General features: G+C 39.9%; 1 long non-coding RNA gene across 1 annotated transcript; it reads right to left on the bottom strand.

Moving 5' to 3' along the window:
* Window positions 1-22577: 22577 nt before the first annotated feature.
* LOC135324666 (uncharacterized) lies at window positions 22578-36276 on the bottom strand. Its single transcript, XR_010385958.1, has 3 exons — window positions 36176-36276; window positions 24040-24079; window positions 22578-22815 (listed from the first exon to the last, which is right to left on the bottom strand). It is a non-coding gene; the product is annotated as an uncharacterized LOC135324666 (long non-coding RNA).
* Window positions 36277-61056: the final 24780 nt, after the last annotated feature.

Raw genomic sequence — 61056 nt, forward strand, 5'->3', positions numbered from 1 at the left:
ATATTTAAGTGGCTAAAAGATCAGGTGCTAGTAACTCCCATTAAGAATATTGAAGATGGCTCCTGGAAGGAGGACTTGTAACATTTCATTTAATTTCATATAAAGTGGTTTCCCCCATAAATGACAACGGGAAAGTCTACCCTGGGCTGTTGTCTATCCCTGCACCATACATGCAGAAACCCCACAAACTCGCAGCTGGAGGCTTGTTAGCATAAGCTACCCTATACAGGCTGACGTACAGGTTAGAGTCCAGGCTTCTCTTTGCTAGGAAGAAGTCCTTCAAGTGGTGATGGTCATCTAGTCCACCTTCTGCAATTCCTCTGGACGGAACTGTCACAATTACGAGGGAGAAATCCTGGACTCTCTCAGGATAAGTGCCTTATCCCCAGGCAGGAATGGAGCAAGAGAAAAACAAAGGTTGTTGTATCAGAGGTAGTGCTTTGCTGCGAGAATGTTTGCAATCATGTTATGTTAATTCAGGTTAGGTCTGCACTCTAATTCAGGCCAATTGGGCAGTGCATGCTTACTCTCACTCTTGATTCCTAAGCTATTTGTTCTTGTTTTTCTTTCCTTACTAACTCACTAAAGTCACTTTATTTACGACACATTCATGCCATAAATGAATTAATTGGATACTATTAAGAACTAGCTGAAAGGCACTACAGCAAAGTGTTTGAACTTATTAGACATGTTACTGTTCCACCAAAGACTTAGCCTGTCACAGCAGTCTCACATCTTGAGAAACAGAGGACAGTTGAGCCAGTCTGGAAAAGGACATTTGGCTACTAGGAATCGAAGTCATTTGAGAGCGTTAGAATATTGCAACACAAGTCTGCAGACCTCCATCATGAAACTTCATAAAATCTTTTGTCATTTCCATCTATTTAAGCCTGCAGCATATTACATCAGCAGCAGCAACACAAAAACATGCATTGCTATCCACTTTCCAAAAACAAGTATAAGTCAACAGACACACCTGGCTTACTCTAGTTCAATATCCCAAAGGCATTTCAACAAATTGTGAGGGGGAAGGCATGATGGGGAGAATACTACAGCTGTGAGACCCCATGATGAGGCAGAGCTTGAATCCAGTCTGACTGATCCAAGTCCTTTCTATCAAAAGTAGATCGCCCAAACCTTCCAAGAGACATGCTAACACTTTTCAAGGTGAGAGTATGCCAGCTGGCCGGGCTCAGGATTTGCATTATTTGGGGAAATAACAAAAGTGGTTTCCATTCCACTCAGAGTTCCAGCATCTCAACATCTGTTTGCATTCCAAATCAGAACAAAATAAAATGATAGTCTTAAATGTAATGAAAAGTGAAAAATCTCAGTTCAGAAACATCAAAACATTTGTTTTCCATTATAGCAAGTCCTGGTATGATCAGGATGTAGTATTGTTTAAAAGCTAAAACTGAAGGAGAGTCTAAACAAGAGATTTCAAAAATTTCCATCACATGGAGAAGTTCTGATTGTAATGAAATAGGGTTTTTTCAGTTTTAAGTGTACAAAAAATTTCTAACCAACTGACCTTAGTAGGATTGAAGTCCAGTAAGCACACACAGAGTGCAGAGTTTTGTCTGCTTCAGGTTTTCATGAATCTCTTTGGAAATAGATTAAACTGGACTTCACCCATTGGAATGTTTATTGATTTAGCCAACCGAATTAAGTGCAATGAGCACTAATACTATTCTGTCTACAAATTGAGCCTTAGCTACATATTTTACTAACATCCTCCTGTAAAAAAACACACACACACATTTTAAAAGGAAATTGTTCAGAATACAATAAGAATGTTTGTAAGCAAAATAATTTATTCATAACACTCAACTAAGTGTAGCATTGTAACATAGAAAAATTAAAGTGAAATCTCAGTTTCATACATTACTTGGACTTAAGAGTTGGATCCTAAATAAAATCATTTCTCTTCTTCTTTCAGGTTTTCAAATTTTAAGGTAATCCTGTTACCTATTCAATATATATATGGTCATATATGTCCCTCTTCATATTTAGGTGGAATGAAGCAACCATATAAGCTATGTTATCATCTCTCTTTGCAACAACTTGCTGGCAAATAGAATATGTTGCTGTGTTCATAAGGCTACCCAGAAACTCTGTTGATTTCCTTGCTCACCAGCATTGTGACTAAATAAGTGTGAAGGAATAGCCTTCAAGACAGCGGTAAACAGACAAGCACAGCAGGAAGCTCAGTTAGCTTCAGCCTTCCCATTTTTACTCCTGAAAAAAAGAGAAAAATAAAACAGGTTTGGGGTTTCTCTTAGAGACTGTTTTTAAACACAAACTGATGACACCTTCCAGAAAAGAACATGGCATGACAACATGAACAACAAAAGAAGATTTAAAGCTAATTATTTGCTGTTATCTAGAGAGATGTCAAAAAGCCTGTTTTTGCATTTGGAAACTTCTACATAATGGTACTCAAAAAAAAAAAAAAAAAAAAGGAAAGCATTATATGCAGTGTGCAGTCCTCCTACAGATCAACAACAGCAACATGCTTTCAGCAATAAAAGAAGTATAGAAAAAATAAATCGGAATTTATATGTGAAAAGGGATCTCACAAATTTATGTATCTGAATCTGCATGAAAGGAGTTCTTTCTGAAACAAAATCTATATAATTGCAACCTATTTTTAAGTGTAAAGGATACATATGTGCACAAATCATGTACTATTGATCTTGCTTCACACCTGAAAAGAGAAAATTACTTAATACTGAAGTTGCACAAAAATAATGTTAGTATATAAAGTAACCAGCAGTGAAATCATTTCCCTAGAATGATATTCACAATGAACTAAAAAGCTTATGACATCTACACAGTAGGTATAAACTGGGTGATGATATTCAAACAGCAGGTGTAATACTTTTGTAAACATGTCTTTTCAGTAGGTATTTGGATATAGTATTTCAAACGTGGGTTAGAAAAATCTCAGAGTTTGCTTTTGTATCTGGGGGACTTTTATCGATTTTTTTTAATGTTCAGGACAGGAAGTTATCTGAGGTGGTCAGGAGGGACTGTGAGCTACCTAAAATAAACACTTACATCACTGTCAGTTGTTACTTTCACCTTTGGTTTGGAGCATGGAAAAGAGATTTGTATCCCTAGAAACATTCATAACAACAGGGTAGTTTGACTCTAAGGCAGAACCGTAAGAGACAGCATCGTTGTGGTCATGTCAGGCTTTCATACATCAAGAGGGGCTGAAGGCCTGCAGCAAATGCCAACATGCCAAATTTTGTTTCCTGCATGACTTTCTTACCATATGAAATCCTGCCATTAAAAACATCCCTGTACAGATCCTCCACATTAAACTAGCCAGGCAGGAAAGAGACCCAGAAAGGGGACTGTGTGCACCTCAACTGTCTAACTGTCTATCAGAGGCAGTGCTGCTTTGAGGCACTGTTAGCAGACATGCCACCACAAAGGCTATTCCCAGATTAGTGCTTTTGGCCTCTTTGACCAATCAGATTTCCCTGCAAACCCATCTACTAATTTTCTTCATGTCAGCAACATACATATTTCATATGCAGTAAGAGTGATCTGTTCATGTTAAAACAAACAGCCCCAAAATAAATGTTTTAAAGAGATATTCCATTCCCTTGACCTTTCTCATCACCTGATTGTGGAGAATTCCTCAGGTGCCTTGAACACAGTGAAAGGACCCAGAAAATGAATACTATTTTTGTCATTTTTCTTGTTAATATCTGTTAGAGTACCAATTTGCAGGTAGAAAAGAGTGGATATAAAAGCTACTTGTCAGATCTTAGCCCTAAGATACTCTTTTCCTACAGTAAAAAGCAAGCTGTCTGAGGAAAAAATAATCACTTTCTGCCCAGTCACCTTATATCTTTATATTCAGGTGCATAAGTCAAATATTATTGAAGTTACTTCACAAACTTAGGTTTTCTTTCAAATTATTTCTAGATAAATGAGCACAAAGTATTTGAAAGAGTGGCATGTCCCGAGAGTGTCTAGCCTGAGATAGCTTAAGGAAGCTTTTCACACACACTTAATGTCTGCAAGACCAAACAAAGGAGCCAGAAAAGCAGGCATTCAGCACTAAAAGAATCAGTCCAGCAATGTCTCAGGTCGATCTCACAGTAAAAATCACCTTTATTATCCATCTCTAAGACGTAAAAACAAAAAGCTTTGATGTTTTAAGTTAGGCGAAGTACCCAAATCTATCAGTAAGAGGCAGCTGTCCTCACCCTCATGGGTTCCAAGGTGGAAACACGGCACAACAGTTATCTCTCTATCCCGGGGTTTTGTTGTACCTGAATATTAGAATGATGAGGCATATCTTCCCTGTGATTTATGTCTGCATTTATGCAAATTTTCATTCTGCTATTTCTTGTAAAAGTATGTTGATAGATACGCAGTATTCATATTCACAAAAATCAGAAGTCTTTTACCTTATCCCTCAGCAGGATGTGGAACAGACTGGCATACATCCTGTTCCTGTAAAGCAACCAGTGCACATAAAAGTTTAATTGGAAGACCAAACATTTAGCAGCTCCATTCCTGTGTAAACATTTTTTATTCTTAAGTTCTTCTATCAATGCACTTTTTCTCCTCTCCCCACTGTCACAGAGATGTTATGAACTATAGGAATGAACTAGAGCAAAAAATATGCCTGCCGCTTATTTGTATACTTACAGGTGTCACTAAACTTGTCTGCTCACAGAAGCAAAGTTCCTGACTTTTCCAGCAAATCAGCATGTTTGACATGACAAAAATCCAAACCTGGAATGAGTCCAAACCCCAAAGTCAGATCCAAACCTACATCAAACACCTCTAAAATGTGGAGTTATTTATAGCCAGAGGGATGGTTTGGGTGCATCTCTAACCCAAACCTTAAATTGATCTCTGGTTTTGATTCAAAGTGGAGTTAAAACTACAGGTTGCTTCTGACTGTATCTAAATCATTTCTTTCATCATAGGAATTGTCCAGCAGTTTATGCACTGCATAGTGTTCTAATCCTTTCTGCAAAAAAATAACATTAGAGCTGAAACTATGAAGTTTGCATTCACAGATAAAGTATTTGCAGTTGGGGGTGGCCCACACTGGGAGTTCCTTAGGAGGCCCTAAAACCCACAAAAAGTACAAACTACTTTCTTCCCTCGCAGAGCCCTTTTTTTTTCCTCCTCTTCTCTCGTATTTCATCTCAGAGTGCAGTTTGAAACTTTGAAACTTGATCGGGTTTCAGGAGGTGGGGCCTGGAGTGGAGCTGGAGGCAGAGGAAAAGGGGAAATTTTAATGCCAACAAGAGAAACACACCAGAAACACTCCAGAAGTATGCTCCCTTGTAATTAATGGCACGAATTTACAACTTGCAGCTGACAACAGTTACAGTAAAAGGTCAGCCTCCTGCTGCACTCTGCATTTACTGATTTGGAAGATTATTTCAGAGTGTCTTTCCCCACTCCCATGTGCTCACACTCCCCTGGGTTTCCCTGTCTAGCTGATCCCTGCAGCGTTCCTCCCTTTAACTGCCTTACCACTTTCATAAACAGTGGGCAAAGCTCCCGAAGGCAAATTAATACAATGCACTTCTCCTCCCTGCCTGTTTCCTGCCCTTCTCCCTTCTCACCCACATATGTCCTTTCCATCTGTATCCTTGCTCTGGGATTGATGCGGATGGGACACCTGACTCACCCCGGCTCTGGGCATGCACCCCAGCCAGATTCCAACCTTGTGAGCTAGAAACCAAGACAGCCAAATTAGAAGGCGGCGGTAGCCAGGTTTCTCATGTGGACCATGGAGGCACCAGATCCCTGGGGAGCACCTTGGAGCTTGCCAGCTGCACAGTTTCAGCACAGCCACGGCCACGGCTGCACTGCTTGAAGAGGCAGTGCCTAGCACCACGGGGCTGGTCCCCACCAGACCCTCTGTAAGTTATCCTCATACTGGCAAATCACACCCAGCTGCTCTGAGAGCTAGGGGGAAACAAAAGCAAAACCTTTAGAGGGGTTTCTTTCTCCCGTCTGTAATTGCCTGGACATTTGTTGTTAGCAGGAATTTCACTGTTAGCAATTCTTACATGAAGAATGAAGAAACACTTTTGAAACCCATTTCTCCTAGTGAAAAATCTGGATAGGAAGATAAAGACCATTGGCAACAATCCTCAGCGTTGTATGTCTTTTTGCACAACACAGCCACCAACTATACCTGGAAGGCCCAAGGAAAAGCATGCATCCTGGGCTGTTGACACTGAACAAACACTGAAATAGTTTAATGGAGATATGAAAATAGAGAAGTAGAGAAAATAAGTATTTTGAGCCCTACAGTAACAAAGAGGATGTTAAGAGTTTAGAAGACTCATCCAAAGTAACATATAGGCTTGTCTCAGAGCTGAGAATGAAACTTGAGTAACTTTTGTCTGTACTGGCTTCAGGATAAACCCTGGTGGAAGAGATAAGAAGCTGTTTCCATTATGGTTCCTCAGTACTTTTCTTCTACTGCTTTCATGCACAGTGATGAGTCATTTAGAAGGACACAGCGCTTGTATGCTAGGAGTAAGAAGTATCACCATCTGTTCAAAATTCAGGACAAAGCCATGGTAATGGAAGCTTTTTATCGAGTTCAGTGCTAGCAATTTCTAGTAGCAGATATCAAAGCTGTATGATGGCCATGCAGGAACACAGGTAGTTGTGAGCATCATGAACCAAAGCAGTATCTGGCTGATGGATGGTGTGCCGTCCTGTGAAAGGTGGCTGCACACATTGTTGTGCTGTGCAACATCGCTCATAAAACTTATGAGCAGTGTTGTACAGTGTGACCTGACTGTGGTTCGTTCAGCTTCACTAGCAAGGTAATTAAAAGCTATTGTGTACTTGGAAAGACGATACTTTTAATCCAGCATGCAGCCTGGAGGCCACATCCAGTTTACATTGAATACTGCACATTTCAGGAGTCTTCTACTCAAGAAGAAAGAGCAGGCTGGGGAGAATACAGATCCCAGAGTGCAAAGTTAATGGATGCCCATTCCATAATGAAACACTGTTTGCTAGAATTTATTGTGTCTGTGGATTTTACCCCTTTCTTCTCTCAGTTACAGGCATAATCCTTTCGTGGATGGCAGGTTGGATTTGTTTAGCTCTCAGTTTGTGCTGTGCTCCTTTCTGGAGGGGAGACTGCACAGGGCTGCAGGGGAACGGATCGTGCCCTGGGAAAGGCTGAGTGGGCAGCCACATAAGTCAAATGCGACAGGAAAAATGTCTCAGGGACAAGAGGAGGCTGTATTGCCACCAAAACTGAATATTATGGAAACCGGCTGAAAATAATCATGGAAGCAAGGACCTACCTGCTAGGCCACAGTCGTAACTGGGAAAGATGTGTATAAACATTATTAAAAACAAGCAAACAAAATCTATTCTGCCTCCTTTGGATATTTTTTCTCTTTCAAAAGTTAAATACCCTACTGTTTATTTTTATAGAATTTGATCTTTTTTTTTTGAAATTTTGAAAGTCTTTCATTGCCACATCAGAAGACGATCTAAGCATATTCATCCCAAGCATCTGGTGACTTGGTTCCTATCATAGCTGAAGGATTATGATCTTACTGATTAATCCTTCTTGTCAGGAGTTTTTATTGACTGAAGCCTGGCATTTTCTCTTTCACAGATTGTACCCCTAGCAGTTAGGTTTCTCCGCAGAAGCATGGCAAGACACTACAAAGGGCCTTTTGTTATTTACAGCCCGTTGAAGCCCACCACAGAATAAAGCAAATCTCCTGAAAATATCTTAAACAATGAATGACCACTTAACACCGCATGGGACCAGATGTAAAAAGAAACCAAGAAAATATCTTCTAGAATGTTTAGGTGTCTTTCAATAGTACTCCAGACTGTATCTGCAAGCAGGAGAATCCCAGAAAAAGAGAGGTCAATTGAACTCTGACAGTATCTATTCAGAATTGGCTTGGACTGAAGCTTAATGTTTTTAACTTGATGCCTTGCTTCCGTTTTCATTCAAATCAGCCAGGGAGGGCTACTCATAAATCTGTAATAACAGGTTTATCAGATGTGTTATATGAAGCTTATGAGTGAAATGCTGTCAAACAGAGGGTAAAAAGGCAAGAAGAAACTATCTGGCACTAATAGTGGAAGTTGAAAAGGTAAATATTGCAGTTTGGAGGGAGCAGGTCTGAAATAATTACTGGAATACCTGGACTTAACACATCTAGAAGCTGCCAATGCTCACAGTCACTTGTCTGAGGCCAGAGCTTATGGAAGGTAAACACTGTTCTTGTTCTGTATACATTTTAGCAAATATTACAAGAAGGAAAGCCTCCAGGAGCTGCACATCTTAGGGCAAAAATATTAAGCAGGTAGAGCTTCATATATTGTTGCAAACACCAAAAGTCAAAACCATAAACACCCTATGGGAAGCAGTGCAAAACATCACATCATTTTGTAAGTACTAGCAAAGTGAACAAGGAGAATAAAAGCATCACTAGCTCAGATAAATTTTTCAAAGCAGTGAGGAATACTGTAGAAACAGTAGTTGTTTGGAATATCATTCCAAACACAAATGTTGTGTGTTAATTTTAAGCTGGATGTTGGTACACAACCAATAATACTGTACAAAGCAGTGGCACTAGTAACAGAAGAAAATTACAGGTGTTAGAATTTGAAGACAAGAAGTTCTGTATTATTAGAAACTGATGTCAGAGTTGTCAAACTTGCAGTAACATACAGGGTACAGAATATACAGAGTATACACAGAGAATGCAGTAGCAGTTGAAAGAAAAAAGGCAAAGTGAAAAATACGATTTTGAATCTGTCACTCCATCAGGTAAAGGATCTTCACATCTCTTACATGATGAGAATAATTGCAAACTTTAATAATCTCACTGTTAGTCAAAGGAGACTAAAACTGAGACATGTAGACACATAGTGCCATCTCTTCCACTTTACTATAGCTGAAGGCCCAGTGGAAAGAATTAAGGAACTTTCACGACTGTGCCTTTGTCCAAATAGGTCACAATTAAAAAATGCAAAAAGTTGAATTGAGAGGGCTTCAGAACGTGAAACAACCAGAACAAGTGAAATTTATTCTGAACAGCTGCAGGTTTTGTTTTAGAAGGAAACCCTCACAGGTCCAGGCAACTGGGAAGGGTACCGCAGGGGCTAATTTAGTGTTCTTATGGAAGTTAGTTATGAGGTTCATTATAAATATTTGCAATTGTTATGTAAGGGTTATGTCATTGTTTTAAGAGTTGGAGAGTTAATCTTTGGCTGGAGGAGGAAGATGGGATAACAGAGACCACGTCTTAAGGGTCTGGGCATAAGGCTCGTGTGTTACACGGAGCCAGTCCACACGATCCAGGGTAAAGCAGATGTCCCACAAGCACCACAGAGGGAACCCTGCGCAGCCAAGGAGAGGTGGGGCACTCTCCCGTTCAGTTTACGGCTGCGTCAGGGATGAGCAAACCTCATGCCTTAGGAAAAAAGCTGATCATCAGCTGGGAGTGGGAAAAGATTTCTCCCACGGTTAAACTATTGCATGATTTTGCACCTTGCAAGTGATTTGTGCTGTCCACTGGGGTATTTGGAAGTTGTTGAGGACAGAAGATTGGTATGTCATTGGTTTGTTTCACTGCATAACTCTTTCCATTAAGTTATAAATGTATTGTAAAGATTTGTGAAAGAACTGTACCGAGCCAGTGGGTCAAACAGACTGTTTTGGGACCAACATTAGAGCAGCAACTATATGAGGTATTTTGCATTCTTTTTTCCAGGTCAGCAACTGCTCTGTCCTGTAGTCTCCCAGATAGGTACTTATGTATCAATCCTTAAAGGCATGTAAATGCCAAAAAGAACTTAGGACAATCAGAGATATTTCAAAAAAAATCCCATTACTTGCTTAAATATGTACATAAGTGTTTTAACACGTCAACATTTAGAAAAACATAGTCTTTAACCTTTCTATGTCTCAGTTATCCCACTACTAAAATATTTTCATATTTCACAGTTGTGTCCAAACTAGCATTTGACCAGCCAAAACACCAACTCAGGTTGCTACAATAAATCTACATGGAAATTCAAAAAAAGTGATCAGCAATGCACAATTACTCTCCCATTTGCAGAAACACATCTCAGTTCTAGCACAACTACTATATACCAAGGAATAAAACCCTACTGCCAGTGACCAGTGCAATGTTAGAAGTGTCCAATCTGTATTACCTCTTCCCTATCAGCTACTATAAATCAGTTACGATAAAGATTGTCTGGTCTGTTTCATTTCTTGTAATAATCAGCTTGGTGTGGGTTACTTAATTCGAATATGTGCAAACTTTTAATTTTCAACATTTTGTAACTTTTGCTTTCAGTGGACCCCCGAAAGCAGATTCATCTGAATGCATGTTTGTTGAGAAGAAGATTTTTAATGGATTAGACTTCAAAAATAAGAATAATATATATTCTTGAATTACTTCAGAGAATTTTTAGAGATTAGAGACTTAGAGATTATTGGGGAAGAAATTCTCTTATAAAAGAAAGCAGTTGAACTATCACTTCAGGTAAAAACAAGATCAGCTATGGCACAGCAGAAATATTTTTCATATTAATATGTAATAATAATTATGCATGAATGTAAAAATTAACATTACTGATTCTAATAATTTTCTTTTCCTAGGGTATACATTGGCTAAAATATAAGCTGGAGCTGAAAAGGCTGTGCAAAAAGGTTGGATCTGGAGGCAGCTGAAAGGAACAGAAATACTTTATACAAGCTTTTGGGGTAGTCTTAAGCTCCTAGAGGGAAACTCCACCCATTCTGCATGACAACACCCCCAAAAGTCAATTACACAAGCAGCATCTAAATTTGCATTCATTTTTTTCTGCAGCTAGGAGGACAGTGGTTGCTGTTTGTGGTACTATAAACAGTAATAAGAAGAGAGATGAGGTAAAAAGTAGATCCACAAGGATTACAGATCAAAGTGTTGGCTTAAAATGGGAGAAATGAAATACGGCCCAACCAATTTTTGGAAAAGTACTCCACAGGTATCCAAAATGCTGAATAAACACAGTAATGAATAGGCAGGGAAAGAAAGCAGGACATCAGGTGTCTCAGCTTCTTCTCTCCATCAGGGCTCCGTACAGGAGGGTTGATTAGCTGGACAGTACAATAGGATTCATTAAGTACACATACAACAACTGAGCCTTTCAAAACCATACCTCGCCTGCAACTTTCCACCTCCTACCGTCTCTATATTCTGAGTTCAGGGATGTCATATTTAAAAAAGGAGTGGAAGCAGCAGCCCTACATCTGCTACACTTCAGATCTGCTCTAACTTAATTATGACTTTAGAGCTAAGCACTGTGTCACCCATTCTGATATTTGGCCATCCCTGTGTGGGAAGGCTAATTGTTTTGCTGAGGTAGTGTCATGTGCCAGAAGTGGCTGGGAAGGAGTCAGATAATTAACTAAGCTCCTGCTGAGAATGTAGACCTTTTTTTCCTTTCTTTTCCCGTTTCAATAGGTTTCTTTTTTTTTTTCCTCCTCCTCTTCCTAGAGCCATTATTAACTTTTCTGCAACTGTTGTAAATTGCAAGGAGTGGATAATCTCAAATCTAACGTGAAAATGCAAAGAAAAGAGAAAAAGATTGCCCTGTAAAGAAAAATTCTTTTTAAAAAGTTTTCATGTTCCATAACAGAACATTAAAACTACATAGGCTTACTTACAATGAAAACCTTGTGTTTTATTAAAAAGAAATCTTGCTCAAGGCATCCATTACTCATTTCCGGATTAAATGGCAACCCTTCAAGTTTTAAGGGACTAAGAGCCCTTCAATTGGACTGTATCTGGCAGCTGTTGATAGTATGGCACTTCTGGATATCTATCATGCAGCTTTTGTAGCTATTTTATTGCTATTTTCTAGACATTCAGGTCCTTGCCCCAGATCCTGGGACGGGAAGAACAGAGGTGGCTGCATGCCGTTAGCAAAGGATCTTTTTTCTGTGTGTTGTTTTCTTGCTCTGGGGAGAGCCACCATGTTGTTTCTCACGGGCTTGGAAGGGGGATGCTGGCAACCTTCACTCTGCCTTCGGTCTTGCCTGGTTGCTCTGTGGGACTTTCTTTCCAGGCCTGAGTGTCTTCTCACACTAAAAGTTTGAAAAGAAACTTTCTGACAGCTTCAAAGCCCATATGCAGACACAAGCCGGAGACTCCCAGGTAGCAAACAGTAACGCGCCCGCCAGTTCCTCATTTAGAGTGTGGAATAAGCACCTGGTCTTCATTAACATCACTGCTATAGTTAATGTGTTGCAGGTGTGAAAGTGTGTGGCTGAAATCTGACAAAACACCTGTCTTTTGTGGCACCATTAGATCTGTCTAGTGTGGGATATGACCCCCTTGAGTATGTTTTGTCCTGCCTTAAAAGCCGTAGTAAGCATTGTCCTGTAATTATGAAATCAGAGTCATCATGCTGGGAAGAATTCTTTAACAAATTATACCTCATTAGTCTGAAATTACCTTTAATTCATGGTAAAACCATGGCTTAACTCTGTTCTATAACACCTTCCTTTTTATCTTTATGCAAATATGATTATACACTATCAAACTAGCAGAATGAGGCACAATAAACAGCTGCAGCTAGTTCTCTGATTACTAAATGGGAACTGGACATGTGCCATTGATTATGTTTTCTGGAATGCTGCATCAAAAAATACCCAATTCACTCCCCAAGAACAAGAATTTTCTTCCCTCCCACTCAAAAGAGAGGTGTTTGGGCTTGATATATTAGTTCAGTCTGTTATACAGACCTGAAACTCCTCGCAGAGGAGACTGGATCTGTCCCTGACCTACCTCAAGTCTGGAGAGCATTTAGAGTAAAGAACTCTGAGTTGAGCTTGTATCTCAATTTACAACCTCAGGGAGTCAAAACACAGCTTACAGATCTTGTTTAGTTAACTCTGTGCTGACTGAGGTATAGACATGTAAACATGTACAACTCTCCCGTTCTTCCACTATCCTGATTATCAACTTCAGACAAGGTGTCCATGCATACACCTTAGCAAGATAATGGATTCCAGGAGCTAAAAAGAAAAGATGAGTTGCAAACTATTTCACATTTTTTCTTTACTCATAGGAGAAACCTGTCCTTGAATACACTTAATTTGTTCCCATGTCATGGATTGTCTTTGGACATGATAGACCTCCTTCTGAAATAACGGTATCATAAATGTTTTCTCCACTTCAGTGTCTTCTTCTGATCACTGTGCCATCTCAAAGGCAGCTTTAAATATATTTTCTTGTAAGCTGGCTGATGAATATATAAATATAAGACCCTGGTAGCACCTAGCCAAAAATCAGCAATGATGGAGTTCACCTTTTAAGAAATTTATGCACTGTAGCTTTCTTTCTCCAGGCAGATGTGTTCAGCAGTAATGGCAAAGTTGGTGTATCCAGTAATATTCTCTCTGTTTCTTTCTTTCTTTCTTATTCTTTTTGTTTTTTTCTTTTCTTTTTTCTTTTTCTTTTTAAGAAGATGGTAGGAAATTTACTTTGTGTTTATACAGTGCACAGTAAAACAAGGTCTCAATCACGACTAGGCCTCTAAGCATTACAGAGATACAAATAACTGTAATATATCCAAGTGTTTCTTCATATGTCCAGTATATCATTTTTAGAGTCTATTCTTTCACTGTGAAGTTGGATCTTTATAATGTTCTCTCAGAAACTTAAGGGACTACAGTCACAAAGCAGTTAAAAAAAGAAAGGCAGCTAGGACTAGACAATGTTATTTTATTGTTCGGCATTTATTTATTTTAAAAGAAAGAGCTTTTTAGATGGCCCTTTGGAATGTATACTGAACTCCCTCTAAGCAACTTTATTTATGGGTTTTCCTTTTTCCAGTATGAGATGCAACCAGTGGGCCATAAATCAGTTTTCGGAGTTTCCTTAATGAAAACACTCCCTTCTCATTTAATGCTTCCAGTGCAGGATCATATTCCAGTTTGTGTAGCAGAAAATGTCTGATAGTTGAACTCAAACACATAGATTCCTAAACTATTATAATCACGCCCTACCTGCTCCCTAATGATTTCAGCAGTTTTCCACTAATCAAAAAATGTAGTTGAAATGTGGCCCTACTGTGTTATGACTGTCCAGCTTTAAAGGAAGTAATATTTTCAACATTTCAGTATCTTGGAATGGCAAACTTTCAAATAAGCATGTCACTGAGCAAAGAATGCCCTCCTTGCCTTTTTTATCAAATTTGCAGCTCTTTCGTATCCAAGTAAGCATAATGAACGAATCTTCATTATGCAGCAACAGAGCTGCAAAACTTGTAGGTGCCCTGGTCTGGAGCATTTTCACAGTTTATTTTCACAATGTGCACAAGTCCTGTTTCTTTGAACAGGTGGAAGAAAAGAAGCAAGGAAAAAGGAAACCAGTTGCACATAGGAAACTGCTTTTCATCAAAAAGCCTCTGTTAAGCTGTTAGACTTTGTAAGATGCAGTTCAAACTCAGTGACCCCTTTCCTCCCACAACGCTGAACTGTTCAGCTGAGAAACCCCTAGTTCAAGGCTATTATTAGAGACAGCATGGCATACAGGGGAAATCTCAGAAATGCTGAAAGGCTCAGAGGGAAAACAGTGCTCTAAAGGGTCCATTACCCCAGCATTGTTCTCAGTGCAGCTACCATGGAGCAGCTTTAGCCGCTTTCATGGAAAGCTTCACTCTGGGTGCTTAGGTCCCGATAACCACTAATATGCGAGCCATTAGCACCTTTGCCCATTGACCAACAATTATGAACAGGCCAGATGGCTCATAACCACAAGTGCTTCTTAGGGATTCCCTACTCTAGAACCAAGTCTAAGGAACATTTTCACTTCAGGTTTCCAGCCTGAAACCAGAAGTCCCAAAATACCACAAAACAAGCTACTCTGACATATTTCCAGGCAGCACTAAAATCCAAGAGTATTATCAACCTCCTGAGCTGGTCATTTGTAGACACTTCCTGCCCTTCTTAACTTTCACAAAAGTACCCTCTGTACGCTCGTGCATATCTTTCAAGAACTGTAGGGCAAATTGGAACAAATTTTAGTTGAAATAATTCCCTTTTTCAGATAACTATGACCTTTCCTTATCTCCCCAATATCATGCCTAACTTTTACATGCCTTTAATGTATTTTCTGATCATTCCAGCAGCTTCTGAATTTGGAACTTCTGGCAATTTTAATTTATTTTCTTCTAGTGGAAAGGTAATGAAAGAATTATGTTTTCCCCCTTACATTGTAATTATTTTAAATTGCTGATAAGTAATAGATATTCAGGAGCACCAAATATTTTTAGGCCAAAATAAAACTAGAGAACAACACCTGTTAGCCACAAATACACATAAAATCTGATGACAGCCCCAGTTTATTGCCCCTTCCAGGGGCAAGGGTGGCTGGTAATATTCAGCTGCTTCATCTCCAGAGAGGCAGCTGCTGTCCCAGCAGGCTGGAGTGCACCCCAATCCAGACCAGTCCCATGGCATTGCTACCCCCAGTCCAGTCAGGTAGGGGATGCAGGGGACTGTAGGACCAAGGAAACTGGAGATTTGAAAGCAGCTGAAGATACAAAGAGGTTTAAGGGTGGCAACTGAGGATATGGTGGGATGATGGAGGGGGTATAGGTGCATAAGGCTGAAAACTAGGGTTCATTCATTCTGCTTCTTGTGTACCATGTTTGATGTTCTTTCTAATTCATGCTTTATCTTGACTACTACCTTTAATGACCCTAAATTAATTTTGGTTGACCTTCTATGAAATGTTATAAAAATGCCATAATGTTCCAGAGTTTTTAATAAGCTTGAGAAAAACATGTCTAAATTATATCAAAGCAGTTTATTCAAATTACAGTATAATAAATAAGGTTTCTGAATAAATTAAGTATTAAATGTGTGTGTGCATGTGTGTTTGTGTGTGTGTGTGTATACTATGCTAATGCAAATTTTTCTAAAATGAGGAGCACTGATAGAAACAGCTTATTCCAGGGTAGTAGAATAACTATTAATTGTTTCAGACAAATAAAGAAAAATATGTCAAAATTCATACCTGAATAAGCTATAGACATTGAAGTATCTTGTTCTGTAATATTTTCAAGTAATACAGTTATGTTTCTTTGTAATGTAAGTGTGAAGTTGTTGGAGGGTTTACTGATATAAACACCACGTAAGTAAAAACACACAAATCTTAAAAGTATTCCTTCTGAAAAGATATTCTAACACAAGGTGCTTAATGACCCATTCTGAACAGTCAAGTCAGTCAAGTACTGTGCTGCCACAGGGAATACACACTCATGAGCTGATAAACACAGTCCCGTTCCCTGGACTCTACACTTATAACAAAATAGAGCTACTTGCCAGTCTCGAGCAGTGTTTTCATCCAGTTCTACACAGCACCACACTGCTGTCTTTCCATTTCATGGGAAATTATATCACTTCTTTTTTTTATTCAGGATTTTGTTTAGGGGTTTTGTTGTGGGTTTTTTGTTTGGTTGGTTAGTTTGGTTTAGTCTGTTTTGGTTTTTTTTTTCCTCCTCAGACAGGCACTAGTTTGAAAGTCCACCCTATGCCTTTGGAGAATCCCGAAATGTATTCAGTTTCTTCAGCAATCCACAGCGCTGTAGAGATTTTTGGAGCACAGGAACTTCTGCTGACCTCATAGTGAGCAAAAGAAATTTAATCAGGGTACAAATCATCTTCATTCAGTTTCTGTTTGCTGCTAATTGAGCAGCATGATTCCTCTGCCTTTTATGTGAGAACACCATCTAGGTACAGCTATTTTCAGTATCCCTGCTTTTAAACATACATCCCAGCAACTGCAACAGGCCACCTTGGCTGATCAAAGGAACTCACTTGCTCCAAAACAGGCATAGGGAAGAATCTGGCTGCTTGACAAAGATCCACATAATCACCATCAGAAAAAGACTTAGGCTCTATATACAACTCTGCCAAAGGCAGCCTTGTCCAGTTTTTCACTTACTTCCCCCGCATAATGGTGAATGATCTTTGTCACCACTACAATACAGAACGAGACCTGAGTCAATAACATCCTATGCCATTTAACAGCTCAGAAATACCCAGTAGAAAATTGATGTGCTACTATCAGTTAGGCGCTCTTTCTTCAAATCACAGGATATTGATGTGCAAAATAGAATACGCCTGTTTTCCCTTCAAGTAGCATGCCTGTTATAGGACGCACCTGTCAAATTAAGGCAGTCTTGGATGGTAGAAAAGAAAACAATTGGATTTTGTTGTGATTGGATTAAATGCCATAACAATTCCTACCAAAATGCAAGTAATCACACAGAACTCTGCCAGCTGGTCATTGGATCATGTTCTTATGCAGGCATATGAACAGCTTATACATATGTATATGTAAGCATATATATATTTCTATTTTATATATAATCATATATATTTTAAAAATTCCATCTCAGGCACACAAATACACAGATGCTGAGCTGTCAAGTTACAAGTTATGATACTGTCACTTTGTAGTGAAAGGAAGGGAAGACAGCATCCATCTCCACTGTCTTACACTTCTGACGTATTCACTTCATTCCTCTGTAGTTCCAAGAACTACTTAAGCCAATAACAGCTTAATAACCAGTATTCCAATTAGCTGAGCCTGAGCTGATGTTTTGGCAAGTTGTCTTCATGCACCAGCTGAGTCAGGAAGATTTTCCAGGTGGCTTTCACACCAAATAAAAACTAAACAGAGATTCTCAGCAGGACATTTTCAAGTAGTTCTAGTATTTTCCTGTAGCAATACGGAGGTTCACTCCAGGATTCATCTCCTCTCTCGCTGCCACAGTGTGTTTCCCAGCTCCAAATGCCCCACATCCTGACAAGGTTTCCTCCAACCAAGGAACACAGGGCACAGATCTCTCTAGTAGTTGTCAGCCAAATGAGTCTAGTGAAGCATCCAGCCTTTGCAGTGTTTCTGCCTTGCTCTGCAGTGCTTGAAGCAAGGAACTGCACGCTAGCCACGGTAATATATATTTAGCCACCACCTGCAGACTTCACGTGTTGCCACTTGGCACCCTGACTTGACACAACCAGAGTGCGAACTCTGGGTGAACCACAAGCCAAGCTGTTATGCACCTCCAGCAGCACAACAGTTTAATTCCACTGTGGTCTGTCTTAAAGACTTTAATATAAAATTCTAGAGATTCTTTCTTTACTTTGTGGTTTGCAGCAAGGCAGAGAATAGAATGGAAAACTACCCAGTGTGACAGACAATTAATTAAAGAACACAGCATGATAAGGCATATATTATTAGAGTAGCTACTACTCCTTGGGTGGTATAACTTACTTGCCTGAGATGGGAAACTCTTTTCAAGAGAGATGCACTGGTTCTGCTTATTTATTTGATCTGATTTGGAACCCGCAGTATAAATCTTGCAATGTTTTCACTTTGAATATTTCTCAGGATTTTAGCCTCTGCATGGTGAGGTGAGGTGTGGAAGAGATTTTACAATCTCTTCGCTCTCACAGCTACGCTGCTAGTTGAGCTCGGAGACTTTTGCTCCTGTCCACTGCTCTTTGCCTATAGTATCCTCAGCTCAGAGATACTCTGGTTTGTATACTGACCTTGATTGCTGAGCTCCGTTCGAGCTCTTCCCACGACTGTACACGGAGATGCAGTCGCCTCCTTACCACAATGAGAGCCTGCAATGACCTTCCACGCAGAGAGGTTTTACAGCAAGTTTCTGAAGCTCAAGCTCCCTGCTGAAAAGAGTAGGACTGAAAAACGCATCATGAGATTTTCTTCTAATACTGTGAAAATTCAAACCACCAGCACAAAGCATGGATGTGGGTAGCTCTGGTTTGTTTCCTGGTCTTCTTTTTACATTTATGACCTTGTGGAAGAATTCATAATGGTGGGCAGTTCTCATGAGGTTTTAATGACCAAGGGGTAACCTTATAAACCACACGTAGCAGAACAAAGCCACAGGCAAGTTATGTCATACCATCCGTATCACATGAAAATAAAAATGTATTCCATTTTTCAGCATTTTTTGAGAGAATGGGGCCATTCCGGAGGGAAGAGAGAATAATAGTCTTCATGGGTACAACAAGGGATTAAGTAGTGACTTTTGTTAGCTGCTTTTGGTGTAGACTATCGGATTTATATTTGGTTATATAGTGCTGACAAATCAAACGCCTGTATTTAGGAAACATGTTTCAGAGGCATAATTCTGCACTCTTACAGCAATATCTGTCTGCAGCAGACAGCACTGACATAAGGACAAATCCTATCATCTATCCAGCACATTAACACCTTACTGCACGCATAGGACCACTAGTTTTAATGGACTACTTATAGGGTAAGACACTGATCAAAAGGAGGAAGTCTCAAAGAAACCAGCCTCTGGAATGAAGTTGCTTGATTTATGCTGTTTAACTGACCTAGCAGAAGCTGAATGTTAACTAAAAAAAGGAGATGTTCCCCTCCACAAGAATGGTTTTAACATAGGTTTGTAGATAGCTCTTTTTATAATGCTTTTTATAAAAAGTCAAGCACAAATGAATAGTTCCTTTGTAAAAAAAGGGGGGGAAGGAGAAAACCTATTGTTTTTTGTTTTAATTTGTTTATATTTTAAATACCACTGGCTCAGGAAGTCCGACAAATCCTGTTTCTCAGGAGAAGAGAGAAAAAACATAGTTGACTGACAGTTTTTTGGGAGTATGGAGATTGGTGTAAAACAGCCCACCCTTTTCATTAAGGCAGCTCATTAAAGCAGAGGCAGCTGGGAAGCTGAATGATAGCGTATACAATGTAATCATTTTGATGCTGTTCTAGGTAGAGTGCCATTGTGCAACTCTATTTCAATTCCCCTCATTCATATCCAGGCATTTTTCTGCTGCATGCAACAACAGAGGGAGGTTTGTCCTACCAGAGCTGCATTATTAGCCATGAAGGCCTCAATTTCTCACTAAAGTTGAAAAACTATAAGGCAAAGATCACAAAAGCAATTACTTTTCCCCACAGCTAGCTTTTGTACGTTTATAATATAAACTGCTTTATGTTATTGATCAGAACTATTACTTGGTACCTATCAAAAGATTTAAAGACAGTAGTGTAAGTGGATGATACATGACCGCTCTATGGAAGTACACATAGCAACTCTGAGTAATGGAAGCAGGAGTGGGAATTTCTTAGCATGAACTAAAAAAAAGAAAAAAACCTGTTATGGAAAAGAAAACATGCATGCCTGCTAAAGGAAAGCATGAGTAATTCAGCAGGGATGTTGTTCAACAACAGTTTGTCCTGGTGAAAATATTACTTCTGTAATGCAGCCAAGGCCAATGTCAGCTTAGGTTATCTGCTCTGGAAGTGCCAGAGATGTGGGTGAGATCTTCCCAGGAGGACTTAGCAGACATGCACATAGCTGTGAGGTCCAGCTTCAAGCTGTCTTTCCTCATTTATACTGGCTCCTCTCATTTTCCCTCATACCCTTGTTCCTGCCTAGCTTGTAAACTTCTATGTCCCATCTTACCTTCCCATTCATCCCTATTAATGAAGTGTTCTTGGGAAAACATTTAAGGTAATACTTAGGGCCTTTTGGTGCACAAAAATCTATTCTTTCTCTCTACAATTTACTGTTAAAAAAAACGCAAGACATCTTACACTGGAGTAATTATAAGCTTCATTATGTTCTCAGGAATGAACCAACCGCACCCCACCACAGAATCCATCTCCTCCCTACCCCTTGGTGGCCATAAAGAGCTGCCAAGTTCCTTTTCATGGAAATTCAGGAAGAGAACGTTTATGTTTCACCAAAGCCTTGGGCTCAGTCATGCTTCTGCTTCTGCCAGCCTTAATCTAGTAGCTCTTTAGCAATAGAATTGCACCAGAGTAACTCTGGCACAAGATCTCACTGTGCCATTAGATCCATAATATTTTCAGAGATAGGCAGTTAACCAACACCAGCAGTGTTACAACATCTCCAATAACGAACACTGATATCATACTAACGCCCCAGCTTCTTCCTCATCTTTAATATTCACTTAAACTTTGACTGATGTGAACTTGAGGTCTGAATTGTTCCCGGGTATTTGGACATACCGTGTACAAACGATATATTTCCAGACTACACTGCTGAGCTTCAGAGAACGCATTTTCTTATTTCCACATTTATTAGCTGAGCAGAAACCGCTCTTTCCTGCACTGTCACCCACCAGGGAGAGCTGCCATATTGAGAAGGGAGGGGATCTTGACAGACAAAAAATGGGAACACTAGTAGAAAAGTTAATTAGAGTTCATTTTAGCTGCAGCCTGGTCAGCAGTCGTGGCATTCAGTTATTCCCTAGGAGAGATGGATGTGTAAAAATCATTTCCTGACTTCTTACATGGCCTATACCTCTCCTAGTAAAGCAACTAACTTTTTCTTTATTTAATGTAGTGCCAGCTGGGTAGACTGTTCAGCAACAGAAATAACATATTGCCTATATTTTGATAAAGATTTTAGACTGCTGCTCAAAAATACTTTTCAAAGGAAAATGGTAAAGCTGAGCTGACTCGAGAAATCTTTCAGAGGAGTGAGGGAGTGTGACAAGGGAGAAGGGTGTTTCAGAACCAACACAATACCCAGCTGCTGTTTAGTTTAACCACTTTACTACTGGAAAAGCTTACACCAAAAACTTCTACTATTGCTATTTTATTTCTTGTATCTTGAAGCTTTGTTCAAATGTTAATGATTCATAGCCACACTCCTGACAGGGATACAGAGCAATTAAGTGCTCAGGGTGACAGGAGTCAGCAATAGCCTGGATTTGAAGATATATGCACCTGCCTCTCTGTCTCACCATTGCTTAAAAACACATTCATTCTTCATTGCTTCTCCATGCTTGAGCATCAGGCATGTACATGTGAAAAAAGTAGAAGAGTCTACTGACCATTTCTTTGTCTTGACTGCAATTAGGTTGGCACTAATCAATTTTGGGAATCATAAGACTAGAGTTAAATGACAATCCAAGCCATACATAAGCTGTTGGAGCCCTGTTTCCTCTCCAGTAATCCCAGTAGTTTACACCACCAGCTTCACCTCTCCATCCTGTTGTTCCCACTGCCTCTTCCCTTTACAGCTCCATATTCTGGAAGTGGTTCAGAGTAGTTCCCAAAAGACACGTTCAGGTGATTGTGGGAGCAGGGCTTGCACGGTAAGCTCTCTGGAGCATGCATCTTTCTAACTAGGTGCCTTCTGCTCACCTGTGGACAGTCTAGGACATTTTGGGGAGAAATAAAAGAATAGTGAGCATAGAGAACAAAGGGAATTGTCCTAGTTTTGATGAATTCACACATTTTGGCATAAAACTCCATGTGCATACAAGCTCCACTATGCTCTCGGGAATGAACCAACTCTTCCCACCCTGCTGCATTAAGACTCCACACAGATTGCACCCATATATGTTAATAGTGGATTTCAGATGATACATGCTAGATAACTAGTTTTAACAAGATGCAAATATTTGGCCCCTTCTGGAATAATTCTTCATAAAATTTTCTTGGAATTAAATAGAAACCCTTTGAATGAAGATTTCTTGGTGTTCCAGACTTCTTTTATTATAAACATATTGCCCATGATGGAGAGGGAGAGAAGGGCTGCTATGTGATCTGCAAAGTACATTAGCTAGAAAATCAGCAGACTTGGCTTTGCCACTCACCCTTCGTTAAGGGTGTATGCGTCACTTTAATTCTCCATTAGCCTTTCATATAGTGTCTTGCAGGTTCAAGTTAAAAGCTCTTTGGAACAGCGATTGTCTGTTATAGGCGAATCTCCTCCTAGGCATTACTGTAACACAAATAAAATAGAAATTAAACCTCTTTTGGGAACTGGATCTCTCTCCTCCCCTCCACTGCCCCCAAGTCTTATTAATCTTTGTTTGCTTTGTAGGGGAAATATCTCTTGTTTTCCTTCCCCTTTTCCCCACATGCTCCATAGAGAGTCTGATCTGTTTTATTGAAATTTTTACAAGCTGACAGAAACTTAAGTTTTGCTAGGTTTTTTGAGTAAATTTTTATTAGAGATGGACTGGAAGAGGAGAGTAGAAAGCATCAAAACAACTGTTCCTCAGATAGTCCAAGCAAATAACAAGATCTGTTCCAAGTCAATAATTTATCTAAGACCTAGACAGAGGCTCTTTGGTCTAGTATGTGAGCTTCCTATAAAAGTGCATTGGGTCAAATATGGCACGGTAAGTAACTGTCACTCTAATGCACCAACATCCATCAGATAAAGTGGTTAAATCTGCACAAGTCATTTGGTATAATAGAAATAATGTTGTTGTAATAGAACACTGTCGGAGGATCAATGCCTCCTGCTTGGAAAATAAATGTTTCTGCATTCATGCAGCAGCAGGAGTCCGTTAACCTGTGACAATATTCTATTCCGTGGGCATTAACTCCTAATTATAAATTGTTTTAAAATGTTCTGTCAAATTAGTGACTATACCAAAATTATTTTGCTAGAAATAAAGGGTTTGTTAAGAAATTTTATGATTAACACACCCTGACAGAGTGTCTGTAACATTCTGTTTTCACAGAATGAGGCAACAGTGGCAAAAAACATGAGCTAGGAACACCAGGACATGGAAGAAATGCACTTCATGACTCTCCAACAGCTACTTTTTGTGACTTTTCACAAGTTATCCCTATATTAATACTCACCACTCTATAACATATTATATATGTAGGCTCATTCACTTCTCTCTGTCTGTAAAAGAACCCTCATTTCAAGGACAGCATGCTATGTTTTAATCTAGATGATCTGAAGCTTTCTCTATAGGTTAATGATGACAAATGCATTTGTGTTTCCATTTCACCACTTCAGCAAGAAAACAGAGTGCATCCTTCTAACTAAGTTTTCACTAATAACAACATTAACTATAGTTTAGAAAAGAATAATAACTAACAATTACCAGTGAATTAAACATTAACATTTTATTGGTCAAGATTCTTTTGAGGTTTGAAAAATAAAAACAGAATATTAATAATAGTTACACTTCTAAAGACATACCAAGACACAAAATCTTCATTCACTTCCATGTAATCTCTCACTAAAAGAAAGAAAAAACAAAAGGTAAAGAATGCAGTTCCTGGAACTCCCTCAACATGCACAGTACACTGCGATAGTTTGCAGTTACAATTGACCATCTATACAAATGAACATTTGAGCAGGAACTTGTTTCAGTGGAACCTTCTTTTAATCACAAAGGCATGTGCTAATGAACCTAACAGTTTCAACATATGTGCAAAATAGCCACATTAAAATAGCAAATCAGACACAAAGCTCCAAAGCTATGAAATTGCCACATCCTCTTTACTGCAGTCCTGCCGTGAGAAAGATGCACATATGTTCTTCTGTCAGGAGGCCTCTGAACAGTGGGTAATCTTACATACCTTTCATGCATACCTGTAAACATTCATGCTTGGTTAACCCTGAGATTTTTCAACAAATGTATATTTTAAGGAGAAAAAGATGACTGGAACATCATCAGCCATCGAAAGAGAATCCTATATTTCTGTTCATGCAGAGTTCTGTTGTCACCATAATCTGTGAGATCAAAGCCTTGATCTCTTCATTAAAGCCAGTCTGAGTCTGATAAAGCTAAAATCTCATCAATAAACAGCATTTAAATTTGATGATGAGCCAGCCCTAAAGTAGTCTTTGCTTATACAATACTAGTACACACTTGTTTTATCTCTCATTAGAGGCTTTTTAGGAAAGATGATGTTTGTCTCCAAGATAGACTTAAGAACAGTCTAAAGCTCTGATATCTGATTTCTCTACTCAGTGTTACGATAGTTATAAGTGTTTACTTTCAAAAACACAAAATCTAAAGCTTTCTGCCTGAAATTTTGTCTTCACAGAAAACAGCAGCAGACTAAAAATGCCATCTTTAAACCACTTCTATTACAAAGAGAAGAGACAGAAGACAGAGAAAATGGAGGAGAGAGAAGAGAAATTCTGCTTACTATTGATATCATTTAACTTTCTCCTCTTATCCTCATTTCTTCCAGAAGAGGTGATGTAATATCTATTCACACATTAGGCAATACTGTTTTGGCCGCTGATTCTTTATTAGTAGTATAAAATGGGCACACAAGTGGAACAAAAAGCTCTTTGAAGTACAGTACTGCAACCTTGCCAGTAGTTACTCAAATGACTTCAGTCTTATTTCACTGCTGCCATTTGTCTGAAAACATCTGTGCATTTTTCAACATTAAATATATTTCAGCGTGAGTTAGGAGAGATGTCTATTTATGGTTTGTTCTTTTTTCCTTGGAATTTGCCAAAAAGCTGGTTGATATTCGAGGATCACCTCCTGCAAATTCAAGAACAGTCCATCCCAATGAGCAGAAGGTCCAGCAAAGGTAGCAGGAGGCCTGCATGGATGAGCAAGGAAATATTTAATAGTAACAATTTGCCAACTGACACAGATAATGAATTCTTGCTTGAAATGCAAGGCTTCTTTTCAGGAGGAGGAATGCTTTCTCCTTACTGCATATAGTACCAAGTACACCAAGGGCATTCAATTAAAGACACAACTGTATGGGGAGAATTCTCTTTACATTTCTTCATTATGTATTATGCTATCAATTCTATGATCATCCATATGGTTTTTCATAAAATCCTTTTGTCTTAGGTTATGTCTACATCACATATTCACAAAAAAACTGGATCAAATCACTTTTCTGCTTTGTAATTCAAAGGCTAAGTACATAAAAAACCCAGCATCCTTTCCTGATCAGTTTTATGGATGATCTGTAATAGGGTAACCTACTAAAAACAGGGGTCCTCTTTTTTATATCCTGAAAATGGATCATTCAGTGAAATCGAGCTTGTTCCTTGTTTAGCACAGTGTAGAAAGCAATGAATGGACTAAAAGGTTTTGGTGGCTGGTTATTTTCAGACAAGCAAACCCATAGTTCAGCTGTGGTCTACATAAGGATTTGATGTATTAGAACCCTTGTGATCTTCAAAAACAGGTTGAATAGATATTTCCATTGCTCCCACTATTTAGGCAGGATAGTATTAACTATACTTCCATATCTGAATCCAAATACTTCCATTGTATATATATACATATATACATATATATACATATATACAGTTAATACACCACTAAAAACCTATTTCACAATAGCCTATTGTCTTGCTTCAGCATTCAGGAGGTGCAAAAACTGAGGATGAACAAGGATAATAAGACTTATCTAACCAGTATAGCACTCCCAAAAGTGCACCCTAATTTATATGGCCCTCATTACAACTGACCAGAGTGAAAACAAAGGAATTCCTCTACAGTCACTCTGAAAACTTCATATTTCAATATTCTGAATCCTGTTGCCATAGATTTTGTTCATTACCTGTAGAGTTCTTTTTCAGTGATACAATTCTCTGTTAATTTTATGAGTTTTTCAAAAAAAAAGATGTGGTTATTTTCCAATAAAGTTAATTTCTTTCTTTGATAATGGAAGTGTGAGTTCGATTTGAAGGGAAAAAGTTCCACAGCTATTCTCATTTTATACTACGCAGCAACTTGCCCAGCAACTGATAACTAACCCAACCATTAGCTTTTGCTTGGGAGCTCAGAACAGTTTGGGAGAAGCAGATAGTTTGCAAAACTGCTGGCAGAGCTTGCGCTGCTCACTTTCTAATTCCAGTTGCCTCCATCAGTTCTCCCTTCCCAGAAGGCCAGCGTCACTCAGCTAATACACTATGTAACTAGACAGGTGCTCAGTTGGCTGCATCCTTATCGGCAGTTTCAATTCCAGCAGTACAAGGAATCCACTTTGCTTCAGATCAGTCAAAAGAATACAGGTAGACCTAAATAATGTCCACTTCCCATTTTTTCTATTCCCAGTACTTGATTAATGACAGAAAGACCAGAGTTTTCAGGCAGCAAAACTCCCTAAATAATGCAAGCCTTCTGCTTTACATATGCACAACCTTGTCCATTGATAAGGCCAAAAGAACTGATGATGTGTTCAACCCTTACGGTTGCTTTTCGGCTGTAAGATGTTCCTCTCATCTGACTGTACCAAAAATGACTGGATTATGTGGACCTTTTTTATTTAATGCAGCCATTAGCAGGCTTTGTACTTAACATAACATTTAACATTTAACAGTATAGCAGGAGAAGATTTTTGCGCTGCCTTAGATTTTGCAGAAAACAAGTTCTACTTGGCTCCCCCAAGCATGAACATATGAATGCATGACTGCAGCCCACAGAAGAAGTCACCTTCAAGGTTTCAGAACACTGACCAGGTACAGCATTGGCCATGTGCTGTCTATCCTTTTCTGTTAGTAAGAATGCTGCTTTTCCACCTGTGCCTTAAAATAAAGTTAGTCTTTTGACTTTAATCCTGCTTTCTCAGTGGACTGAAATACCTTGAATTATTGTCCACATCTTCACACTACAAAGTCTCACTTAGTGCCTTTTAAAAAATATGTGTCTTAGCAACACTGTAAATGCCAACCAAGGAATTCAGGAAAATGGGTCTACACCTTCTGCAAACACTTAAAAACACTATACCTTTGTTTCATTCCTGCTTGTATGAACCATGGCCTTACCTTTCAATGTTCTGTCTTTTGTCACTTTAGGCCTCAGCTCCTTTTATTGTGACTGTAATTTTGTCAGAAAATATCAAGGCAGTGCAAAAAGGCCAGGAATATTCAGCACAGCAGTGTAATCTCCTGCATCACCCTAATACTGTCTGGCTTGGCTTTAGTAAAGTGCACAGCTCCAAGACAGGCAGCGGTGGAAATGTAATTTGCAAAGAATTATCAGGAGGGGAAGAGACCTTAATAAGATGAGTAACTTAGAAGTGGTGACACCAGTCCTATTTCCCCCAGTAGCATCTTCAAGAGCTAACTGGTTGCTCTCTCTCTCCTTCTTCCCCGCGTTCAAAGGGTTAACATTAAACCAAACTAAAGTGGCATGTTTTACCATGTCTTCTGCATGACTGATACTGCAATCGATCTGCAGCGGTTCATTTTCTCCCTGGAATCTCTGCCTACTGAGAACAAATACAAACACATGTGGAACCAATAGGAAGCAGACCAAGGGGTTTAAGAGCACTGTACCAACCTATTTCAGAAAGCCTCACTTAACAGATGGAGCAATTAATAAAACAGTCAAGTGGTATGACTGCGTCAAGGTGCCTTTAAGTGCTAACAATCCTCTTTTGTCTTACTACTGTAGTGTACAGATGGATTCCAGTTCAGAATAAGTACTGCATTGTGCCCATGTTTGCCGTCATACAGTGTCACTGTATTTATAGGGTGCCAGGTGTCCAAAGCCTTTTATTTTAAAGACAAATAGGATACTGACTCCCTCCCTTCTAATTCCCCCTGCTCTAGCATTTCAAGTGATGAAGTGACCACTAATCAGGGTCAAATTTAAATCTGCAAGTAAATCAGCCCTTTTACCAATTTGAAAAGGAAGAATTTGCCATAAAATACTGTAAACACAATGAAGCCAAAGTTAAAGTGTATCTTTAATACATTGATCCTAGTCAAACAAGCAGTTTATGGGGCCAGCAGTGGATTCCCTGCAGTATGCTTCATTATGTCATGTGCTGATCCCCAGAATTAAATCATGATTTTCACCTCCCATCTCAAGTATGAAATCTAAAACTCTGGCTATTTCCCATATAAGACTTTGAGGCACTTTTCACTAAGTTTTAATTAAGCTGGGTGTCCTGGCCAAATTCCACTGCCCTCCTTTATGCTTACACCACTTCTTCTCTTCCTTTCCCTTCATCTTCCTTCTTAACATTTCATAAAACAGCTGGCACAGGACAGCTCTGCTACTCTTCCTTAGTGGTGACTGTTCTCAATTAAGCACAAACTATTTTGATTTGCTTTTAAATGAAAATTCTTTAAAATATTTCTAGCCTACAAAAGAAAGTAAAAGAATTGTTCACGAGGTTTTTCCTTATGTCACCAAACTTTACTTCTCAGTCCAGGGACTGAAATAGAGCAGTGAAGGTGAAGCTCTCTCCTCAGGATCACTTATTACCAACCTACAATCACAACATGCCATCTAATTCTCAGCTCCTGTGCAAGGAGGGCACCAGAAAGAAATTAATCAAGACTCTTGATAGAAGAAGCATTCTGATGATCTTTTGAATTTTATGTTGCCTCTCTGAGCTCTAAATGGAACAGCAGAGCCTAACAAAAAGGACTCCATAGCAAGATACTAAGATGTTCTAGTTCTGCTACCACTATGTATAAGTATTCAATAAGAACATCATTAGCGGGTTCAAAAATGAGCTCAGAATGGGTTAGAAATTTCACTGTTTTGATGTGAGGTCCTAGAAACAGGGATAACTTCTCAGAATTCCTGGGTGAGTGGCCACAAACTGCACTAGAAAGCATTTCTTGGATACCATAGTTTGGCTATGGTGATTTTGTTTGTGTTATATTATCCAAGCACTTGAAATAACATAAAGGCCAATGCCAATACAGATATTTCAAACCAAGATGTTTAAATGTAATAATTTCAGGTAAGAAGCTACAGCTGTCAGGCAAAGAGTTACTAATGCTGCAAAAGAGCTCATACTCCACATCCCATAGGGAGAAGAGGAGAAGGTTCTTCCACAGAAAAACTTGTTTGGGTAAAAGAACACCCCATATGTGAATAGAAGGGAACAACAACAGATATTGAAATGTGTATTTTCTTCTGTACTTTTCTTCTGATCTATATTGAAGTAGCTTTCTGCCAACAGTAGATTGGCAATGTGTTTATGCAGAATTACGGTGATATGACACAACTGTTTTTTTTTCATATTTCCCTAAGTCATGCTGCCTGTCTGGTATATTTTCTGATAAGACACTAATGTCCATGCTGGTACAAATGAAACCACATTCCTATCTTCAAAGGTATATCTAATATGAATCCAAAATACTAACATTGGTCTTAAGTAAATTCTTACAAGACACAGATCCGAAATGACTGGTTCAGAGAGAATGCTGAAGTCCTGCACTATATCCTGAAAATCTAGGTAGTAAACAAAAATACAGACAAGTCTTTCAATGGATCTGTATTGAATTGAATCACCTTCACATTATTGCTTTGTCATACCATGCTGCCTAACTATGTTTATCCAGAGAGTTTTGCTTATACCATTATACTTTTCACCTCAGACACACCAGGAAAGTCAGAAGACTAAATCTTCTCTCAGAGCTCAGATAAAAATGAGCATCCCTTCATTATTCTGAAGGTAAAGTGGAAGAAACAATAAAAAAACTGTTGGTTTTGACCTTTATTGCGCCTTTATTTTATATATAACAATGGCATGACCTCAAACTATTTTTCACTCTTGTGAGTAAGGTTTGCAAGATCAAGTCTTGGCTATTATAAAAGTAATGAGCCTGTCAGCTCACCTAAAATTGATGGAGTTACCCCTACCCACTTGTGAAATCATTAAATTAAATGTCACTCATCAGAGAAACCTCTTCACTATAGCTGAGAATGGCTACATGCAGTTTTCCCCATTAATACTTGTTCTAATTTCAAATACAATTTGCTGTCAGTTTTCTCCCACTTTTGTGCTTTCATTTGGTAAATACACCAGCTAATCTGTTCACCAAGAGGAGAATGTCTGACTAAAGACCAGATTTTTAATTAATGCTGGAGAGTGTTTGTAGGAAACCTGTGTTCAAACAGAAGAAATTAAAATGATTGTAAATTCAAAGGCCAGTTATTTGTTGTAAATGAATTGCAAATGCTCATAAACTTGAATCTTAAACAGAAACTGAGTCTAAGGATATGAAGTATGATATAGAGAAACTTCAGTTAGCTCTAACCAAGCTCAGTGCTACAGCTGCAATATTGCCCGTTACTTTGTCAGATAGTTCCTACGTACCCAGCAAGGATGGCAGATACCTCTCACGCTACTGTGACTCACTAGCAGGGTCTCAGAGCATGGCAGCCTGGCCTGCACGCTGGGATGCTGCACCCGCGGACGCAGAGACTTGCAGAGGAATTCAGGTAGTCTTACAGCCTTGTCTACAGGACACCATCCCTGTCCAAGCATCCACTAGCTTCTTGCATCAGAAAGGGGTAACAACATTAAAGGAAGGACTACCATGTTGACTGAAGTTTTCTGAATAAACATGACACCACCTTTCTTCTCCTAGGAGATCCTTATCATACACTGAGCCCTGCATTTGGAACAAGCAGTTGGATAGCTATGTCCTATATCAAAACAAAGTTCAGCGATGTAGGGAAGGGACTTTATATCATCAAGATGGTTTATATGACTTCTGTTTAAAGTAATCATTTCGTTTTCTTTAAATAGAAGTCCACTGTTTTATGAAAACCTCCTCACAGAGAGTGAGCAGGGGTGGGGCAATCGCAATGCAAAGCACATATGCAATGTGTCTGACTCCCAGGAGGCTCTTTCTCTTCACACTGTAGACACGCAGCAAGCCACACCTTTTACCCAGCATAGCAGGATGGTAAACAACTGCACACAGAGCTCCTCAGACTAAAAATCTGCAAATGAAATGGCACTGATCATGGTTCTGTCATACTCCTTTCCTCAAATTTGCACTTCGTGCAACTGTGATTTTCTCCAGCAGCGGATAAGGAACTGCATGCATCAGCCTCTCTGTATGCATGGGAAGCTCTCTGGGACTTCCTGGCTCGAGCTGAAATTAGGGCTGTGCAGAGACATTACTTATGGGGGAAGAATGACCGTACTAGATTTCCACTGGAGTCTCCTCATCCCCTATAATTCACCCAGGAAAATTGGGTATCTGTCTGCAATTAAGGGAATGTCAATGTCTACCATAATTCATGGATATGTAGACACCTCATCTGCACAATCAAGAAAGGAACTATACATACAATGTGTCAGACAATTCAGTCAAAGTTGTACCGTATTATGGTAAATATTTTTGGCCAGGGGGTGATATGTTCTGGCAGCTCCTAGCAAGCTTATACTGTTGGCTCTCCTCAGCATATTCTTCTACACTTCTTCAACTCATCTGCACGTTTTTGCAACATAATAGCTTTCATATGGCTGACCAGATCCTCAGTAGGTGAAAAGCACATAGCACCAGTGAGACCATGAGAGAGGCACTGATCTATAGCAGCAGAAGTTCTGCTCTGCACTGGGTCTACTTCTGTGCAGCAGTATAAATCTTCTTGGTTTTGGCCAATGAATAGAGAAACTCCACTTTCTCACTGTCATTTCTATTTGCTGCCAAACACAAGTACTGTCCATGCTGGAAGCATCTTTGGTATCAAGCAACGGTTACTGTAAATGTGCCAGCTGGTATTGTGCACCAACTCAGGGCTGTTTCACTGACGTTAAAATTGTCTTTTAGATTGAGAACCTTTCACAGAAGCAGAATCTCTTTCATTACTGAACAATTAACAACAAAGCCATTGGTTTCTTTTCTCGTATACCAGGGTTATTGAAAATTCTTTCTATTTCTTGATATGTGTTTATAGCAAAAAGATCTAAAAGTCATAAAACCATTTCTGTCTCTTCTATTACACTGTTAGTCAATCAATCTGGCCCAAACAAACCAGAAAAGCCAAGTTCAGTAGATTCTCCCCTTTCCTGGCAGAGCTTCTTCAGAGACAAATAGCTGGCTTTCAGCCTTTACTGCCACACTTTTGGTCACCATTCTTTGCATTTACCTGACTGGTGTTTTTAAGATCTAATTGCAGTTTACCTCATTAGTTTTAGAAGATTCTTTTGGGCATCACAAACAAGTCAGTATATTTCTAAGTACGCCTGCTGGGAAGAGGTGAGAGAATAGCAAAATCTCCTTTCCAGTTTTGACTGTCCTTCAAATAATTACAGTCTGATTCAGCAGTCACCTTCTTATCCCCACTGACATGCCTTACCTGCTTGACTACTCTATATGTAGCTGAATGAGCTACACAATCTGGTTGCCTATATATATATATTTGAGTATATACTCATACATATATAACACTCATAAATTACATCGGGCTGCTTTTCAGGGGAAAGGCATCAGAAACAGGCAGAGACTTTTCAGATTTGAGGACTGCAGTTACAAAAAGAGCTTCCTCACCTTTCTCCACCTTAGGGGCTCCAGGACTCTGCACAGCACTAGGAGTGCGAGCAAGTGACAGGGTAAGGGATGTTGCCCAGGCAGCTGAGGAATATGCTTATTCAGCACATCCACACTGCAGCTTCGGCTGGCTGGACTTCGATGAAATGCCCCACAGAGATTAAAGCCAACCTCCTCCAGCACAACACTAGGAGAGCATTAGTGGAAAAAAACATCTGCTCTATGCTGAGGTGTGAACCTCCTTTCAGGACGTAATGGACCCGATAAGCAGAAGGACATCTGTGCTGCCCTGTGCTAGTGAAGACAGAGTTAGTCAGATAAAGCTAATGTAGTAACTGATGCTGACAGTGTGTACTAGAGATGAACCACAACGGGCTGGGCACATACAAATAGGTGGTTTCAGTTCAGTGCGTACTAAAGTGTGGCTGGTACACAGCCTTACATAACACAGATGTATGTATAATGTGCCAGTTATATTAAGCCCCAGTTACGCATTAGGCAATCAACACCCTTCCCCCCCTACCTCTTACCCATGCAGCTCACTAATCTAGCAGCAAATAGCTTAATAAAGGGCTCTTTTGGTTTTGTATCATGCTATTGTTTTGGGAACCAAGTCTGAAGTTTTTATAATGTCCATCTTCCCTTTCCCCAAACATACTGTTTCCTGCCAATCATGCTGGAACACAGAGTGCCAGGCACTTCAACAGGATGTTTGTTTGCTGCAGCCGCTAGCCAACTTGCAAGTCTCAGCACTTACTTATACTGAATTTCCAAGTGTAAGAAAATGGCTTGAACAATTATTTTAGCATTAATAGGATTGTTTATACTCTAAAATAGCAACGGATTATTCCCAAGTGAGGAAGAGTTGCTGGTGAACCCATAGCCTTCAACAGTTTTCAGATTCCAGCAGTTTTGCAGAGCCAACCTCTGCAAAACTGAGACAACCTACAATGTTCCCTTAAGATCTTTCCGGCATTGCCAGTGGTGTAACAGTTTATACCAGCATTCCCTATGCGGAAATGCCTGATGACTATTTTGCCATTTTATGGAATTGCAAAAAGTCATTTTAGAAAGTAGTCACTGGTTAGCATTCTGTAGGCACACTTCTACCCTGATTGAAAACATCATTATGTCAGGATACCAAATATTGATGTATCACTGAGACATATGATGGAAAGGCAATCAGGATGGCCTGCCATGAATCTCAGTACCTCCTTATGCATTTTATATGCTGCCACTGTATACTCTACTCTTGATCTGCTCTCTTAATTCTAGATAAAAACCAGCAAGGATTTGTTTCTATCACTGTGGCAAAAGTGGCTCATCCACTTAACTTGCAACAGGGCTGGGTGTGCCTGTTTGGACAGAAGAAAGTAAGGACCTCAAAGCAGACGAGATCCTGGCAAGAGCTTAAGCGCCAGTTTATGTAATATTATTTATTGTTCTGCATTAGCAATAACACCATCCAGGAAGAAGGATCAAATCAGAACATAACCAAAGGTCCATGCTGATCATGGGACAGAGAATTAACCTATTCTCAGGACTGTGTGTGTCTTCAGAGTCCATTGTTAAATGCTGGAAAGCTTCTGTTTATTTTCCTAGCACTATCCCATACCTCCTCGTATCTCACAGGCAGTGCCGTGAGTACTTTCAGATTCACGGTGCTATTTGTTTGCTCAGATTAGGTGAAAAGGCAATACATGAGAACAACTAAGTTATCATTTGAAGGCAGGACTATAAAAAGCTACAGGTTCCTAAAGACATATTTCAGAATATCTCAAGAATCAATTTAAGGTAAGAAAGTGCAGCACTGGATAACAGTTTGGGGAGATGTGTGTTGCAGGTAGTCACAGAGCTGCACAATTTGGAGTGATAGAGTGTCTCCACTCCCAGACTAATGGCTTCTCACCTAGTCACATACATAGTTCTTGGTGAGATATTCAGCTCACCTCTTTTCTCAAAACAGTTAGCTGCCTTACCCACAATATCTTGCTATATCTGGACTGGTAGGTAACACAGGAAAAAGCAGTGCTTTTGAAAAGCCTTAGGAGTGGGGCTTCCTTGGGTTATTGACTTGCATATACCCTGAATGGGCCAATAGCTAAGCCCAAAGATGTATGTCAATAGCATATTGTCCCAGGAACTGAAAGGATAGTCAAGGTCAATAGCTGAAGTCTATTGTTTTTTTCCACTATTGACTGACTAGGCAAATTGACTTCCTAGAGATTTAATTCCGACTAAGCAAGAAAAATGGTCTGTGTAAACAGACAAATATCTGTGCGACAGTTTATTTAGCCAGCCCCTTCAGCAGTCTGTTCTCCATCCTAACGGTGTCTGAGACTAGTGCATGTCAATCCTGCACAGCCTCTGCTCCAAATAAAAGCCTGATCTTTCATCCCTGTGGCCCTCAATGGACTGAAGGCAAAGTGACCCTAAAAGTCCTTATTATGATTTGCGACTTCTAAAAATAACTGTGCTAATCATGTATGTAGAAATCATCCATGCCCTCAGTGAATCTTACAGAAATAAGATCTGGTATTTAAGGACCTATCAGGGATTCAGAAGAGGTGAATTAAGCTTCTTTTTCTGCCAACAGCTTCCTGTTATGTTGTAGCTTGTATTACTTTGTCTTCCTGGCTGTTTCTGGGCAGTGGAGGATGGATGGAGGATGGATGGCACATGCCATGGTCCTGAGCTCCTGGCTGCTGAGGTGGCTCTATTGGTCCCATGCCTCCTGATTTCCTTCTGGCAGAAACCAATGCACAGAATAATGCTGCTCCAGCCCTGGGTCCTAACTTGAATATGGAGCTCGAACATTGTCGTAGCAGACCTGGGAAGCAGTCCCAGGTTCACCAAATGAGATGTAGCTTCTGTTGTATTTATTCACTTGTGGAACAACAGTAAAAGTATATCTTTCCCTCTGCACTTTGACTTTTTAGATTGAAAGTTTTTTGTCAGATAGTAAAGAGCTGCAGGGTTTTTTCAACAGAAACTGCGTGTTTGCACAGTATGTGCCTTGCTGTGTTTTCTGTCTCGGTCTGGGCTTTCAACATACTGTAAATATGAAGTGCGGAAGGTGAGGTATACTTACTGAAGGGCCGTGAAAGGCCTCACTTGAGATCAGAAGATGCTGGAGGCTGGTCATTTTCACTGTCCTGTGTAAAGACAGCCTTTCACACCTGTCTTTGCCCCATAACAGGAGCTGGAAGAGAACAAACACAGAGAGGAGAGGCAAAGGAAGAAAGCGCAATATTATTAAGAGACAAATCCAATAACTGAATTAATGAAGCCTACTTTTGCTTCTGAAGGTTTGGATTTGTTTCCTATGTTGGATTTTGATGCTTAGGTACTGTGGTGACTGAAGCTCTGTAAATATCTAAAACAGATAGACTAGCTAGATTAAACAGCTCATTATTTCCCATGGCTGTAACTGTCCATGAACACAGTCAGTTATAAGACCTGGAGGAATTTTTTTGTTCAAGACCCTAGAGGTCACTGTCCATATTGTTCTATCCAGGCATGGTACAATGTGGATCCCAAAAGCCATATGGGAGAGGTACTTCTTCACAGCTGTAGAGGAAACTGCTTTGCTGCTTTGCTGCAAAAAGCAGCAGAAATGAGACCACAGAATTTAGTCAGAGTTGAAAAGAAAGTGCAAGCAAAATTTAAATGGTGTATCTGAAATATCATTTTAAAAATACATTCGTAGAGCTATAAACTGTTGAAAATATTCAAATTTTCAGAATCAAGCTGTTGCAATTATATTTCACAGACCCCACAAAAAAAAAAAAAAAAGGAGAAAGAACTTTTTTTTCAATAAGAAGCAGGCTTCACAAAAAAAAAAAAAAAAAAAAAAAACAGAGAGAAAGGAAAAAAGAAAAAGTAATGAAACCAGGGTTTAAGTGAATTTAGTTTTGTTCCTTACATAAGTTTTGGTGTTGTAAAATATGGCACGTTTTGTACTGTATGTTCCCTCAGAAAGCCAAACAGAAACTTGTCATCATGGTTTTGAGAGCACAAGGCCTCTCCTTTCTCATGTTTCAACTAAACAGTCTCCACTTGGGCTGAGGAACATATCATATATCATAAATCACTCTCTGATAGATATTTGGCAGCTACTCAGCACCCCAGGCTATGCAATGTACAGTATGGAACATTTTTAAGGTGGAATCTAGATTTTGTAACTTAAAGACTTAATAGTATCTCAAAACATTTAACTACTTCCTTGTATGAAAAAAAAAAAAAAAAAAAAAAAGCCGAGAAAGCAGAATTCTCCATATGGTTTTAGGTTCTGAATAATGTATACGTATATACATATGTACAATAAGCTGTGGAACTGTAAACCAGCAGGGTTTGTTCAGCAGAACGAAAATGAAAAATAAATTAAGGAGCATGATTACAGCTAACCCTTATAGCAATGAAATAGCAAAGAACTTCTAGAATCTATTTTTCATCCATTAGAGATCTTAACTATTTCATTACCTAGGAAGACAAAGATTTTCATGGACCCAGGTATACACATCCCAAACTCCTGGTCGTTTTGATACAAGTGATCCAAAGTTTCCTAGATTGCACGTTGTTTATGAAATGCAATGCATAAGGGAGAGAGAGCTGATGAGAGAAATGACATTAAATAGAATGTAAATGATGGCAATCAATCCCTTCATTACAATGTGTCCTTTGTCCACTCAGGGAGGTGTCTTTTACCATAATTCTATTAATTTCAAGACAGTCGTAACTGCTAGGGAGTGTATACTGATTGACAAGGTTATACAAGAACTGTTTCCCCAAGTATATGCAATGTGACATGAGGCACTGATGGGTTAACTTTATGTTTTTGGGACGTGTCCTGGTGTTCTCGATGTACTTAGGCTGAGCAGTTCCTAGGAGGGTGAAATGGAAACTGGGGAAAACACAGAGCATGTGGTATGGGGGTTTGACTGGAAGAAGCAGAGACACATGAAGAACAAAAGAAAGCTGCTGCACAAAACCCACAGCAACTTAAATTGAAATTAGGTATTTACTGAGTTTTTTGAAGAATTAAGTATGAAGTCCTAATATCATTTTTTTTTTTTAATTAAGGTCTAATCTTACCAACATTTGAGACTGAAAAAAACCTTACATTTAAAAAAGAAAGTATTTTTTTCTTTTAATTGGATTATGCCACTTTTGTTATTTATGCAATCTTTTTGCAATGGTATGATTTATTTTTAAAAAAGATTATTCAAAATTACAGTTTAGCCACTACTTTGCCTCAGTCAGCTGGGTTGTTTGTCCTGAAAAACTACAGCATTTATCCTCAAATCCAGCCACTACTTGACCATCAAATTTAAAAGCAAAGGCAATCCAGAGCCTTCTGATCTTGAAATGCTGAAAATCCAAGCAAACATTTTGCTTATGAACTCCTCTCACTGAAGTTTTCTGAAGCTAAGCAGAGCAGACTAGACAGGCAATAATGCCACCTTGCATGTTTCCAGAATGGCCAATATGGTAACATGAAGCACAGGTGTTCTTCCTTGTTATTTACACATTTGATAGTTTCACTCATCATCTGAATATCAGCAGAGGAGTCTGCAAAGCAGCTGACGCAGTGCATTAGGGAAAATGCATTTTTCTCTGCTCTTTACAAAGACTGTTCTCTGAGTGGGAAGCAGGCTATTTAAAACATCAAGAAATGAGAAGCCTTTACTAATTTTTGTCCTTGCTGTTCCTTCAACTCGCAGCCTTGCACACATAAGTAAACATCCTGTTTACTTATAAATGCACAGGCCTACTCGGAAATATATCCACAAGCAGAATTTTCAATAATATGCAACAAATGTCATACAATGGTTTCTACTCTTACCTTCTGTCCCAATAACAACTCCCTGAAACTTTCAATTTTTCAATTCTCAGCCTTCAGAAAAACTGCAGAACTTTCCAATTTTGCTCTGGAGGAGCAATCTGGAGGAGATTATTTATTCATTTACCATTTACTAGGTCAACTGTGCTCAGTCCCTGCAGATCTCAGGATTTCTTACAAGACATTTCATGTTGTATTAAAATATAGGTGCATGTTTATAAGTTATCTTTTACTCTCTGAGAAGTAAGGTATGGTTAAAAAGTGAAGATTTAGTCCACATATGTATCTGTACTTTATTTTGCACAATGAATCTCCCAACACTAACCTTAACAGTTTGTGAATATCTATTTTTAAATGAAATTTTAATGTTAACATATGTTATTAATGAAGATCATAACTGCAACATCCCAAAGAAGTATAGCCACATAGAAATATTGCATTCAGTATATAAACCTGGTAGTCGGGTCCAGAACACCATGAAAGTCAGTGTAATTGTTCCTATAGTTTGCAGAAGGATTTGGCTCAGACCCACACCAAAAACCTACCTCCTCACCACCTTTTCAATAGCAAGGGAGACTGTGTTTTTCCAAATGTTTCAGCTATGCATTTGCTTTCACATCTGGATACTGATAAGCACACATTTCACAAACAATTTAAGAGTGATTCACACTCTGTCATTCGCATATACAAACTCTACACATGAAAACTGATAGAACCAAACTCCACCAAGACGAGGACAGCTTTGCTGGTGTTGGGTGGTGATGAAAGACAGCAGTATCCTGGGCACTAGACATGCTGCTTTTGTCTCCCCGATGACTCCTTATTTCTGCTAGCACTCCCTCAAGCAGCAGCTTAAGGAAAGGGATGAAATGCAGAACTGAATGTATTTTGGCAAACAAAACATCTGGTAGATCAAAAAGTGGGCACAAAATGTGCAGGAGATGAAGCAGAGCACCATCAGAGCTTATGCACTAGGGAAATGGCAAGCCAGGCTGTAACAGACAATTTCACTTTGAACAACAGTAAACAATTCCTTGGATTATACAGGCCTGGCAGCCCTACGTTCCTGTGCCACAGTTTGTACCTCTTCCTTATACCTGCTATATAGGAATTAAACTGTTTCTTTATTTTGATCTGAGAGAATAAAGCTTTTTAGTTACTTAGTTAATGGTAAGTACAATTACAGCACCACCTCTGTGCAGACTGCATATCCAGCAAAGGCCCAACTTCACAGCTGTCTTTAATGGGTTGTGAACCAAATCACTGGTATATCATGTATTGATGCAGGAAAAGATAAGCATACAAACTGAAGGATAAAAAGTGTTAAAGTAAATGACTTGTGTATCCCAGGGGCTTTTTATATTTGGGTTTAACAGTGTCTATCAGATGCAAGAAGAGAAAGAAGTGCATAAAGCAAACATTTCAAAATGTCTTGTGAGGGTTAATGTAAATGAAGCATTGCTAAAATTTATAATGCTACATGCATTATTTTTTCCACTGTAAAACACAAAGAAGGCACACGAAGTTGTATAAATCCACACTACACTTACACTGAAACTAGAAAAACTTTCTCCAGGAATAGATTTAGCCACAAGATTAGATTTTCTCAAACTTTCTTAGTAGAACATTGATATCGAGGGACTTTAATGAGTCAGATGAGAGCCTGGCGATACACTTCACATCTGGAATTGTATAGGCATGAATCAGACTTCATTTTCCCATGTCTCAGGTGAATGGTCTACCCATTAAGCTGTTAGGGTGGGTAGTTCAAAACAGGGTGTAACTATTTCTATTTCTGATGGAGTCAAGACATTATGTGCCTTCTGAAGGAGACCTTTACTGGATTAAGTCTTGCAGAAGATATATTACCTCAGCTATGGAAATCAGCGTGATTTATCCCAATAGTTGTTCAGAGTTGGCCTATGAGTAAACAACAAAAGGAAGATACAGTAGTAACATGTGTAAGAGCACTTCCATACCTCACACTACCATGGGACAGGAATAAAAACATGGCAGCATGCACTCGTATCTGGATTAATATTTGTTAAAATCCATGTTAATATGTATATGTAAGCATTGTTACTGAGGTTACATAAATTAACCTAGAACATGTTATCACCAACCCCCAATTTGCTGTTTAGATGTATTTTGGCTATATTAAAGTATTCACAGAAAAAGGTAGGATTGTTGTTCTGGTAAAAACCTTGGCACTTCTAGAGTAAGGCTGCTCTAACTGGGCATATTGAAGATCTCATTTTGATCTTTGTCCTATGTCTTAGATTTCCAGTGACTTCTTGTATATAAAAGATTTCTTTGAGGGAGAGTTATGTTTATGTTTAAACCTTTAAAAGGCTTTTGCAAACCTACCTATCAGGCTAATATTAAGTGTTCAATGCCACTGAAACTCAGCAAGCTGGATATCTAAGTTTTAAGGCTTCTTTGAAAGTGTTAAACTTGTTCTACTAAATAAGTTAGTGAGTGGAAATTATTCTTTCAGTTGTATTCTAAGCTCCAACCTGAAGCAGAGCATAGCAGAAACACATTTTCCTAAATTGTCCTTGACCAGTTTCAGCTCAAGTAAACCTTTTGGGGTTGTTCTGTTAATAATGAAGTAAAATAACAATCATCAGGAGCCTTACTACAAGTGAATACATTGCAATTATGAACTCTGAAATTTTGTACCCCCATTTAATTTTAATTTTTCTTCCCTTCTTTCCCACAAAAGTTCTAACCAGAAATGCCTGAAAATATGTCAATGAGAGAGAAGAGAAAGAAATGTTTATAACTAGGGTGGAGTCATTCAACATGTTAAATACTGTCTCTTTGTCTCTTAAAGAGCAGCCTTGATGACTAAAATAGACTTGTTGGGTTTGGTGTATGTGTATGTGTTTTTTTTTTTTTTTTTTTTTTTTTGACATGCTTCAGTATTAACTATAAAATGAGCTGTACAAAGGAAAAAGCTGACAGACTAATCAGAGATCTGAGCTGAGTTGGTATCTTCTATAATTCATTCATCATACTAAACAAAAATAGAAACACCATACTTCCATCAGTGAGGTTTAATGAGGTGTCCTAGACACTTCAGGTTGTGGACATAACAAACAAAGCCTTTGATTTGTGTCTGACAATACAACAAAAACAGGGCATCTGAGAGCAACCATGCCACCCTTTAAGCAGAAGTGACTTGCATATTTTTCCTTTTTGATGCCACAAGTTGACCATGAGTGCATCCAAACCCTAAAATGTTTAAACAAGGCGTCAACTATGGGGGTAAAGTTTTACTATTTCCTGAATAATCTTTACATGTCTTCACAGAGTGGATTCTGGCCAGCTGCTTTCCAAGTTATGGGAACACTTGCTATAAACTGCTATTTGCACGTCATGATAAACAACATTGGAATCCTTTAAGCTCATAGCACGGTTATGAATATGAGACAAAGAAAAGTAGATAAAGATAGACTAGCCTTTACGGTGAACTAAAACTTACCTCAGTAGAGGGTTAGTTCTCTAAACTTTCTCTAATAATAAAGTTCCAGAAAGTTAAAGCAGTCTCTTGGGAAGAAAGACATGTGGAAGGCAGCCTGGCTGCAGATGGTGCTTCAGGTGCCAGCATTTCTGGTAAGGGGATCTGTGGACGTACCAAGCTGCAGTATGCAGCGCTTCGGGGAATGGCAATGACTTTTGCACAGGATGTGGAGAATCTGAGCACTCTCTGTGTTAGGAAGCACTCTAATCAGTCTGGAATTTCTGTAACATCACTAACAGCGGCTGTAATGGCTTCTATTTTCACCTAAAAGGCAGTTTAGTAAACTGACCTGATTCTCCACTGCATTTTCTTAAAGTGCAACTGTAGAATGGTCCTGTCTAATTTACAGAAACCAAATCCTTTCTGTTTGAAACTTGCTATGGCTCAAAAAAATTCTGAAATGTTAAACCACCACTAAAACTCTGTACTGGTGGACCCTGTAGCCCTGCACGAGATGGGCAGATTAGTTTTCTCTACTTGTCTTAGCCTGGTGTTTTAGAGAGATTATCTCTCACCATTCACTGTACAGCTTCAGAAACAGCACTGCAGAAGGCACCACAGTACTGAATGGTGCTGATCTGAGGATCTGACTTCAGGTCACTGTTCTTTAAAGAACAAACACCACATGCAAACATCTAAACTTGACTTTCAACAAAATAATGATGTCTAGAGTTGGGCATTGCTTGATACAGAGTAATTTTCATCACAGGATAACCACCACAGGATTACCACCCAATATCCCCAGTGGCAGTAGAAGACACTTGTTAATATATGGGAAGCGGGCAGTGGCAAGTATCCTATAATACAAGCTAGTGGTTTCAGCCTGTTTCCTAAGGAGCTGGTTCTTTATCCTATGAAAGTTAGAAATGACAGCTTATCCCAACAGGAAGAACTACACTGCCTTTAAAAAAATGAATGCTCCTTTTGCAGGTTTGGAATACTTACACCATGTTCTCATGTGAAGTATTGAACAAGGCACCTTCAAGCACCTGGTCAGGCACAAAAACCTGGTCTGGATCCTGCCTTTGGCTTGGGCCCGCCATTTAAACACTCAGAAGGAACCCTCTTTTATTCAGCTGACAGTGCAAACAGTAATCCAGCTCTATTTTTATACCGCAAAAACACAAGCAAATGTATTCAGAAGGCCCCCTCCATTAAGCATATTGCATTAATATACAGCCAACATTCTAAATAGTGAAAATACAAAGTCTTTATGGTTACTGATGAAACCCACAGTTCATCATGTTTTATCGGCCCAAGAGGAAGAAGCAACTTGGCCAGATTCCTGGGGGAAAGATAGTCTGTCATATTTGCCAAGATTTATTTATGAAAAAGCACTCAGGATGATATTTTTTGTGCAGCCTGCAGTGCTTCTGCTTTGAGCACCGTTAGTAGAAACTGAATTTAGGGGATTCATTTGAAATCAAAGTCATAAGCAGCAAAAGAGGGATTTTCTCTGCTGTAGTCATTGGCTTCTACACTTAGTTATTTAAAACTTCCTTATAATTATGATTGCATATTTTAACGTCATGCATCTGGTCCTGCCTCTCCCCCCATTTGTTTCCCTGTTCCCGAGATAATTACATTTTGACAAAAATTTATTGAGACATCTGCTTTTTGCTTCAGATCTCCAGGTCATTCTGCAACTGTAACGACAGCAGAGCACATAGCACAGCCATTCTCACCAAGGAGGGGGCTGCAGGAACAAAATTGATGGCCGGATCAGGGGAATCTCAGCGTAGAGCTGCCAGCTGCTTTAAGGTGGAAAGTGGCAGGAGACCAGGGAACAGAAGAGGAAAGGAAGAACGTCTTTCTGATAATGCTATTCTACCAGCACTTCTGGCTCACCTCTAATAAACCTAACTCACACCAAATCAACAGCTCCAGCAAGCAAGCACCCTGACTATCAGGAAATGCCAAATTAGTACAGCAAGGGACAGGCAAGACTGGCAGAAGTAAAAGGAATTTTTAATAGCCCCAACAGGCAGACTCCAGATTAGTGCATTTTGCAGGTTGGCATGCAGGATTAAAATGATTCACGGAAAGGATGGGGCTGTGTATTCAAATACATGGCCTATATGTTTAAAACCACCATCATCTTCTCTGGCCAAAATTTAGAGTTGTGGTACAGTAACCAAGACTACATTTCAGTCCCCTGTCTTGCATATGGCAGCTGCAAAAATTAATACATACAGGAGGAAAATGGTGTGATTTTAAAGGTGTATCATTAAGTGTTATTTGGGAGAAGGAGCAAGAACTAGAATGTTTCATACCTGCTGTCACTACAAGTTGGTCCTAAAATTAACTGCTGATTTCTGTTTAAGTGAGAGCACATCCGTTTTTTCTCCATTCACTTTAAGTATGTGTTACAAATGCATTGTCAGCTGTATTTCCTGTCTCATGAATTTCCAAAATAACATGCAAAATATCCAGTGAATGCTGATGTTCACCCATCGTTTATGTTCAGAAAGGGTGGGAAGAACTTGGAGCAAGTTATCATTAGGAATCTAAAGGCACCTTAATAAACCCATCCCAAATCTCAAACAAACCACAATTTATCATCATTGAAGTATACCTTAGTCAAATTCTACATGGTGGAAAGTTTCCTCTTATACTGTAGGACTCTTCCCCCAAAACAGAGTCAGCCCTTCTAAGGTTAACACATGAATTAGCTTTTCCCAAGGAAATATGCACTTAGTGCCATGATTTCAATGACTCTTACTGTCTCAGCACATTTCGGAAGGCAGGAGAGGGTTTCTCATGGATTCCAGAGTTTGTCTTTCAGCTACATAAAGCAAACAACTTCTCTTGAAGATGTGATTTTTCTTCTATATCCCAGGGCAAACTATGTAGCTTTCAGTCTGATCATCTCTTTAATGCAGTGTAAGAAAGACAGACGCATTCATGGGCCACAAATGGAGTGGTCCACTGGCCATTTCTGCTTTTGGACCATTTTATGATGGGTAGTCACCTGTTAGCCTTCTCAGTAAGTAGGTCTGTTTTTCTTCCTAGTGTCTTTGCTGTCACCTCTGTTTTAACAGTCTCCATGTAAACTGTTGCATCTGAGCAAAACCAGCCTGACTTTGAGGGCTAAAGAGGTGTGTGTAGGGATGCGAGGGGATTATTAGTACCTTTAGTGATTCCTGTATCTCTCAGAAAATACACGCTTCCACACTCGCCCATGGTCTTGGGGAAGCAGCTGTATGCAGGGTACATAAACTGGTAAGCACATGGACCATTGCCAAATGCTGTTTCACTCGTTCACTTAAACATTGACCTTGAAAAATTGTCCTTTATGGGGTGTGATGAGGTGTGAATTCAGTCTCCATCTTCTCTCAGTTTTTGTGATTTTCTGAGCATACATTGCCAGCTGTGCCAAGCTACATCAATTGGACCGGTGGTGGGTATGACAGCTTGCTCTCTAGAGGTTACCCCAAGAGACCCTGAAAACTCATTTCAGGTGTAGAACTCATTTCAATCTCAGATGAGATCATTCGGATGAGACATGTAGGGTATCAGCTGCATGACATAATTTGTTTAGCATAAGGAAAGAGCACTCTGTTTGTTGAGAAAAGCTCATAAAAGCCTACTTAAAAACAAAAAAAACCTCAAGCATGATTCACTTTTCTCATCACATTTTCTGGATACAGGGACCTGATGACCCAAGCCCCAAGCTAGTTCTACTTAATCATAATCTGAATGCTTAAGAAAAAAAGAAAGAAAGAAATCCCTTAATTTTTCCTTCTGTTAGTAGAATCAGGTGCAGTCTATTTAGCTTCACAAAATCTCTGACAACAGGCACTGATAAAGAGGATGGAAAGTACGTAGGACAAAGGAAGAGCCAAAATCCTACAGTTTTTATGTCTGTTAAAGCCAGATGCTTTGCTGGCTGCTCAGATTTGATAAATGTTACAATAATAATGACCATTGTATAGTGGTAATTTTATCTCACAGACCCATTCATATTTTTTTCCATGTCATTGTTCACAGAGGCAAAAAGTGTGTGTCTTATTAAAACAGAAATGCTTCTGTAAATGTTTAATCTGTGTTCTTATTTATTGGCTTCTATATGTTGCTGTGGTTTAATGCATCTGTTTAGGCCACATTTGCTATGGCAACATTTATCCAATAGAAACAAAAGGCATTTTGATTCCTGAATTAATAACACTTGAATCAGGACTGTGATTCAACAAGAGCCATTCAAACAGTTTGAGTGAGCACAATGTTTTAGTGTAAGCCAATTAACAAAACAGCAAGGCTTCCCCTTGAGTGTTCAAAATTGTTCTGTTTTCATAGGTAACAATATTCTGCAAGTCTTCAGGACACTGGAATGTAATCAGCAAAAGGAGGCAGAAAAATATACATTTTTCCTTCTTACATGGTGCAACTGCACAGCTGATAACACTGATTTGCTAAATTGGCTTTTTGGAAAGATGTTAATCCCATAACAACACTTTCATTGCTCTAAAGGTGATCTTAAACCAACACCAGCAAAACTGTTATTCTTAATTTACCTCCCTCAGATACTGTTTTTTTTAAAAGTCTCCTACACCCACCCAGAACATGACTTTGCTTCTGTTGTGAGAGCTCTCAAAATACTGTCTTTAGATGCCAGTGTATATCCAAACAGCAATAGAGAATAGAGCAGTCCTATAAGGCCCAGCAAGAAGAGGTAAAGGATTCTAGTTATTCTGAGATGCAATACTGTGACTGTATCTAAATCAAAAGAGAACTTCCCATATCCCACCGAAGAAATATTTATGCATTCTTGGTGGGAAGAAACGTGGTTTGTTATTCTTTAAAACAACACGCATACAGTAAACCATTCCTTTTTTCCTCCTTCTCTTCAAGCACACAGGACCACAAGACCTGAGTAGCTCATGACATGAGAATTAAACACAGGCAGGCATGCTTGGGGATGTTAGCTAAGGAAAGATCTAAAAGAGTGATCTACAGCTTGATTTTGGAGTCCCAGATGCCTGAGATATTCTAACAGAAATCAGACACTCAGCCCTACCAAAAGAATGGCTGAGAAACAGCAAGATGTTATCACCACATCACTTTTCCTCCGGCCATGCCCCCACGAGAACACCTGCAGCAGGGCTGCGGCAGAACCTCTGTGCGCTTCCCTTCGCACTGAGATTATTTTTGTGTGAAAGGAAAAATGCCTCGTCTGTGGCCAGCCAAAGCCACTGTATCAGACCAAAATTCTGGCACTGCACGGTTAGTCTTATGAGGTCGTTTTGTGTGTCCTCTCATCTTCACCTACCTACATGCATGTATAAACCTTCTCTGACGGCTGACAAGAGTGACCTGAAAGCGCCTAAATCATGTTGCTCAACTACTAGCCTGCTTCTTCAGCCGTAAGAAAGGCACTCCTAGTCATTGTACAGTTTATGTAGAGCATGAGGTCTCACTTCTTTTTCCTAATCCCTGGGAACAGTGCGAATATGTTGTGACAACCTCCAGCAGCTTCGATATGCCTCCTTTCCGCACACAAAGCGAAGAACTACAGTTACTCAAATTCTCTGCGATAATAAAACATGTGCAGCCATTTGGATTCGTGCTGTCACTCAAACCTTAAAAGAGAAAAAAATGTTCATTTATTCTTTTATCGCTAGAAATAAAAAAGAACCCGGCTGTTTCATACAGACCAGGAAATGTGGGGCAACTGATTAGCTCAGCTGGTGTATAAGCTCAACATACCACGGCACAGCCTTCATTTCCATGTCATAGATTGGTCACAAGACTTCCTACTGTCTCTTCCCTAAAAGCACCTTACTTGAACAGATACAATATTGTCTGCTTAACTCTGCCGTTCCACTTCAAGGAACTGCTGGGCCATTTTCTCTTGCCGTTACTGAGTTAGAGCCCTTGCAAAGGAAATTGTCACGCGTCTTGCTCTGGGAGTTTACAAGACAGGAGTTATTTCAAATTCCTCGTGGGAGGAACTCGGCAGCCGCGGGCCTGCTCTCAGCCCCCAGCTCCAGCAAGCTCCACCACGCTCAGTTTAAGGCTCCTGATGGGCATGGGGTCCTCGTTACAAATGGAGTCTGTTTTTCTTTTAGCCAGTACTGGGGAGTTGAATCATGGTAGGTAACCCAAGCATATGAAGTATATGGCAATGCTGCAGTTCAGTTAAGATTTTTTTCTCGTATTTTTTCCCTTTCTGCACAGACTTCCCACGTTCCAGCTGAGAACAAAGATTAGAATACAGCAAAGTAAGGGTCATTCTTTTACTACTTCTACCCCAAAGGAAAGCATGGTCTTGAGAAGCGCCCATACAAGCTGGAATTTTGAGAGCCCCAGGTAAAACCATTCTTCTGCATAACTATTCTTCTGCACCGAAATAATCCTCCCAATACTTTCTGCCCCTTCCCAGCACTGCCACTGAGAAGTTTATCACACCCTCTGTGACTTCCTTCGAAGAAATCATTCTTTCAACAACCACAACAAGAAGGACGCCAATAGCAGGAGGAACTTCGTAGAAGCTGTTTCACAAAGAATACTGGCTGCAGTTACTAAGCAATATGGTATGCGGGCATTGCAGTTTTCCTGGAGCAACACAAAGTCCAGCTAAACAGCATCTGCTGCTAAAAGCCGATTGGATGAGGAAAAATGGTAAGGATACAAAAGGACCAATTCTGGTTTCAAGGAAGTTAAAAGCAAATCACCACACAACCTTCAGGTCAGCAGTTATTGTTGGAGAAAATTAAGCCAGAATAGCATTCAGCAAAAACTTCTTTGCTCTTTCAGTAGATTACTAAAACAACCCAAACTAAAAATCGATTCAAAGTTAAAAGCTGTGAAAGTCTTTCAAACAGAAACCAACATCTTAAAAGAATTAGCCATTACAACAACCTAAATTCAAATTTGACCTAAAGCGCTGAACCTGGATAAGCTGTGCAGTTCATTTTGAAATTGAAAGGTAGAGTTCAGTGTCTTTCAGTCCACTTCAGAGACAAGCATTTTCTATACGCACAAAGAAATAAATGGTCTAGAAAGTAAATCTCCAAATAATTCCTGTTTCTACCACTCCTACACTTATCAGGTTTACCTTTTCCTCTGCACTCTCTTATCAATAAGCCAGTCCTCAACAATAACAGGGAAGCTGATAGCAGAAGGATTTCATGCTCTACTAGTCTACAAACAGACATCAGCAAAAAGGCTTAAATAATACTGTATGACATCAGTCTGGTTGGAACTCCAGTTATCACAGCTAATTTCATCCAGGTATTCATTCTGAGATTAATATAATTTTTGCATTTGCAGCTTCAAGAAAGGATCTACATTTTATTTGAAGACAGGAGTTGAAGAAGGTACCATCTTCTTTGTTTGGTCTATTAATAAAATTAATGTTTAAAAAAATGTATCTTTTTTTTTCATTTGAACTTGCTCAGCTTCAGCTTATAGGTCTACCTTTTGTTCTGTGATGAATTAAGGAGCTCTCTCACACCAAGTCTTTTCTCTTGTGAAGGTATTTTTTTACTAGAGAATACAGACCAAGCTCTTTAAATTTCCTACTGCCAAGTTTTTTCTTGAATTTCAAGTATATCAAATCTTTTCCTCTCCAAGATTTTTTTACTTCATATGTTCAGCTTTGAACTGTTGCAGGACATGATTGATTTTACTAATGCTGTGTATATATCTAAAAGCCACAGCACTAACACCCACTTATACATCTGAGTCTCACCCAGCCTTTTTATCCTATATTGCTTTGGGGCTCATGCTGAGTTGTTTGCCTCTGAGTATTCAAGTTTTTGAAGCTCATCACTGCTACAATGCTAAAAGTTCAGTATTTCTCATCCTGAATGCACACTGTAGTCCCACCACATGGTTTCTTTAGTCTGTTTGTGTTTACAAGAACCTTTTGCAATTAGTTTCAGTCTCCTTTATAGCATTAACTTGGCTTGATTTTTACGTTTTTACTCAGTTCTCTTCACTCCCTACCAAATAGGTATTTTTCAGCCTACCAGTATAATTTTCAAAATGTAACACTTTTCCAGGTTTTTTGGTATTTCTTTAATGATTTCCTATTTATTAAATGACCATATCTTCAGATATCTGCCTTTGGTCTTTGAAAAACACACTCTGGCTCTACTGGTTATCTACTTAGGTTTTTGCAAATAGTTAATGGTCTTCTTCCTTACAGTGACAAGTATGTCAGCATCTTTAAGACATACAAGGACCTTCTTCTGCCTCTTTCCAGATAGAAACGCCTTTAATGGAGAACTTCTCTGGGACCATTCTGTCTTTTCAGAATCATTATGAAACTTTTACCATCTCCATTTATTAATGGCCCTATTTCACTGCAAGCATTTCTTTGTCCCTAAAACACTCAGGGTCCTTCTTACCCTGAGTCCTGCCAATCATGTTATTTTCCTTAATATCCTTCACTTCCATCTCCCATTTTTGTCATGTCATATCTCCCTTTTTTATTGATCTTTTAACATAGAGCTCCACTTCCCCACTGAAGTGAGTTTTTAAGTGAAGTTGTCTCTCTCTTTGTCAGGCAGGCAGTTTCATAGCTATTTAATAAATGGTTTAAACCTCATCAGGAAGTCAGAAGAAGTCTCTGCAAACCTTCTCTTTGCTTTTATCTCCTCTTTTTTTTTTTTTACTTTTCTTTCTTTTTCTTTCTTTTCCTTTTTCTTTTTTAACTTAACATTCAGTTTCATCAGGAAAAAGAAGACATGTCAGTTTCTTTTATTTCCACTTGACAGGATCAAATTCCTACAAAGCTTCAAGAAAGTGCTCAAGCCAGGAGAAAAAAATCTATCAAGCTAACCCTAAAAATCATTTTCAAACTTTAGTTCTTCAAACTACATTTCTTACCATTTCATACTGGATAAGTTAGCTGATCTCTGGGAGGCAGGCCAAATCAGCAAAACCTGATCAGAAGACAAATATCTTGTAAGTGCTTCAGGTAATACACATAAAGCAAATAAAGAGATTTAAGTTGTTGCAGAAACCATGCCAGAACCATCAGTGGTCACATCCCAGATAGCAGGCTATGAGTGCACAATAGAAACTGCAGAAGTTGCAGCTCACATTACATATATTACTAGGAGGAGATGAAGTAGCAATTGGTTCTGAGCACATCGTCTTCAAATATTGCACACATTTATGATCTGACAAATTCTGGACTCATCTGCATCATACAGATCTCTTCAAAATTAATAAAACATGCTAAACAGACTCAGGAATGGTAGTAATTTTTGTTCAATAGTCACTAAATCCACTTCTTAATTTTTCTCAGAAAATGCTTGAGTTTTTTATTCCATCCTTGCAACATGGGCACTAATTCTAGCTCAGCAGTTGTGAATTTGATCTGTATTACTTACAGTTCTTCTCAAAGCCTCCAGATCTGTTTATTAATACATTAAGAAAGATGGTTTATACAATGGCTTAGAGACAGCACTTTTGCCAGCTAGAGCTGGAGGAAATCTCCCATCAGCTAAGAATCTTCTTCTACAACAGACCTACAGAAAGAGCTCAAAATCTTCTTCTAGTCGTATCAGTGGGAAGGAGATAGGGAGAGGAAGCACAACAGTATAAATAAGATTAAGAGGCAGTCTCATTTTAATTTTTACAGGTCATCTTGAGCTCCTGATTTTGAAAACTATTTTCCCTGAGATCTACTTCCTGCGGTGTCTGAAAACACAGAAGATCTACCCAATAAATATTTCACCTGGTCCACCCAAATATGCAAGTGCAGTCTGAAAACACAGGCAAGCCTTTTACTACAGGCCATGTCTTGAGATTTTGTAATGGTTCAGAGTTTGCATTATCATAATTTTGTAGCCCTAACTTGGATTCCCTCGGCCAGGTACGGAACATGTTCATTGAAAAAAAAAAGAAAATAGACAGTTTTAGGTCCCAGGAGACAACAGATGACTATAGCAAACAGATGGTGGAGAGCGCAAAGAACAGAGCAAAAATTTTACTCTGTTTCATCTATCTTAGGGACCCTTCAAGGTTCAGATATTGACAGGTATAAGTCTCATGGCTCAATACTAAATGCAAGGGGGAAAGTTCTCTCCTTCCCTTCTTCTCTGAAGTCCTTAGATATTGATGGTGACTTCTAAAGGACAACTGCTCAGCCAAGCAATAAACTGTATCAATCATGTTGACAGACAACTGAATGAATAAGCCATGGAACAGCACTAAGGTATCAGGTTCCAAGAAATGAAAGAGAAACAGAACACCACTAAAAGATAGGGAGAGTGGAAAGCAGGACAGCAAGAGGTGGGATTCACTTGAGCAGAGAAGGAGGGTTCTTCATGTGCAGTTTTTGTCAGCAAGTAATACTGGAGAAGCATCAGGCCAGGAATGCTACCCCTGCCTTCCTTGACCTCTGCAAAGGTCCAATAAGGCCATATCCCAGCAGCACGTTCCTCTGCTTTATTGGCACCAGTGAACATCATCTTACAGTGTTTGCTCTGCAGAGACAGCACAGACTTGTTTGGTGAGTTTCTGCTATGCACTGGACTCTTGGAACTCCAAGAGCTCCACCGTGCAACACAGGTCAGTGGGACATTTGTTTTAGTTTAAAGCTGAATCACTTTGACTTGTGAGCTGCCTTGCAATGTCCATGCATAACTGTCATTCAGCACTTTTTTCTACTCACCTTCAAGGAACCATACTTTAAAGAACGTTTTTCATGATAAGTTATACACAAGCATAGAATTATGACAAATGATCGAAGGCAGTCTCCCTGGTTCTGACTGTATCATCTTTAAAATGGTAAGAGAACCGTGACAGTAATGAAGCCATGTGTGAGGAAACATCAACTGTCAGGTGGTTTCATAACATTTCCTCCAGCTAAAGAATGCTTTTACCCATTAGTAGCTCAACACTAGTGAAATAGCTCAAAAGAAAGAATTTAGTACAAAACACGAGAACAGTAAAGTGAACATGCCATCAACATATCATAAGAAAGCCCTCAGCTCTGGTAATTTTTCTGTCTTCTCCAGTTATTCATGGGTTTGGAGTTCAGTATTTCCAGTGATCTCCTGCTGAGGCAGTTACTGTTTGTGTTGGATCAGGCAGCTCAAGCCCTGTATCCCAGGTATGGAGCCCGTCTATGGAGTAATATATTGTGCAGGGAAATTTTGTCTTTCCTCTACTTATCAAACATGCTTCAAAGCCCTCTACTTAAATAAATCAGCTAATGTTATCTTTAGTGGAAAGACTTTGCACTCTCCAAAGTTGGTCTCTACACAGACAGCTTTAGCAATAGCATGCAATCTAATACTTTATTTTTGGTGATGTGAACCTCAGGACCTCTGGTCCTGAGGCAGGAGTAATCTATATTTCCTTTGGAGGACAAAGACAAATACTTATTCCTACAAATACAAAGGTGATGACGTCACTGGAAATCATATCCTGATATTTATTTCAAATCCAGGCCAAACCTTCCACTTAATCAAAGACAGGTTGCAGGAAGTAAGATGTTAGAAGGGATCCTACATATTTTAGTAACAGCCAAACAAGTACTATGAGGCAATGCAAGTGGGTGAATGTTTTCATTCCTTGCAAGCTTTCTTTCTTTCAAGCCTATAAAGGGCCTGTAAAGGAAGTGGTTTTGACTCCTTCATTCAGACTAGAAAACTCTAAGCCCAGCACAACAACTAGTGAAGTTGTGACCTTCATGCAGAGAAATCCTCTACTTCAAATTGAGTGAAAAAGAAATTTGTGCTATGAAGGCCCAAATATCTGCTTCTTCCAGCAATGTGGACTGGGTTTATAGTAACAGCCTTATTTAAATTACAGAGAACTCCTAGAAACTTTGGTGAAGATCAGGATCCTATTGTTCCGGAGTCTCCTGCCAAATTCCTATCAACTAAATAAGTAGACCATACAAAGAATTATTCTTATCCTACAAGACCAAGACACAAGAAGGTTAAAGTCCAGCTATTTCAGGTTTCAGTATCCACAAACCTTCATTTTAAAAATCATAGTCAGGAATCAGCCCCCAGCTGATTAACAGACCTGCCATGCTGATACCACTTCCAACTAAGCCCTTGGTGCTGAACATAAAGTTCTTTAAAAAAAAGTGCCACCCGTCAGCTCAACATCACCAGAAGAAATTTACAGAGTGCATATCTGCCCACAACTTTCAGTTTTTGATGACACATTTTTTTGACAGAAAATTCAAAGCTCTTCCCCAGTGGGTGAGACAGAGAAAGATGGAGAATGAGCAGCCAGGGGGAGAAGCGGAGTGTGCTGACTGCCTCCAGGTGCCTATCTTCCCGGGGTCCCCACTTGCCTCACCATAAAGGCACGCAAGTACTTGTGGCAGCTCAGGCAGGTTTGACTTGGTTCAAACTTATGCTAAATAGAAATTCTGCCCATTTTGGTGAGCTGAACTATCTGTCTGGATACACCAAAGTCACAGCTGCTTACCCACACAAAACAGGAATGAGGGGAAAGCAAGACGAAAAGATGTTCCAGTGCAGTCCTTTCGTCCCACCTTGGGATGAAAACAGGCATCAAAACACCAGACATCAAAACATCAGACATCTTGGAAGATGGAAGTTTTTCCTCCAGCTCAACCAAACAGTTCACTGTGCTGCTGCCTGGGAAAAGCCAGGAAATTATACTACTTTCAGGGGGTATTTTTGTTTATGAAAACACATTAATAACTGCTGAGTCAGAGCGAACTTTACCACCGCCAGCAGCTGGGCTTCATGCTCTGTGCTTCACTGAGAGTTATTGAGAGTAATTATGGACTGACCCATGTCATTCAGGATGTGGCGGGATTTTTTTGGTTAAAGCAGATTTTCCTTCCTCACCAAATATCTTCACACTGTGCAGGTGTCATCAGTGCCTTTGGAGAGAGGCAGGCAAGACTCTCGAAGTTTGGAGTCATTAATCGAGGGTGGGCAGAGACTAAGCTCTCTGCCCCGCAGCCTGCCTTAAGTTTTTCGTCTCTGCAATCTACGCGTTTTGTGGTATGGGCAAGTGGGACCTGAGCTGATGCCAGACAATGGCAGCAGCCATTGACGGACTTTGTTCACAGGGGCACAGCACAAGCCGTCCCTGCACAAGCTCCTGTCACCAGCTGCCCCGGTCTCCGCTCTCTTGGATGACGAGCACGGCTCAGTAGAGGAGGCAGACATTGAAGAACTGAGTCTGGCCTCCTGGGGCATTGCCTATCCAAGGGAACAGAGAACAAACCTGTCCCTGGAGCCACCTGAAAAAATAATCGACTTGCAACGTTCCTCTCCAGTACCACTCCTTCCTTCGTTTTTATAACTTATTCCCAAATGACAGATTCTTCGTTACTGCGAGACAAGCCCATTCAGAAGTGTAATTTCACTTCATGCCATGCTTACCCCATAACAACTTTCCCCTTGACAGGTACTGCCAGCAGGCTTTCCAAATACTGAACTCATGGCTCCAGCTGTTTAACAAGGTCTCTTGAAAGGTTTTGTTTAAAAGCATTTATTCACAATCTTTGCAAAATCCTTTTCCCTTAACCCTGGAGTGAACACCCATAGAAGTGTAATCACATGTACCTCATAACCTGATGAGCCCCTTGGCTGCTTCTCTATCACAAAATGCTCCAGCAGCTAGAGACACAGCTACCTCCTCTGTTTATTTTCATAATCATTGTTAAAAATTCGAGTTAGCATAACCAACACCGAACACATATCTTGATCTGAAGATGTAATTCTCAGACAGCTGAATCCTTCTGTGTTTGTTTACTCCACGACTCCAAGATGTGGTCTTCTCTCTGCCAGGAGAGAAGGGCACAGCAGGTCCTATCGTCTCAGCAGGCAGCAAGTCAGCAATGCACAATGCACAGGCTGAAGGATGGCTCCTGACACAGCACGTAATGGCCCTGCAGCAGCAGTGGTGCCACTGCAGGTGGAGGAGAGGAAAAGCATATGTGTTAGCTCCCTGGGGGGCCCTTGCACACCTCTGGGTGCCCTGATGTCCACTTCTCCTCTGCTGCTCCCCAGAGTGGGGAAGGGACCCACTGGGAGCTCCCTCTCTCCAACCATGTGACACCTCCCTCCACGGGGCTGAGTGACCAGACTCCCCCACATCTCTCCTCAAAAATGGCAAGGATGCCACATAACAAAAGGCAGGATTACAGTGGTTGCTGGAGGGACAAGGAGCCCCAGAGACAGGTATCTGAAGTGAGAGCATAGCATGCAACGGGGGTTGCAGGGGTCGTAACGAAGGAGCCTGAATACAGGAAGGAAAAAGGTAATGGCAGGAAAGGTGATGGGGAGCACTGAGCTGCAGAGTACGCTGGAGAGGAGGTTCATGAGCCCACCAGAGGGCCTGGACAGGACTGGCCAGAGGAGCCTGTGGCTGGTTTGTTAAGCCAGGTCTGTAGGTTCAGGTAGCCCAACTGTCTCCTCTCCAGCTCCCCCTGGGAGACATGGAGTCTGACGTCTCACAGTGGGCTGCTGTGCCCAGCCTTGAAATTTTCTGTCTTGACCACAGAAGACCTTTTTTTCTCCTTGCCTTGCCCCTGCTGTCCTCCCCTGGTGAACCTCCACAAATATATTTAAACGCAAAGGGAATGAACTCATATTTTTAAGATTGCTGAGGAATAAAAGGGCTTATTATTCCCTGCATCGTTCCTTAGCATGAAAGTTCACAAGCCTGAACAGAAGTGAAACCAGAAAATGCTGAGAAGGGGTGTCCCACATCTCCTTCAAAAGAGTAATGGTGTCACAGGAAAATAACACGATTTTAGTTACTAGAAGAGTAACTAAATGCAGCCCGTTCCTGTCCCTAAGGGCAACAGAAGGACAATGATGCTCCACTCACCACTCACAATCCTGAATGCATGGGAATAACTTTTTTTTTCGTTTGTGGACCCCTGAAAATTTTCTAAAGGAAGTCGTATAGTGCATTGAAGCCTCTTGACAATAAGTTTACTTTTCTTAATTACCTTTCACAGCCTTCATAGAAGTAATCCAAGGACCCCAGGGCTTCTTATGACCACAGATTGAAAGCCACTAGCCTAGAGAAATACATCATCCACAGCAGGCACTATCAAAGCTTCCTAACGATACACCAGTCTGGGCTTGCCGGCACCCTACTGCTCTTATATCTGACTGCTCCTGAGCAGAGCGAGCTTGCTAGCTGTAATGGGACATTCAACCTTGCATGATGCTAAAAAAAATGTGCCCAGAAGGCACAAAGCAAAAACATCTAACAGACGACAGTCTAATTGTGTCTTGTTTTACAAGGCCAGCTTAATTCACTCTCACGTGCTCTGAACTGCCTTAACTCATCCTTACATAAATATTTCTAACTTGTGTAAATTCTGAGGTCCAGGGCAGAGCCTTGGCTCACCACAGCATGTGTGGTACAGCTTAGCTCAAACGCTGGTCAAGGGTGCTGTATGTATAGGAAAGTCTGCACAAGAATTGAGACCCAAGGAAAAATATACGTGACCCCTTCACTTACTTTTATAAATGACCCTAAAACCCAGAGGTTTCCCAATATTTTCTATTTTCTGAAATTTCTTAGTCAACTTTTGCTTGGCTTTGGATTGTTCTGAAACTGTTTTCTTTTTCCCTTCTCTGGTTGTTGAGAACAGATTCTGACATGTAGGGAATCACTTGAAGGGTTTTGTGTGTTTTTTAAATAAAATTTCTCTAAGGCAGAAGAACCTATAAATGAAAGCCACTAACTGGCTAAAGGAGTACTGTGAAATTTTAATTAATGTTTAGAAAGGGAGAGCAGTGAAAGGCTGTTTTTCATGGATGCAAGAAAACAACATCTTCATAAACACAACAGCTGTAAAGGAGAAAGAACTGAGCAGAAATAGGAGCAGTAACACACTGTGAAAAGACAGTTAAAAAAAACATGCTTGCCATAACCCTGAAGATTTCAATAATACACCAGAGAACTCAATGCAAAGACAAATTCATGCGCAAAACAGGAACTGCAGGAGAGCCTGAATATCATACAAAGTTAGTCAAAGAGTGTTCAGAAGTACTTGCATGGGCTCAGCAGGAATGCTGGTGGAATCATGTAATGGTGGATACTTCTTTTTTGCTTCACAGTGAAAACTGGTCTGATTGGCTGTCTTAGAAAAGCAGTGCGCATGTAGAGCACAAGTAAGTAACAGAAAAGTCACTTACCCTACAGACAGGCTACCGTGTGCTAAACTATACAGTATGAATGCAAATTTAGCACACTCAGAAATAGTTGGCATGTTTGTGTCTGCATAGTGACATAGTAGATTCACAAATAATCAGACAGATAGTCTTAACCTACATTTAATCCCAGTAATGCTTTTTAATCCCAATGTGCCACCCACTAAGTGCACAGTGGAGGTTTCAGGACAGCTGATGGGCTGTAAATTCAGTCAGGGTGACTCTGGCCACAGGAAGCGTGGAAGTTTGTATTCACATTTGTGTTTCTGTGGCATAGACAGACGAAGATAGGCAACCTCACAGACAGTTCAGAGTAGTTTATTGAAAGTTAACAGGAAGTTGCTTGCTGTGCCGATGCTCGCACTGATGCTGGGTGCCGTCATGCTCATTACTCTCCAAAGAACTTTTACAAGACTCTGAGTGATGACTTTGGGAGGCATCATGTTATATTTAGTTTACTTTCTTGCTATTAGTATATTCTATGGCTATCGTGGAGCTTGTCTCCCCTTCTGTCCAAAAGCAAAGCAAACCAGCATACATGAGGCATCTGAGGTATCACACATAAAGAGAGTTCTAAGAGCATATTACCTAAAAAGAAGAGGGGAGGGCGGGGTTGGGGGGGGACATGGAAGAACAATACACCTAAAAAAAAAAAAAAATCTTTGTATTCCTGTCTCTGTGGAATGGAAAAATGTGCTCAACTTCTGAGGGATTTTCACAGATCCAAGTTTTCTGGGCTGTGAAAGAAATCTACTGTAAGTAACTGTGACATTTTTCAATATATTGCTGCAGAAAAGGACACTGAGGGAAATATTTTGATCTCAAATAATTTAGGAGAGAGGTGTTTTACAACTAGAATTATGTCTGAAAAGTGTTTAAGCACTAAACTCAGCCCTCACTTACCCTTGGGTGACCTCGTTGAATTCAGAGACATTGCAGGGGTCTAACCGGGGGCACAATTTGGTTCTCAAAACGCCAGTAATTATCTGATCAGTGAGCTTTTGAAAATTGAATAGACAAGTGCTTACAATTGATATGGCTCCAGTTCCGCAGTGCTGCAGTGCTTGACTTGTCAGTTATGGGCAGATATAGTTCCTTTTATCCCTGCCCCAGTCCTGTTGCATATTAGGCTTCCTTGCTTGTCTGCCCACAGCAATGTATACTGGCTTTGGCAGCCTGCAGTGCAGCTAAATATAGTCAATGGAGACCATTGTTTTATTAGTGAGCATCAACTTAGCAAGCAGAAACAGTTATGTTCTGCTTTGAACTCCTCCTTTCACCCCAAGGCACCCGCTGTAAAAAAACACACGTTAAGACCTGGCAACCCACACTCCTGAAAATTAAGGTGCCTTGCCAGCAATAGGGGCCTGATCCAATCCTTGTTAAAAATCAGCTGAAAGATTTCTATTGACTTCGTGGCATGAGATCAAACCCCTAAAAGGGCGGGATTCCCCCCACTTTTTTAAGCAGCAGGTTCTGTTTAGGTCCCACACAGGAGCACATGCAGAGGCCAACTGCAAGTCAAGCCGGATTTGAAGGACTGATGCTGTCGTCACCTACTCCAAAATTACTTAAAGCTTCATACTTTGCAAGTAATATCCTGTAATTTGGTTCACTCAGTTCTTTGGAGAAGATGCTGATGTTCTTGACAAGCATAAGAGAAGTTTGTTGGAGTACAATGTAATGGTGAATGCCATAGAGGGTACATGCAGTTCCAGGCGCACTGCCGGATCCTTGCACAGCTTTGGTTGTATTGTCACAGCTTTGTCCACCTCAGTCTCTGTGTAAAATGGGCTTAGTAATAGTGATTGATCTCATGCTGGCAAGGAACTTAAGGAAAGTATCAGTGGATGCTCTAAACTGAGGCATTTGATAGGTGGAAGTGGGTGCCTTTTCAAATGAAATTTAGCCAGAATTTCCTATTGCTGGATCTTGTTTTCAGCTGCTTGTCTCTGTCAAAATTTGACCAACAATGTCAACAGTTTGCCTTTGATTACTTTTTGTTCTTGCTGTTGTTGGTGCTGTTGGTAAATCTCAGTAAACATGGTTCTGCCATTCTTGAGGGTGACTTAGACAGCCTGTGTGCAAAACAGTCCTGCAATTATCTTACCAGAAAGACTTGGTGATTCTGCTCTTTGGAGCAGTGGAGATATGAGAAGGGGCATGAGAGTTACCTTGATAGCAGAGATGAACCTTCTGCTCCTCCAGTGAAATGGAGGTAGAATTTGATCAGGTCCTAAGCATTCAGTAGCTTTCTGTCCATATACACTGCTAATGTTTGACTTCTGGCAGCTCACCACTCCCAAGACCCTCCCAGTGCTCAGTGCATGTCATCCCCAGGGAAATAGATGCCAGTGGACCCAGGCTCACAAGCCAGAACCAGCTTTCATTTTCAACCTTGCCTCTGCAGGTACCAGTCAGGATTAGTATGACTGAATGCAGAAAGGTGAGAAAGGGGCCAGATTAGACTG

Source organism: Dromaius novaehollandiae, chromosome Z (genome assembly GCF_036370855.1).
Source record: "Dromaius novaehollandiae isolate bDroNov1 chromosome Z, bDroNov1.hap1, whole genome shotgun sequence".
Lineage (NCBI taxonomy): Eukaryota > Metazoa > Chordata > Aves > Casuariiformes > Dromaiidae > Dromaius > Dromaius novaehollandiae.